This window comes from Rhinolophus hipposideros (assembly GCF_964194185.1).
Source record: "Rhinolophus hipposideros genome assembly, chromosome: 8".
NCBI lineage: Eukaryota > Metazoa > Chordata > Mammalia > Chiroptera > Rhinolophidae > Rhinolophus > Rhinolophus hipposideros.
This window is the reverse complement of record NC_138054.1, coordinates 14,961,357-15,033,445: the sequence shown is the minus strand read 5'-3', so window position 1 is coordinate 15,033,445 and position 72,089 is coordinate 14,961,357.

Sequence of the window (72,089 nt, the reverse complement as noted above, 5' to 3'; positions counted from 1 at the left end):
ATAACCTGCCAAAAGCCCATGCACAACAGAAAATAGTTGTTACTGGTCTCACTCTAAAGACCAGGAAAGACTTGATGTTTAGTGAATAAAACACTATTTTCATTGGTCTTATTGCCAACTAAAAGGAAAGAAGACTGTAGCAAGCCAGGAAATGTTTGATAAAGTGAAGAAATGTCATCCACTTATACCATTCCCCCTCTTCGGTGTGGGGAGGGTGAGGCTAAGCTTCTAAGCCCTGTTGACACCAGGAGCAAGCTACCTAGAATATCCCCTCTCAAGGGACTATTCTGTGAGCCATTATTGGATCCTACTCTTCTCCTAGCCCTCGCTTCCCATTCCCCGGGCAGCCTGACTGCCAAGGTGGTTGGCAGTGCCCAGGTGTGATACCAGGTAGCTGCACTTCCTCTCTGCGTGTGCTCCATTGGCCTTCTCTAACTATAGTTTGCATCCATCTGCCCCTCTCGCCCTTTCCCCGTGCAGAGTTAGGTGTTGTTTTGTCCCCTGGAGGAAGCCCATATTGTCCTATTCCTACCAGAGAAAAAGCAAATCAGGAACAAGGAAAAATATGGAGTGTAGTAAGCATGTGTTTCCAGCTCGTCAACATGCAAGCAAATGTGCATGAAAATGAGTGTTAATTTACTGCATGATTCAGTGTTTGCAAGACTATCAAGTCATTTCCCATAGGCAGCCCAACAGCCATCACACGGTAATGAATGTCTGTTATAATCATGTATGATGGTTGAACCAACAAACTAACGATCAAAGAAAAGAACAAAATAATAACAATGGTGATAACAATAATGATAGTGTAATAATTAACTAGCAAAGGCATTTTTAACTAGGGTCAACTGTGTAACATAGTTGTTTGGGGCAGTTATAACAGGTCTGATTTTTCTCATTTTAACATTTGTGGTTTCTGCTGCCTTCATTAAAAAAAAAAAAAGATTCTCAGCTGTGAAAATACACCCAGTCTAATGATCAAAATAGAAATAAGTGGAATAAATAGTAGGTTTTGTTTTTATTTATGTTTTTCATATTAGGTTTTGGAGGTCCTTTCACATTTGTCTGGACTATTCTGTGGAAATTGTTAAAATCAGAAAAAGACTCCAGCTTTTTGGAATTTTTTGTTCAGTCTTGAATTATAATCTTCATTCCCAATTTTCTCATTCATGCATATGTATCTTTGGCTTTGCTTTAGTTATCTGTAAAACTCAGTATGAATTGTACTTTAACATGGACAAAACCATTGAGGAAAAAGACCATTTTAAAAAACAAATAGGTGTTTTAAACATTCATTTTATCCTTTTTTAAATCCCTCTTTACTATTTTCTTCTTGTCATTTTTTTTCTCTTTTCCTTAATTGTTATTGTCTATTTTAATACCTGATCAAAAGGAGAATTGATCTGATTTTAACAATGTAAACGTATACATGAGTTTAGATCGTCCAAAAGAGAATTCTGAATAATGTAAATAGAGTTTATTGTTTAGTTAACGCTTTTTCTTGAAAAGTTGTCTCAGTTCATGCTTTTCTTTCATGGAGTGTTGCTAGTTATCTCATTCTAGGCAAATATCCTCTAGCAGATCTCAGCCAGAACAAATATTTACAGTTAAGTCCTAAACTCTAGAAAATGGCTTTGTGTGTGTGTGCTGGAGGTGGGGGTGTGGGGGGTGGTGTTTAAATGGAAATGCTGACTTTGTCTTGGCTTTAGAAACACAAATGGAGCCACCACAATAAATCATTCAAAGACACTCAAACGGATGTTTATTGGAAGAATGCTTACCTCCATTAAGCTAAGGTGTAGGGTTAAGAGGCTGTGGGGACTGTGATCCCACGTAACTAATGGGCACACTTCACAGACAGAAGGCCCATGCTTTAGTCATAGTGGTAAATCTGCAGTGACAGACGTTCGTTCTATATTTGTGAATGACCTGATTTGGCATGCATGCAGCTCGTTCTACCGACAATCATGGTAACATGGTGTGAGGGATAGGGAGGGAAGAAAGGAGAAGGAGCAGTAGAGGGAGGAGAGAGCTCCAGGCAGACAGAAAGGGAGAAGGGGAAAGGAATATTAAACAGTGGGACATCAGGAGCATGGATGGCGACTCCAGGGGATCCTGCCTTCAAAAGACCGTTAGTTTCATTTGGGAACAAGTCTAATTGATTCAGGGAGAATCCCCTTTCTTTTCTTCATGCTTCTACCCTCCTCTTCTCCCTCTTCTGCCCGGTAATCTCTGAAGAAGATATTCAGACAACTGTCAGATGGTACAGGACTCTTCTGCATGGAGGAGTCCCTTGTAGTTTGCAAAACTTGTCTGGCCCTCCACCCTTTACTGCAATCCTGCAACACCTTCAGTTTTAAGAAAGAAACTGGCCCAAAGTGATGAAAAGAATAAAGGGCTGTCAATAACTGGAAGAGAAGTAATGTTATGCTGTCTGCCATCTCTCCTCCCCTCAAGCCATTCCTTTTTAAGGTAACAGACATATAATCCATGGCAAGAGCAACTGTGACACCCAAAGAGATCTCTGCTGAAAGTAAGCTAGCCGGGAGCGGTGGACAGAGTACTAAATGAGGAGACAAGACTCCTGCGTCCTGCTACAAATTTGCTGTGTGACCATAGACAAGTTACTTCCCCTCTCTGATATGTGAAATGAAACAATTAGAAAGAAGATCTTTAGGGACGTTTCAGCATTAAAAATTACGGTTCTCATGGTAAGTACATAGATATGTAGGTAGGTAGCCCGAAGGCCACCTCCTCAAATGTCTTTCCTGACCAGCTTATCCAAAAGATTGCCTATCACCCTCGAACATAGCACTGAAACATGTTTTTTTCTTTTTTTTTAAAATAGCCATTTGATTAACCAACCAGGATGGAAGCTTTATGCAAATAGGGACAGTCTGTGTTATTCACCACTTCTTTTTTAGTGAAGAATATATATATATTCTATATATTCTATTCCGTTATATATATCTATATATATTCTATATATATATATACATATATATATATTCTTTGTATTAGTTATATTCTCATAAAATAATGCTTGAGGAGTACTGAATGAGTCTATTCAGCTGTTTTCCTATGGTGAGTTTTTTCAGTTAGCAAGCAAGAGACATACTGGGGTTATCTCCATAACTGGGTGATTATAAGGGATACACAAGCAAGGAAGGTGCCAGGAGAATCTCCGGAACCCATCAAAGGTTCTACTGACAAATGGAGCCTAGCTGTCACTCTTTAGGATCCAGTCAGAGCTTTCTACCCTGACAGCCCCTCTGAAGACATAGCATTCACTGTTTCCATCAAGCATCCTTACTCTCTGCTCCAAGGCTTTATCCTTTCAGTGAGAGAGCCCACTGGCTCACCACTTCTGTTGTTCTGGACTCTCCAGCATCACTGCCTCTCTGTGGGGTCTGAGGTCAAACTCCTCCAGAAAGTTTTGATTGGTTTACCCACTCACTATCCAGTATAGGGAACCCCTTTCAGGCAAAATTGCCCTGAAACCAGCACACAGAGGTTCCTTGCCAGGGGAGCACATCAGAAGCAAATGTATAGCTTTTTCAAAGTATACTTCCTGGGGGCTCATTGCTAGGTAATTAATTAAATCTCCCTCTGTATTGAAGTGGACATCTGGTATTTTGAAAAGTCTTCCTTTTCAGTTGATTCTGTTGTGCACCTCTGGACCAGGGCCACTGCCACTGATGACTGCCTTTGGGCCAGGTACTCCTCCTTGGTCCAATGAGCTATGCCCAGGGAGGTGGAGTCCCAAGCACCAGTCACAGAGAGGAAGCATGGCAGAGACTCAGAATTCCATAGGATCCTTTCAAATACCCTGTCTACCTTAGCATGGATCTGGCTATCCTTCCTGCTATCCACCTATGTACCTGTCTACCTTTCCATTGATCTGTCCATCCTTCTGGCTATCTACCCATGTACTTGTCTTCCTAGGTGTGATATTTAGATATTAAATCTTCATTCTAATATCCCTGTCCTTTTCCTTTAGAAACACTTATGAGGATTAAGACAAGTTAGAGTGGTTCTAAACACTGGAAGCAGAAGGAAGTATATTCCAGCTGTGGTACAGAAAACAGAGAGCATAACCCTAGATTCCATTTCAGGATTTAGCTTCTTAAAATAAGAATCCTGTATTCTGTAATCTTTCGCATTCACACTGCCTCCAAGGCAGGAGTACCTAGAAAGGAATTTATTCTTTTCTGGGTCACATGAGGGCAGCCCACTGAATTACTTATGAAATTAACTTAAACAACAACAACAACAACGAAAACTGGTGTTCATTTTCTTTACAAAAAAAAGCCAAGAAAAATAAAGATGAAGGAGGAGGAGGAGAAGGATGCAGAGAAAAAGAAAAAGAAGGAAGAGGAGAAGTAAAACATCAAACGTGGGCTAGTTTCCATGGTCGACATCAGTAGGTCCTTGGGAAAGAAAGGGCTAGCAGGAAGTGAGGAAAACTGGGAAGTAATTTACCCAACATAATGTGTACTAAGCTTCAATTTATATGGCATGTAAAAGGAATAGAAGATACAGCTTTGTCTTCATTGAGCTGAAAATCCAATAGGGGAGACACATGGAAAGGATCTACAATATTAGATAAGATAATGTATATAAAGAACCTAAGAAGTGGGAAGACTACAGTATGATCTCCATAGATATGAGTTCCCTTTCACCTGAAACAAAGGAGTTGACTAACTAATATTAATAGTTGTCTGTATCAGACTACACCTAACCTCCATTCCAACATCTTTTTCCTTTGCCTATCTCTACCTGGTTTTCCAGGCTCCCCTACAGCTAGGGGAGGCCATGTGACACATGGGAAGCCTGCTCATATTGTGTCTACCCTTTTGTACTAGGTTGAATGGTGTCCTCCCAAAAATTCATGTCCACTTATAAATGTGATATTATTTGGAAATAGGGTCTTTGCAGATGTAATTAAGATGAGATCTTACTGGATTAGGATGGGCCCTAAATCTAACATTGGAAATTTGGACACAGAAGTGCAGACACAGAGGAGAGAAGGCCATTTGAAAATAGAGGCAGAGATTGGAGTGATGTATCTATTTTAGGAATGCCAAGGATTTCTGGCAACACCAGAAGCTAAAAGAGTCAGGGAAGGATTCTTCCCTCGAAACTTCAGAGGGAAGACAGCCCTTCCCCCACCTTGATTTTGGATCTCCACCATCCAGAACTATGAGAGAATAAATGTTTATTGTTTTAAGCCACCCAGTTTATGGTACTTAGTTATGGCGACCCTGGGCAACTCCTTTTTTTCCCTAGAATGAGGATAGAATGCCTTGAAGAATAGCATACTGCTTATGTGTATGAGGACAGAGGCCATATTTTAACTACGGATGGTAGGCCAGGAAGACAGTAAAAACTGGCTTCCTTGGAGCAAGTTCCCCAGATTTTAGATAAATAAATCCTAGGTGTTTCAGTCATTGTCACCCAGGTTTTCTGTTAAGGATGGCACAGTTCTATCTATGCCCTGTGGTAGACAGGAAATGACTTGGGAATTCATGTTGTTATATAGATGGGGGGTCCTTGGCAAGTCATGAAAACTTCTTGAACTTCATTTTATTCCTCTGTAAAATAGAAACAATAATAGCTACTTGAGTTTTAAATGAGATATTTTATGAGAAAGCCCGGGGTCATCAACAAGGCAGGGGGAGCTAATACAAATCGCCAAGACTGGAATCCCAAGGGCCTGTCTGTGTTGCATGTCAATGCACATGCTATATAAAGACAAATTTTCCCACCTCTATCCTTGCAGGGGGGATCCCCAATTCTTTTTTTTTTATCAGTAAACAGTTCTTGGCAGCCCTGGTAAGCATACTTTATAAAATATAAAGAACAATACCAACACTGGGGATTATGCACAATGAAATAGCTCCATCACACAACTTACATAAGAAATGTTACTGGCATGAAGGACTCCACATGTTCTCATCCAACAGAAGAAAGCAGAGGTGATTTTTTTTCAAGTTCTTTCTGGGATAGTCTTACCCCACCATCTTCCTGAACCGTGCCTTTCTTGCCCAAAGCATGTCCTTCCCATCACAGGACCCTTCCTTTGGTTATGAGCAAATACAGTTCATAAGGTAGTAGCCTGTGGTAGCAACACTTCCCAGTTAGAAAGCAGAAGAAACATAAGGATGGAAACTTGCTCCAAAGGCCCATGGGCCCTGACATATTGATTGGCCAGCTTCCGGGGAGACCACAGAAGCACACTGCCTCTTCCTGGAAATCTGAGGTGTAAGCTGGACTTTCTCAGCAGTCACAATCAACAGACTTTATGTTTATCACTTCCCACTTTGCAGAAAGTTCTCTCCACGAGCAAGCTCAATTTTCTGAAGGGCTAGAGCTTCCCAATGTTCAGTGCATCAAAATACAGGTCCATGCTTGGCTTTGTGTCTTGTTCTTCTCAGAATTGAATTCACATCACCTGTTTGCAGATTCGAATCTAAGCACAGGCAGGCCCTGATCTGTCTTTTCCTCTCCCTTCCACCCTTTCACACTCTCTCACCGCTTTAGAGCTAAGTGAATATGGTTTTCCAAATATAGTTTTGCAGGCAGTGTGTTAGGCCTTCTAATGAGCGACGGTAATTGCTTCTGCTATTTTCCAAAATGAAAATCAACCTCCGAAGAGCAGCTGGTTTGTTGTAATGTTCTCCTCCCTCCGATTACATCCCCCATTCCTACAAGTCAGTCAAAGCCTACCCTTGACTGCTTCATCTGTGAGCCGGGCCTGTGGGACATGTCAGGAGAAATGTGCTGATGGCAGGGAAACGGAATAAGCGAGCTATTGTGTACTTTATTATATTTAAGGGAAACAAGAGGAGGGAGGAGATAGCTCGTTTTCACTTTTGATTTCTAAGATATCCTATTATGTGTTTTGCTTATTGATATATCTGAAAAGATAACCAGGTTTTTAGATGACAGAGCAAAGATGTTTTCATCCTCCTTTAAAAAAAAAAAGATTCATGCCAAAACAACAAAGAGAACGCGACACAAAAACACAAACCCCATATTCTTTAAGGGCAGGAGACATCTGTGATCTGGAACCACAATATATGAAGATGAGAAACAGATGGGGGAATAGTAAGGCACTTAGGAGATCTACAGGAAGTCAAAGCTAAACACTTGAAGGTGATATTGCAAATCCAGCTGATTCACTCTGCACAGCACAGGAGCATCCAGGAATTGGGAGGCCCATGTGCTACAGTGATGGGAGTGAGCGTGGCACTGCAAACAACCCCTGTGGTGAAAAAGTCATAATGCCAGCTACCATTTGTGAAGCACGTGTCGATCCCTGGTTCTGTACACATAGTCTCTCCTGCAAGCCTCATAATGACAGCAAAGTATATTATTTTCCCCATTTTATAGACGCAAAACTTAGGGCTTGGAAGGATAAAATCATTTGTACCAGATAAGAAGAGAAAGATATTAGTTGACATTTCAAACAACACGCGTTTGAACTGCATGGGTCCACTTATACACAGATTTTTTTTTCAGTCAACAGTTTGAAATAGCTCGCAGAGGAATCACGTAGCCCAAAACAGACCATGTAAATTCACAGTATCAATAAATACTGTAAATGTATTTTCTCTTCCTTATGATTTCCTTAATAACATTTTCTTTTCTCTAGATTACTTTCTTGTAAGAATACAGTATACAATACATGTAACAGACGAAATATGTATTCATTGACTGCTGATGTTATTGATAAGCCTTCTGATCAACAGCAGGCTTGTGGGGACAAAGCCCCAAAAAAGCAGTTTCCAGGCTCTGGGCCTCACATAAAAAGGTGCTGGCTCGGGTAGTAAATGGCCATCAACTGTGATCAGATGGCCAGCAGCTGTGGCTAGTTGGCCGTCAGCTGTAACCCGTAAGCCATTGGCCACTAATATAACGGCTGTGGCTATGCTAGCAGAGGGAGTGGGGGCTAGCAAGAGCGGATTGCAGAGAGGCGGATGCCGCCAGTGAGAATATAGTGATATGACTCCCCTACTATGGCTCCGTGGGTGTTCCTTTTTGGCCTCACCATGTCCTGCATTCTTATGTGGGGAGCGGGAGCGGAGACCCTGCATGACAGATGGCGCAGCGAGCAGGGTCCCCTGCACGACAAGGCTATTTGTAGTTAAGTGTTTGGGGAACAAAAAGTTATACACAGATGTTTTGACTGCACAGGGGTCAGTGTTCCTAAACCCCATGTTGTTCAGGGGTCAACGGTGTTTTTAATTCCAAAGCCTTATCACTGAACTCCACCACTTCTCCATGTAAAACCGAGCCACAAATACCAGGTGCTCTTTTGACTACATGGCCACATTGACATATGGTTGGTAGGCATGATAGCAGGTGCTGGTTAGGGCCACTGCTGTCTGAGGTCAGGCTTCAATGCTTGGCTCAGCTGTGTTGCTCACGCTGCTCTGTTGTTTTGAAAAGTTCTACAGAAAAAAAATGTGTAACCACCTCCCATCTTGTCATCCTCAACACGACCTGGTGTGGAGGAGCCCTCCTGCTGGGTTGGGGGTATACCGAGAAAGTGAGTCCTCTGAGGTCCACAGTAGCTGAGGGTCCACCAAACACACTGGCCTGTGTCCTGAGAGGGAAGACAGGGAACTGCTCATCCCTTCTTACACTTGCCTGTTTGCTGCTGCCCTTCTACCTATCCTGTACCATCCAGAGCAGGTAGACATCCTACTGTTGCTTCTTGCTCCCACCGTTGGGTCCATAGGTCACCAATAGCACAAAAGTCTGGGTAAATCTAGGTCATGAAAAAACAAAGCATCAAGTGTCAAAAGTGCAAAATAAAGTCTGCAGTGTTTATTCTCTAGCTTATTTATGCTTTCTGTTCATAGCTCGAAAATCAATCATCAGGGTGGCTGGTTGGCCCAGTGGTTAGAAGGCAGTGCTCATAACACCAAGGTTGCCGGTTCGAGTCCCACATGGGCCAGTGAGCTGCGCCCTCCACAACTAGACTGAAGACAACGAGCTGCCGCTGAGCTACTGGAGGGGCAGCTGGATGGCTCAGTTGGTTAGAGCAAGAGCTCTGGTTAGAGCGCTCTAACCAACGAAGTTGCCAGTTCAATTTCTGCATGGGATGGTGGACTGTACCCCCTGCAACTAAGATTGAAAATGGCGACTGGACTTGGAGCTGAGCTGCGCCCTCCACAACTAGATTGAAGGACAACGACTTGGAGCTGATGGGTCCTGGAGAAACACACTGTTGCCCAATATCCTAATAAAATTAAAAAAAAATCAATCATCAGACACTTGATAAGAATCTACTTTGTAAGGAGTCACCATGTGAGGCACTTTAGAGATAAAAAGAGACAGAAGACATTGTTTCTGCTCTCAAGAATCCACAAGCAGTCCGAGAGCTATAGCATCCGTCCCTGAAAAGGGAATTGAAGTTATAAAGTTGTGTGTGATTGAGAGCTAGTGGGGAGCTTCTCCATGTTACTGAAGTCCTCAGTATCTGTTTGTATCTCTGGCTTTTCCATTAAATTGTGAACTCTTTGAAAGGAGGTTTGTTGGTTTGTCTTTTCATTTTTATTTTTCCAGGCCATTGTAGTGTGAGGGGCACATGCCAGCTGCTCCATATTGAATGAATGAATCAATCAATCAATCAATCAAACAATCAACATATTCAGAGGAAGGAGTGCAGAACAGACCTGGAGTTGTTAGGGAGGGTGTCCATGAGGAGATGGGACAGCAGCCAGGCAGAAAGTTGTCATCCAGTGACTCCATAATACCAATAGAAATGTCCAAAGGAAAAGACAGCTCCAGAGAGAAACAAACTTGGGAGTAAGCCGGGCAAGCCGGCTTGTGGCAATGAACTTTGGTGAGACGGATGGATACAAATGAATGCCATGGGGACACCAAAACAGGGCTTTTCCAGAAAGTGAGTAGAAAAGGCAGCTGTGAGTAAAAGAAATATCTAGAAACAGATATGTTTTCTGATCCAGATGTTGACACTGAATCTAAATTCCTATCTTGCAAAGACAGGGCAACTTTTATTTATTTATTTGTTTGTTTATTTATGGGGCCTCGTTACTCGGGCTAAGAGTTCTGGGAGAACAAATGTTTGCCCAGGTCCCAGTAACCCCCCTTCAACACGGTAGGATTAGGTTTTGAATTCAGCCCATATAGATGGGGAGAACCAGGGTGAGGGTGTCTGGCTAGGCTCTTGTTCCTAGTTGGAGCCCCCGAGCCCAGCGCATTGTAGGCCCCCAATCAGTATATATTTGTGGAATAAAGAGATGGGGCAGCTCCGTTTGTCTTAAGCTAACGTGACCAGGAACATGCCTGGTGGCCCCTGAGGGCGCTGTCAATCTCCTTCCCCAACACCAAACCCCTCAATCCACAAGCGCAGCTTGCGACCCCCCACTAAGATTTCAGCCTCCAGACCTGCCTGCTTAGGCTCAAAGTCTTCTAGGGACCACACGAGTAGGAAGAACAAAGGTACATTTTCTAAAGTAATAAGAAAACCTGGAAAACAGGAAAATATTTCCCTGAACCCCTCAACTCCAACTCAGACTGGTTGTTCTTGGTAGCAACAACATTGCTGTGGACAAATTTGTTAAAATTTTCTCCAGCTCTCATTTCAGGTGCCTCTCTACCCTACTCCCCCACACCTCCCAACCTGGCAATGTGATACTGGGCAAGTAAATCGCTTCTCCTTGGGATTCTGTTTCCCGCCAGTCAGGGACCAGGAAATGAGAAAGGGCATACGTGTATGCAAAAGCGCAGGAAGCCACTTTCCGCTCCGGGAGGCGGGAGGCGGGCTGGGCAGGCACAGAGAGGGCACGGCGGGGTGGAGGGGAGGCTGAAGCCAGGGGCACGCCGCCTGCTCTCCCAGAAGACAGGACAATTTTTATAATGCATTTATTTCTATTCTGGCTGGTTAGTCTGATCATTATTGGCCAGAATTCACATCCAAGCAGTTTTAACACTCTTTACCTGCAATCAAATGCTATTTAAATAGGTGTGAAATTCTTGTTGGCATTGAACACATCAGAGTCATGGGTTCCTATTGGCCACTTATACTGACATCCAGTGATCCCGGCCAATACAAACTAAATTCTGTCCATGCTACTGGTAAAGTGAACTGGTGGTTATTCTTTCGTTGGGTAAATATTTATGAGCATTCACTGTATAGTTCAGCACAGTCCTAGGCAGCAGACTGAACACTAATGACTGAATGGGGGATAAAGAGATAGGGGTGCCTCTCTGTGGACTCTGGGTCTGGTGTCTGCACAGGCATTCAGTTCTTTTAGTAGCTGATAGGGCTTCTAAACCAGGGATTGGCAAACTACGGCAGGTCAAATTCAGCTTGCCACCTGTTTTTCTACAACCCTCGAACTAAGAATGTTTTTCACTTTTATTTTTGTTTTTGTTTTTTCATTTTTGAATGGTTGGGAAAAGTCAAAAGAAGAAGACTTTATGGCACCTGAAAATAATACGAAGTTTAAATTTGAGTGTCCATAACCAAACTTGTATTGGAACTCAGCCATGATCATTGGTTTACATGTTGTCTACAAATGCTTTTGTGTTACAACAGAGCAATTGCCACAGACCGTAGGGCTGCAAAACTGAAATATTTTGCGATTTGGTTTTTTACAGAAAAAGGTTTGTGATTCTTGTTTGAGGCTAACTTTCTCAAAATGCACTCCATAAAACATTTTTTTCTGAGGAATAGTAACAAGTGATATATTTTAAAAGTTTCATTGTCAGTGTATTTAAAAACAATGAGTTATAAAATGTTAAAAGTTTCTTTACTTAATATTTCTCTAATGTTGGGTATGCCAAAGTACACCTTGACCCCCTAAGGAAGCGATCTGGGATGTGGAATTATCCAAACCTGTTCATATGTTTATTTATTTCCAGAGAATCTCATAGCACAGGGGATTGTGCACACCACTCTTTGGGAAATACCGAACTAGTCATTTTTTGTTTTGTTTTGTCTTGTTTTTATCACAGGTTTATTTGTATTAGTTCTGAAACCAGTCACCAAAAACCACAGCAGTGTCCATTGCATAGCAAAGTAAGACTTTTTGTACCCAGATCTGAAGCTACTTCCTGTTAAGCACGGTGTGATTGTTTTCAAGGTTCGCAGTTCAATTTCAGCTAAAGAATTAACTACTTAATATGTACCTATCACACTTGAAGCATTTCTATATGCATCCTGAAATGAAAACTTGTGGGAGAAGATTCAAATCTTCCACTTGTCGGGTCCCTTGACAAGGAACTGCTCTTCATTTATACTATAACCGCACATTGATTCATCCACACATGTGTAAAAAGGGTCTCAGAATGAGCCCAGGACGAGTCAGCAAGGGTTCAGGCATGCTCGGATATCTTTGGAGAACTGAAGTTTATTTGCGCAGGGGCCAAGAAGCCTCCTGGGAGAACACTGAGAAAGAAATAAAGCAGGCACAATGAATTTGACTCAGCATAAAGTCTTAACTGTGCTAGGGAAGAGGCACTTCTCTCAATAGTGTCTCCTGATCTAATACCTGCTGGCCACCTGTTTGAGTTCCATGAGGAGATGACAATCGGGGAGGGGTATACATAAAAAGGAAAAGAGCTGTTTCTTGAAATTCTTAAAATCTTAAGGCCTGAGTGACACTGTTTCTAAATTGATGGAAGCATTCTTTCTGCCGTGCTGCAAGGCATTGGTACTGCAAGTACGTGCTTATGACACTGGGGATGGCAGCCGCCAGACGCCGAGGCTAAGCAGTAGCACTGCCTCCAGGGGGCGCTGTTTGCAATGGAGCAGCCCTACCACCCACGTACTTCGCGGAGCAGTTATGGCGCGGAACAATCAACCAGCAGGAAACAACCTTTCCTGGTGGAGCTGCGGACATGATGGCCAGCAGCAGGGATTTTGGTGTTCAGCGGAAGAAACAATGGGGTCCAGTGAAGTAGCAAGGGAAGGGCAGCAGCATCTACTGGAGCATCTAATTGAGACCATCTATTGGCCCTCCCAATAGGGGGCGGGGGAAAGGTGCAGAAAACATTGTGGCTAAAGTGCATGGGGCTGCCATTCTGTGTTAGGCTTGTGACTCCAAGAGCTAGCAACATTTGATTTCATTCGTAGTCGCGGATCTGAAGGCATTTGGGGGAAATTTGGATTTCTTCTACATGCTCATATTAACACACATAAGCACACACACTTCACATGTATATCCTATCAAAGACATGTGCTATGGATGTAAATGCTCACGTGTACCAAAACTGTGCTTGTGTACAAATTATAAATTGTTCAAACGAGGCGAGGGTGGTTGAGAGTTGGGTGAGGGGGTCCAAGTAGGTGAGTCTTAGGGTTTCATCATCCAAGGTTCAACCAGAGAGCTCTGCTTTTGTATGTTATGCATATTGTGCTTCTGCCTAAGATTTCTTTTAAGAAAGGTTTCCAAAAAATAATAATAATAATAATAAAAATAAAAATAAAAAAGAAAGGTTTCCATGCCAAATATAGGTAAAAAATAACAATAATAAAAAATGAATAATAAACTTTTGAAAACCCACTTGATATATTCCAACATTACCATCTTATAAATGAGGAAATGGGGAGACAGAGGTTAAATGACTTGCCTGAGGTCCTAACAACAAAAGTAATGGATTGAAGGCTCAAGTTCAATGTTTTTGTTTTGTTTTATTTTCCTATTACACCATACAGAGAAAGAATATTCACTAGAACAATGAGTCTGGATATTTTAAAGAGCTCCATGTGTTTTTCAGTTTTAAATGGTTGGAAGTTTGAGAACTGGCTTATTAGATATTTTAATTCTTCTAGCTATGATTTTATAGCAAGAAAAATATTAGCTAGGGGGGCAGTAATGCAGATTAAATTAATACAGTTTTGTATCAAATAACCATAGTTAATACAATTTTAGATTCAACTTTAAAGTTGAATTTAGAGTCTACTGGACACGTTGTACTAATCAGAAATATAAAACAAATGAGATCATTGTGTTTTAGAATGAGCTTTGAAAAATGTTGGCCCAATTTTCTAAGCACAGAAGGAGACAAAAAAGGTAATAAGAAAGTTCGAGAAGAAGTTCATGAGTAAATGTTAAGAGAATAGAATTATTCGCTCTGCTGAAGAGAAAGCAAAAGAGGCTAACCATTTCCAGAGGCATAAAGGATCTCTTAACTGAGATGAACTACTTTTCTCTTCCACAAGGAGGACAGAATAAGGGAGGACCTTTAGAAAGACGATGAGAGATTTGAGGTGGAAGAGTCAGTAGAATTGAGATGGTGATACACCTATTAGGTTCTCCAGGCCTTGCAGAGTTGTAAGGCTCAGAGGCAATGGATGTTAAGTGACCAGTCCAGGGAGTAAATGGTAGCTAGATGACTCCTGGTCTCTGTTATTATTCAGAAAATATTACTATATGGTGAAAGCTAAAGATAATTCAACAAGGAGGCATAGGGACAGGTAGGAGGAGTCTGGGGGCACCATATTCCATAGGAATGCTAAGATGGTCACTTAGAATGCCCATCCATTCTGCAGGGCTGGCTCCCTGACGAGGTCTGAATGCTCTGCTGTACTCTGCCCCTTCCCCTCCTACTGTCCAATCAGAAATTCCCAGCTGCCAGATGAGCATTAGAAATAAGGCTAAGTGAAATAAGTCAGACAGAGAAAGATAAATACCATATGATTTCACTTCTATGTGAATTGTAAGAAACAAAATAAACGAACAAACAAAATAAAACAGAAACTCAAAAATACAGAGAACAAATTGAGGGGTTGCCAGAGGGGAAGGGGGTGGGAGGATGGACAGAAGGTGAAGGGGAAATAAGAGGTACAAACTGCCAGTTATAAAATAAGTCACAGAGATGTAGTAGTGTACAGCATAGGGAATACAGTCAATAATATCATAATAACTTTGTATGGTGACAGATGGTTACTAGACTTACTGTGGTGATAAGTTCATAAGGTATATAAATGTCTAATCATTATGTTGTTGACCGGAAACTAATATAATATTGTACGTCAACTATAATTTAAAAGTCAACTAATTAATAAAGACTTTGGGTGCATCTAATGACCTCATTTCTTAATATGCTGCAATAAACATCTAAAACATGATAAAGTTCTGGACACAAATAATCAGCACACATGCCACCTCCTGTGTCACCTTTTTCTCTTTCTTATCAGAGAGTGAATTAGAAGCTGGTGGCAGTGGGACGTATAAGCATCTAGGAAATGGATACAGGCACATCTCCCAAGAGGGGGTTGTGATAAGACACATACTCATGTGAAAAGTGACCAAGATAGTACTACCAGGAATTCCAAGTGTAACCGTTAGTACTTGGGCAGTGTCCCTAACAGGAGAACAGAACATGTGATCAGATTTCCTCCTGTCTATCTTCCAGGTTCTCTTTTCCTCTAAATCCAGGTATAATGTTGATATATCATGTCTGTTTCTAGCCTTGCAGCCCCAGGTCCCAGTGGTAGATATTTAGAATGAGAAGAAAAAAAAATAATTCGGAAATATAGTGATTATGATTTGAACTTTGATGGACCCAAAAAATGTATTAAAATCCTGTAGAATAAAAGGGTTATTTACAATTGGTGAAAGAGTTTCACTCAGTTAACCTGAAGACATTGGCATAATTAGAAAGTTATATCTAAGCTTTCAGAAAGGTGTATTTGCAAGTTAGTTATGAAAACAACCAAACAATCCGACACAACAATAAAATTCCCACTCACTAGCTTGCCAGATGCCCTAAGCTGCTTGGATGACTTGGTGTCCGGTGTCACATTCACTTTCAGAAAGAAGGAAATGAGCAGCTGAGACTGTCTCCCCAGGACAGACCTTGACTAATTCTCTTGTTGTTCACACCTTTCTCAGTACTGGCAAAATCATTAGCTGGAAAACGCAGCTTCGGCTGGTGAAGCACCCTCTTGCAAAATCCAAGGAAGGAGCAGCAGTGGGTATTAATAATTTGCAATGTCTGATGGTGACTCAGGTCTCTGCAGACGGGCTGTTTAATTTGCAGCCCAGCCCTATTCCTCTGACTACGCCCTGGTCCCACATGTCCCTTCTAGGATCTCACATACTTCTTCAGGGCGTTAGACACGCCTCTGTCTTCACGCCTCTAGAAGTATGAGACACCCAGGGGGGAACGCAGGCCCCTTTGAGTGTAAGTTGTTGAATCAGCCTGCTTTGACTGATTTTCTGTCACGAGTTTGCTGTTGAGAGCAACCGTGCCCAAAATAACTCAGGCTGGGAAAATGACAACTTCTACAGATTTCCTTGGGAGAGTCGTCAGAAAGCATCTATATGTTCTCCCACATGGGCCTATGCATAGGGCGTAAGAGACATTTTGTGTATTTCTAAATTAGGAGGGTCTGGTTAATCATAGCAATTTTCTATGGATGTTTAAAAAAATTGATATTTTGGAGAGTGACCTGAGCAATTATTTCAGTGAAAAGAGAGAAAAGAGCAACGAGATCTTAGGTTAAACATGGAGCAGAAATCATGACTTTGAACAAAAGAATTATAATAGTACAAAATGATTTTTTTCAAGTAAGCTACTAAAATAAGGAAGAATGATTATTTAAGTAAGTTACTAAACTAAGGAAGAATGGTGGCTACTAAAAGTTCTTTAAAAGTGAATTAAAACTTTACTCCCTTCACATGGAGTTTCAGTCCTTGTACCCTGTTTCCCCGAAAATAAGACCCACCCCCAAAATAAATTCCAGTTAAGATCGTCAGCCAGACAGATGCATTTAGTATATTATGACGATGTTCCAGAAGAAGATGACATGACTGTATTTAAATAAATGTGGATTGTTGTACATGCAAAAATAAGACATCCTCTAATAAAACGCCCTAATGCATCTTTTGGAGCAAAAATTAATATAAGACCCAATCTTATTTTCAGGGAAACACGGTGTGTGACAAACTCCTTTTGAACCTCTATCTCACTCCCTCTCCCAGTAATGGTCCCCTACCCCAACCCCATATCTCTTTTTTCCAAACTCCTCAAATCTCTCAAGCTCATGGTACAGCTCAGCCTAGGCCTCCCACCCTACTCATTTTCTCAAATCCTTGCTGAATTCTATTCCCCTAGAAACATTGTCCTTCCTAATGCACATCACTCCAGCCAGTTTTGGTTTCTCTCCATTCTGCCTCACATCCTGATTCTGCAAACAGAGAATCTAGGATCGGAAGGAGTAGCACAGAATTTTTTTGGACAGGTAGAAAGGGGATGAGGCTATGAATAATTATTGATTTATTTTTCTGTCACACATGAAAAGTGCCTCATCCACAGTAAAGGAAATGATCAATATAATAACTCATTAATATTAGCTAATAGAATCAATCTGTAACACACCCAGCCCCCCAACCCCCAGCTATACCAGCCATTACTGAAACTGCCGACTAACATAGGTATTCTTCAGTGGTCTCCCCTTTTCCTTCTTTTTTCCGCCCTTACACCCTCCTTCCCTCTTTTTAAACTTCTTGTCTCTGTCTTAATTCATTCAGGCTGCTATAACAAACTACCAGAGACTGGTGGCTTATAAACAGCAGGGATTTACTTCTCCCAGTTCTGGAGACTGGGAAGTGCAAGATCTAGGCGCCAGCAGATTCACTGTCTAATGAGGGTCCACTTCCTGGTTCATGGACAGCTGTCTTTTCACTGTTTATTCACATGATGGAAGAGGTAAGGGAGCTCTCTGGGGTCCCTTTTATAAGGGCACTAATCCCATTCATCAGGGCTCCACTTTCATGACTAATCACCTCCCAAAGGTCCCATCTCCTAATATCAACACATGCCGGGTTAGGATTTCAACATATGAATTCTGGGGGGACACAAATATTCAGTCTGTAGCAGTCACCTTCAAGGGCATTCAAGGATAAAGATGTTGGATGAGGGTAGGGTTTCCAGACAATTTGATTTGTCCGATTTTTTCCCCCAAATAGCCATAAATTGGGCTTCTTCAAGTGTGAGGAAGAAAGGAGTGCTTTGCGTGGATTGCTTACATACCAAGTCATCCTGTGCCCCAGAGAAGCACTAACCCTCTCACTCTACAACAATCATGTGAAGTATGTGTGTAATTACAGTGGAATTGTGTGATGTGTGTACTTGACCTACTCAACCTAGACTGTGTATACTTCACAGAGAGGGAAGGGTGCAGGAGGAAGAGAGAGGGAATGAATTTAATATAATTGGTGCAAATGGTTTTGTACCAATTCCACGTGGTAAACTTGGGTCCCAGAGTTTCCAGAGGGCCCTCCCATGGTGTTAGCCTTTCAGGGCACCAAGAATGAGTCTGGTGATTAAATTTACAACACAATTTTTTGTTTTTTTTTTCATCCAAAATGGCCCACAAACTAAGGCCAAAAATTCCATCTGTTTTAGTGTTGGAGGAAAATCTGGTTGTGTTAGACCCACTGAGAGATAATTTGGGAGAGAAACTTTACAGGCATTTTGAAGCATTACCAAGAATACATTTCAATATGTGCCTCATGTGTTTACTTTTGTTTCATATGAGAGGCTCTATCTCCATTTTACAGATGGGAGAATTGAGGCTCAGAGAAATTAAGTCATTTGCCTCTGGTCAGACATCTGGGGCTGAGGGGACATCTGAGCCAAGTCAGTCTGGATTCCATAGCACATGCTCCTCTGACTCTGCCCAAATCCAGCTCAGCTCTCCCGTGAGTCTCAGTTTGAAATCGTCGTTGCCTCTTGGCCATCTCTTGGCTGTCTGCATAATCTCTCTTTCCCCTGCCTCTTAAGCCTCAGTGGAGAACTATTTAGACAATCACCAAGGACCAGGGTGGAAGTTCAGCCAGTCCACACAGGTACTGCCACCTATTCTATGACCACACCACCACTCCAATTGGCCAGACATCAATCCTGGTACACATGCCTTACTGACTGTTAAATATTTTGAATATCACTCTGGCTATATCTCTCACAATACTATAGAGAGATTCATATATGACAAAAGTAATAATCTAAGTAATTTTACAATGCTTTCCCCCCATGAGTGATTTGCCAGTCCCTGACATCTTCATTTCCCAGAGCGGAGAACTGAGGTCTAAAGAGCATGTCTTGTACAAGGCCATAGGAAGTGAGGCTGGGACCTGAATGCTCCTCACTACATCAGCTCACACTGGTTTTCATGCCAGCTGCCTCAGTCTTTGCTGAGAATTTAGCATGTCAACTCATAGAACCTTCTTATGAGAATGACCAAGTTACAGGTTGAGCCCTGTGAGAACAAATTGAGACAGGTCTGTTAGTATGTTGCTAGGTAGACAGGGAAGTCCCTGGTGGAATAAACAAAGACAGCCATATCCTAAAACTCCAGGTTTTGAAATAACTCCTTTGCTCCAGGATGAAATGTAACAGCGCCTTGAAGTTCATCATAAAATTCCTTTTGGCCTGACAAACGGAGCAGATTTGATAGATAGGAATAGGTTATTATGCTAATCCCTTTAGGATGGGCTAACAGAACAAACCTGGTAGACGAATTCCATTAAAAGGCGCCAGCTCCCCTTCCCCAAACAGGCAAGGGAAGGTATAAAAGTAAGAGCTTTTGCCTCAGTCACTGGGTACCCCCATTCGGGACCCCTTCCCGCTCAGGAGCTCTGACCCTTTGCTTTCAATAAATTATCCTCTTTTTTTAAAAAAAACCTCGCCTCTCCTTGGTCGTGTTTCCATTCTTCAGTCTCGCAAGACACGATCCCAGCACTCACTCACACAAAAATCCCCTACGTCATTTGGGGACTCCCAGAGAAATATTCCTACAACAAAATGAAGATTTTATTGTCTTCATTCAGAAACGTGGTCCAGTCACAAGGTGGTGTTGGGGTGCAGAGTCACCGATGGTTTCAGGACCTGTTTTGGGGCAATATCTGCCTTATTTTGATCTATCCTCCTGCTCCTGTTAATTATATTGGCCGCCTGAGTGGCCCACACCTTTCACTTGCAGGAGGACTTCCCAGAGAGGAGCAGGGTCTCCTGCCATCATGTCCTATGTCAACCTGTAGGATATTAAAACTGACTCAAGATTGTGTTGAAAAATGTTTTCCTTTTCAGTATGCTAATAAGGACAAGATCGTATCAATGGATGTGCAGCGTGGCAGTTTTCTGCTGCTGAGTCTTTTAATGAGCTGCTCTGTAATGAGGGCTGTATCCTCACAGAGTATCTGTGTGCTAGACAAAGTTTAAAGACCTTTATTTCCCCCCTACTCTCACCCTCTTCTAAGCTCTGGCTCTAATTCTTTTAAACAGTAACATTAATTGGCTGTTAAGTAAAACAGGGGAGAACACGAAAGATTTATGATATTTTGAGAAGCTATCCCAGTTCTCAAGCATTCAGAGAAACAGGTTAGGCTTTATGAGGTAATTATGATTTAGTGTTTTCTCTCTCCCTGTTGAGTCTGTGGACTGCCTCTACAATGGATCTGGGATGAATGTCAAAATCAGGATTTACAGTCAAACCTTTTCAAATATAAAGCGCAGGAGAAGTTTTTCGGGTTTTTTTTTTTTTGGTTGTTCTTGTTTTTTCCTAAGCAATATTTCCTTCTGCATTTCTGTGCTTAGGTTTTACAGGATCCCCCCACCCACCCCATCTTTGAAATGGCATCTATAAATTACTTCTCCTGATAAGTCTGCTGTATCATCAAAAAGTGATTGTTTTTGCAAGTGATCACGGGACAGCATGTCAATTTAAATACTTTCTTTTCCTCTCGCTCCTTTTTCTTCCCTCACCCATTACAGAGAACTGCTATCATCTCAGATTTTCTACCCTTTCAGGAAATGAGCAGCAACCAAAGCTTGATGAGCTTGAGAAGAGATCCTTTTGCTCCTTCTTTCTTTACTTCCCCCCCCCCCACCAGTTTCCCTTTGAAAAGAGAAGTGTGTTCAGCTACTGCCTTCAGGGAGAGCAGACCCTGGGGACTTCTGGCTCCAAGGGTTCCAGACTTGGCTCCCCACTAACAGGAGAAGATGTCAGGTAGTTACTTTCCCTCTGGGAGCCTCCGTTCTCTCTCTTAATTTATAAAATAAGGCAGAGGGTGGTTTCTAAGGCCTCTTCCAACTCTCAGATGTTAATGTTACCTATCTAAGGCCCAACAGTAATATATGAGGCCACCTTGGTGTGTGTTGTTGAAGGGGAGATGCCATCCCAAAATATGCCACTTCTGCATAAGAATTATTTTAAGTGAAAGGCATTTCAGTTCCTGAAAGCCCTTATTTGCGTAAAAGCAGAGCCTCCCCAAAGAACTCAATGGTCATAAATCCCCACCCTGGGAGTGATTCTAACCTTCTCTTCTGAAGGTGAGAAGTGAGCACCACACCCAGACAGACACAGTCACAAAACTATTGTATCTCCATCTATTCTCCTAAAGGGCCACTTACTGTTCCAAAAAGTCATTTGTTTTCTCATAAGTGCCCATTTTCCCTCCTCTTCTCCTTTTAAAATAGTATATGAGTCCCAAATTCTAACTTCCTCTTTGAGCACATTGCGGGGACACAGTCCAAGAGAGCAGTTTCCAGGCTCTCAGCCTCAGGTGGAAAGGTGCTGGCTGGGTTATTAGATGGCCGCCAGCTGTGGCTGGGTGGCCATCAGCTGTTACTGGTTAGTGGGGGTTGTTGGTTGGCAGAGAAGCAGATGGTGGATTGTGGCTAGCAAGTGCGGTTAGCAAGTGGATTGTGTATCACAGATTGTGTGGATCCTGCTTCCTGTGTCTCCAACACAGCCACCAGTGAGAATATAGTGGTATGACTCCCCTATCTATGGCTCCGTTGGTGTTCCATTTTGGTCTCACCATATCCTATGTTCTTGTGTGGGGAATGGGAGCTGAGACCCTGCATGACACATTTTTCTGCGAACTCCCATGCATGTATGTGAATCAAAATCTATCTTTTCTCTTGCTAATCTGTCTCATGTTGGTTTAATTTGCAGGACCCTAGTAATAGAACATAAGACGGTAGAGAAAAAGTATTTTTTTGTCCCTTATGCGATCGCGCACACAGAGGTTACAGAAATGGGGGAGGGGATAATTCTAGTAGTAGTATTTTTCTTTAAACAAATATCTTTATGACGGAGCTTAGGGATAGATGCGAATTCAAGGTCAGCAGTTTTTCAATATGGGCTTAGATGACAGCTATTTAATTGTAAAGGTTGTGTGTTTTGTTTTCTATCTCACTGGACAATTCCTGGTGGTTGTGCCTGGCAAGTTGGGAGGAGGAAAGTTGTACCTCTCTGCCATTCCCTGGATGTAATCATGGAGACCATTCAGTGACTCACAGGAGAATCTAGAAATAGCCCTTGAACATTTGATTATATTACATATTCTATGCAATACATTATGTATTATACACAGCACCATCGACTGTGTAATGCACCTAAGTGTCATAATATATTATATACAGCTTTATAATATGACATAGTTTATTGCAGCTACAATTTATTGAATATTAACTATGTGCCAGGCCTGCTATTAAGCATTTTTCTTATGTTTTCTCATTTAGTTTAGATGATGTAGTTTATATAAATGATAATTCCAAATAACATTTGGTGTTAATAATTTCTTATAAGCATTTGTCCTGTCTTTAGGATAAAGAAGTTAAGACACATGGAAAAGAGCCCAAGAGCAAGGATGTCCTTGCAAATAGATGAGATAATAAAATAGGGATTATTAGATGTCCTAACCCTACCTCCCCACACCCCATCCACCCTAACCAAACACTCACCACCACCACCACCACCCCCCCACACACATCCTTAAAGGTCTAGTATAGAATAATTCAAGGGTTCCATTATATTCTAAAATCTCCCTGCTGGGATAATTGGCTTTGGAACCTCCCTTATCCCCATGACTCTTTCTCTCATATGCCAATATCTCTAACACATAGATAATTTATGAAAACAGAGTAGACACTTTTTAATAATTAAGTGATAGATGATAGGAGCTTTTTTAAAAAGCTATAAGAGCTTGGAAAAGGAATGGAGACTAAGATGGTTAGTCATCCATGTATTTATTTGGAACAACTCAAAAAGAATCTTCCTCTTATACCCCGCCACCTGCAATGGGAGGCCCTGAAGTTTGCTTTCTTTGCTGGCTGGGGTCTTTTCCAGCCGGCAGCGGGCAGTCTCAGTCACTGGGAGGAAGAACCACATGCTGGCCCCAATCTCGGTCACCCAGCATCACCCACTCTATTCTCTCCAAATTACAGTGTAAACAATAACACAGGTAAAATTAGTCAAGACACTAATTATGGAGCACAAATGTGTAAAGGATATAGAATGATAAATGGCAAATGCAGAACACGTTGTGTCATATCATGTAATCTCTCTAGCTGCTGAGCCCAGGAACAAAGGGAGAATTGTGCCCTGTTTGTCTAACATGCTCTATATCACAAATTGGAAATCCTTCCTAATTAAGATATTGTTGGATGTCCTTTGTTAGCAGATTTTAACAATGTTAATTAGGAGGTTAGAGTGATCATTGTTCATCTAGCAAACAATTAGGGTGATTTGCACTGTAGCTTTGGAGAGACTTCTGAGCAAACCAGAAGTTTCCTATCTGCAGGGGTAGAAGCTGCAGAATGAAGGAGGGAACAGGACAGGGGAGAAAAGGCAACGTTACTCTTAACATTTTTGGGCTGCAGGCCAAGGCAAAACATGAGGAAATGTTAGCTGTGGGCCTGGCAGCTGTTAGAAAGCAGTATTGGCCTTGACCTTGTAAAAAAACAATATTTGTTGATGTAAAGTCTATCTCCATGATGGTTCTTATCTTGATAATTCAGGAGAGTGTGGTCAGAGAAAGTAGAGTCTTTAGGTCTCTTAATCCTCTGCTCCAGTAAGGGTGTAGATGGAGTTCAGGACATGCTACCTCCAAATGTCGCACACTGGCATAGTGAATATTTTAAGCTGAAGGAGTCTGACAAAATGGCAGTGGCAGGAAGGTTACTGTGACGCCCTCCCACCTTTCTACCCTGAAACAGTCCTAAGACGTTCATGTGAGGGGTGTCCTGCCTGTACCCAGAGGAGAGGACTATTCTTTTTTTTTTTAAAATTTATTGGGGTGACAATTGTTAGTGAAATTACATAGATTTCAGGTGTACAATTCTGTATTACATCATCTATAAATCCCCTTGTGTGTTCACCACCCAGAGTCAGTTCTCCTTCCATCACCATATATTTGATCCCCCTTACCCTCATCTCCCACCCCCCACCCCCTTACCCTCTGGTAACCACTAAACTATTGTCTGTGTCTATGAGTTCTTGTTTCTCATTTGTTTGTCTTGTTCTTTTGTTGTTTATGGTTTATATACCACATATCAGTGAAATCATACGGTTCTCTGCTTTTTCTGTCTGACTTATTTCACTTAGCATTATACTCTCAAGATCCATTCATGTTGTCACAAATGTTTCTGTATCATCTTTTCTTACCGCCGAATAGTATTCCATTGTGTATATATACCACAACTTCTTTATCCATTCATCTATCGAAGGACATTTTGGTTGTTTCCATGTCTTGGCCACCGTAAACAAAGCTGCAATGAACATTGGAGTACACGTGTCTTTATGGATAAATGTTTTCAAATTTTTGGGGTAGATACCCAGGAGAGGGATTGCTGGGTCATATGGTAATTCTATTCATAATTTTTTGAGGAACCCCCACAATGCCTTCCATAACCGCTGCACCAGTCTGCATTCCCACCAACAGTAGATGAGGGTTCCTTTTTCTCCACAGCCTCTCCAACACTTGTGACTATTTGTCTTGTTGATGACAGCCATTCTGACTGGGGTGAGGTGATATCTCATTGTGCTTTTTATTTGCATTTCTCTGATGATTAGTGATGTTGAGCATTTTTTCATATGTCTATTTGCCATTTGTATGTCCTCTTTGGAGAAATGTCTCTTCAGATCCTCTGCCCTTTTTCAATTGGGTTGTTTGGTTTTTTTTGTTGTTGTTGAGCTTCATGAGTTCCTTGTATATTTTGGATATTAGCCCCTTATCGGAGGCACTGTTTGCAAAAATCTTCTCCCATTCAGTTGGTTGCCTCTTTATTTTGTCGATGGTTTCTTTTGCTGTGCAGAAGCTTTTCAGTTTCATATAATCCCATTCATTTATTTTAGTTTTTACTTCCATTGCCTTTGGAGTCAAATTCATAAAATGCTCTTTGAACCCAAGGTCCATAAATTTAGTACCTATGTTTTCTTCTATGCACTTTATTGTGGCAGGTCTTATGCTTAAGCCTTTGATCCATTTTGAATTAATTTTGGTACATGGTGACAGATAGCAGTCCAGTTTCATTCTTTTACATGTGGCTATCCAATTCTCCCAGCACCATTTATTGAAGAGGCTGTCTTTCCTCCATTGTATGTTTTTAGCTTCTTTGTCAAAAATTATCTGTCCATATTCATGTGGTTTTATTTCTGGGTTCTCAATTCTATTCCATTGGTCTGTGTATCTGTTTTTCTGCCAATACCATGCTGTTTTGATTATTGTAGCCCTGTAGTACAAGCTAAAGTCAGGGAGTGCGATATCTCCAGTATTATTCTTTTTTCTGAGTATTCCTTTAGCTATTCGGGGTCTTTTGTAGTTCCAAACAAATCTGATGGTTTTTTGTTCTATTTCTTTAAAAAATGCCATTGGAATTTTGATGGGGATTGCATTAAATCTGTATATTGCTTTGGGTAATATGGCCATTTTAACTATGTTGATTCTTCCAATCCATGAGCACGGAATGTCTTTCTATTTCTTTGTGTCTTCTTCAATTTCTTTCAAAAATGTCATATAGTTTTCAGCATATAAATCCTTCACATCCTTGGTTAAGTATATTCCTAGGTATTTTATTCTTTTTGTTGAAATTGCAAAGGGAATTGTTTTTTGTATTTCTTTTTCTGAGATTTCATTGTTAGTATATAGGAATGCAATGAACTTTTGTACGTTGATTTTGTAGCCAGCAACTTTACTGTATTCGTTGACTATTTCTAACAGCTTTTTGGTGGAGTCTTTAGGGTTTTCTATATATAGCATCATGTCATCTGCAAAGAGTGATAATTTAAATTCTTCGTTCCCAATTTGGATGCCTTTTATTTCTTTCTCTTGCCTGATGGCTCTGGCAAGGACTTCCAACACTATGTTGAAAAGCAGAGGTGATAGGGGACAGTCCTGTCGTGTTCCTGAACATAGAGCAAAGGGCTTCGGTTTTTCACCATTAATTACGAGATTAGCTGAGGGCTCGTCATATATGGCCTTTATTATGTGAAGGTATTTTCCTTCTATACCTATTTATTAAGTGTTTTAATCATAAATGGATGTTGTATCTTGTCAAATGCTTTTTCTGCATCAATTGATATAATCATATGATTTTTGTCGTTTCTTTTGTTTATGTGATGTATCACATTGATGGATTTGCGGATGTTGAACCATCCTTGTGCCCCGGGGATGAACCCCACTTGGTAGTGATGAATAATCTTTTTAATGCATTGTTATATTCGATTTGCTAGAATTTTGTTTAGGATTTTTGCATCAGTATTCATCAGAGATATTGGTCTGTAGTTTTCTTTTTTTGTGTTGTCCTTACCAGGTTTTGGTATCAGGGTAATGTTGGCCTAATAAAATGAGCTAGGGAGTACTGTCTCTTCTTCAATTTTTTGGAAGAGTTTGTGCAGGATTGGTATTAGATCCTCTTTGAAGGTTTGGTAGAATTCACTAGTGAAGCCATCTGGTCCCGGACTTTTGCTTTGGGGAAGGTTTTGGATGACTGATTCAATTTTGTTACTGGTGATCGGTCTGTTTAGATTTTCCAGTTCTTCATGGTTCAGCCTTGGAAGTCTATATGTTTCTAAGAACTTGTCCATTTCTTTTAGGTTATTGAATTTGGTGGCATATAGTCCTTCATAGTATTCTTCGATGATCCTTTGTGTTTCTGTGGTGTCTGTGATAACTTCCCCTTTTTCATTTCTGATTTTGTTAATTAGTGTCATCTCTCTTTTTATCTTAGTGAGTCTAGTCAAGGGTTTGTCAATTTTGTTAATCTTCTCAAAGAACCAGCTCTTTGTCACATTAATTTTTTCTACTGTCTTTTTGTTCTCTATTTCATTTAGTTCTGCTCTGATTTTTGTTATTTCCTTTCTTCTGCTGACCTTGGGTTTCACTTGTTCTTCTTTTTCTAGTTCTTTAAGTTGTAACATGAGGTTATTTATTTGGGATTTTTCTTGTTTCTTGAGATAGGCCTGTAATGATATAAATTTCCCTCTTAAAATTGCTTTTGCTGCATCCCAAAAATTTTGGTAGGATGTATTTTCATTGTCATTTGTTTCTATGTATCTTTTGATCTCTCCTCTAATTTGACCCAGTCGTTCTTTAAAAGTATGTTGTTTAATCTCCATGTATTTATGATTTTTCCTGCTTTCTTTTTGCAGTTGATATCCAATTTCAAAGGCATGTGATCAGAGAATATGCTTGGTATGATTTCAATCTTCTTAAATTTGCTGAGGCTGATTTTATGTCCCAATATATGGTCTATCCTTGAGAATGTTCCATATACACTCGAAAAGAATGTATAATCTGATGTTTTAGGATGAAATGCTCTATATATGTCAATTATGTCCATTTCATCTAATGTGTCATTTAGGGCTGCTATTTCGTTATTTATTTTCTGTTTTGGATGATCTATCCATAGCTGTCAATGATGTATTTAAGTCCCCTAGTATAATTGTGTTTTGGTCAGTTTCTCCCTTTAATTCTGTTAGTAGTTGCTTGGTATATTTTGGTGCTCCCTGATTGGGGGCATAAACATTGGTGACTGTTATGTCTTCTTGTTGTATAGTCCCCTTTACTATGATGAAATGTCCATCTTTGTCTCTTGTTATCTTTTTCACCCTGAAGTCTGTTTCATCTGATATCATTATGGCTACACCTGATTTTTTCTGTGTACAATTTGTTTGGAGTGTCAATTTCCACCCTTTCACTTTGAGTCTATGCTTGTCCTTGTAGCTGAGATGTGTCTCTTGGAGACAGCATATGGTTGGGTTTAATTTTTTGATCCAATCTTCTACTCTGTGCCTTTTTATTGGTGAGTTCAGTCCATTTACATTTAGGGTGATTATTGATAGGTGAGGATTTCCTGTCATTCTATCTTTAGTTTTCTGGTAAGGCTGTGTCTCCATTATTTGCCTTTTTGTTGTTGTCTGTTATTTCTGTGTGGTGGTATTCCATGATGTTTCCCTCTGTTTCTTCTTTTATTACAGTATATATTTCAGTTCTGGATTTTTTTGAAACCCTTAAGTTTATGTAAAGGAAAGTGTGATATTTAGAGTATTCCATTTTCTTCAGCACGTTTACTTTCTCCATTCCCATATTCCGGTTCAAGCCTTTACTCTCCCCCTTTTTATGTTGCCATAAATTGTCCCTGTTGATGGTGGTCAAATAGCCTTCTTTAGCATTTGTTGTAGTGCAGGTCGTGTATTAGCAAATTCCCTCAGCTTCTGTATGTCTGGAAAGGTCTTTATTCCTCCTTCATATCTAAAGGAGATCTTTGCTGGATATATTATTCTTGGCTCATAATTTCTCTCTTTCAATAGTTTGAATATTTGGTTCCACTCCCTCCTGGCTTGTAGAGTTTCTGCTGAAAAATCTGATGATAATCTAATGGGCTTTCCTTTGTAGGTTACCGTCTTCTTTTCCCTGGCTGCCTTGAGAATTCTTTATTTGCCGTTGATTTAGGCAGCTTCAATACAATGTGCCTTGGAGAAGGCCTGTTGTGATTGAGATAATTAGGTGTTCTATTTGCTTCTTGGGGAGAGGACTATTCTTATCCCCAAGATGGAAGGACACTGAGAAGCATCTGGGCCTTGTTAATAAATTTGCATGTCTTTCTCCTATTAATTTCTCTTTGTCAGTTTAATTTCAGACCCAGCCTAAGATCCTAAGATCCTGAGAGTGTCAAGGAACATTTTTCCTCCCCTAAATTGTCTTCCAAAAGTAAGGAAAACAATGCTCTGCTATAATTTTTCAGAGTTTTCTATTATTTTAGTACCAGATGAGTCTGGACCCCTCCTGCTGTAGCTTCCAACCCCTGCCACCTTTGCACTCCCTAATATATACACATGATATAATACAGTTGGCAGGTTTTTTCCCTTTCTTTTGATAGGTACTAGAATATGCCACCCCCAAATCTGACTCTGGCAGTTCAGGATAAGCCACCCCAAAATGTGCTACTTTGCTATGTTGACGATTTTGAGTGGCAGGCACTTGAAAAACAGCAAATGGAGGGAGAGGCTTTCTCTGAACTCCCCTTATCTGCCTAAAGATAGATCCTCTGAAAGGAATTCAACTGTGATAAGTTCCCTCCCCAGGAGTTCCATCAAGCAGGGAAGATTGACTCTTTTCACTGGAGAGGAGACTACAAGTTGAGTCTACCCCCAGACACACTGTCACAAACTATCATACCTCCCATCTGTTCTTCTAAGGGCCTATTCATCTTTCCTACAAATCATTTTCTCTTCCTTAAGAGGCTTCCATCCCCCCTCCCCTTTCCCTATTAAGATGGTATTTAAGTCTGAATTCTAAGCCACCTCTCGGAGTTACTCATTCCCAACATCTCCCATGTAGACATGAAGTATCCATGTTAATAAACTTCTGTTTGTTTTTCTCTTGTTAATCTGTCTTTTATGACAGGGTTCTCAGCTAAGAACTCATAAGGATAGAGGGAAAATTACTTTTTCTTCGCTACACTTTCTTTTTTTATCATTCCCAGCTTGATATTGGAGGTGACAGGCGGAAAAGGAAGGAAGGAAGGAGGAAGGAAGGAAGGAAGGAAGGAAGGAAGGAAGGAAGGAAGGAAGGAAGGAAGGAAGGAAGGAAGGAAAGAAGGAAGGAAGGAAGGAAGGAAGGAAGGAAGGAAGGAAGGAAGAAAGGGAGGGAGGAAGGAAAGAAGAAAGGAAGGAAGGAAGGAAGGTCTTTGTTTTGCTACTTTGCGACTGCAAATATGAAAGCAAACTATATTTGAAGAGGAGACAAGAACTGGCTGTTTGAAAACTACTGGAGTACTTGAGTTGCTTTGAGAATCTCATACTCTCTTAGCAAAGAAGCTTGCGGAGAAGGAGGGCAGGCATCTCAGTGAAAGGAGGTATTGATTGGAAATTGAACACAAACACTCTGAGTTCTATTCCTGGCTCTGTCAACGATTTCTCAATACAAACTCAGGAAGAGTCACTTAACTAGAAGTCACACCTGCTTGGAGATGGTACCAGGTATTTTAGTGTAGTGATTCTCTAACTATGCACACACAACTCTAGGGGGGAAAATTATCTAACGGATATATCTGGCAGCTACACTGTGCCATGCACTGTGCTAGAGACTTTACATAAATTTAATCACAGCTAGCACTTAGCTTCAACCTAAACAGCCCTGAGGCCCATTTGAGTGGCTCTCAAGTCTGCTTTTAACCTTGGGGGACCCCATCTGCTAGGGGGGATAAAAAGCCCTTTTATGTTCTACAACCTCACAGACCACCCACCCCAATAATTTGTGCTTTGTCAAAAAACTCTCCATCCAATTAACAGGGCACAATTTTGATGAAACACTGGTGAAATAAATTATTCATGCATGTCAGAAATCAAACATAGATCAGGTCATCTTGTAAACTGTTACAACGTCTATAATTTGCCTTAAAGTATTTGAACATAGATAATGTAATATTATGTACGTGTTAGCTTCATTTACAACCTACGTGTAGGAGTCGCTCTAAGAAGAATTTACCTTTTAAGGGTGGGAAGTCAGAGTTCTCAGGGGGAAATCCAGCTACAGTAGTCTCCCCTTATCCATGGGGGGATAGGATTCAAGACCCCCAGTGGACGCCTGAAGCTGTGGCTAGTACTGAACCCTATATGTACTCTATTTTTTTCTATTCATACATACCTATGATAAAATGTAATTTATAAATTAGGCACAGTAAAAGGTTAACAACAATAACTGATAATAAAATAGAACAATTATAACAATATCTGTACTAAAAGTCACGTGGATGTGGTCTCTGATAACAGAGATGGCTGGCTACTAAGTGGCTCACGGGCAGGGAGCATAGACAGTGGGTATGAAGGCAAAGGGATGATTCACATCCCAGGCAGAATAGCATCACACTACTCAGAATGGCATACCACTGAAAGCTTAGGAATTATTTATTTCTGGAATTTTCCATTTGTATTACAGGACCATGGTTGACTGCAGGTAACTGAAAGCTTGGAAAGTGAAACTGGGAATAAAGAGAGACTACTGTGCTACAAATTCACTTCCATTATCTTGTCTTGATCAAGACAGGACAGTTTGCAAAAGAGCATGGCCAAGGTCAGAAATGGGTCTTCACCGGTCAAGTTAGTGGCTTGCTAATATGCGTACTGGCTGTTATAAATGGGTTCTCATTGGTACAATTTGATCTGAGAGTTGCATAACTGTTAAGTGTAGAGATGAATTTACTTTCCTGTGTCTTTGCACTTGCATAAATATGAATTCATGTGTGCTTTTGTTCTCCTAGCCTGCTGTGTCTGTTTGCTCCCATTAACATATCTAAGGCCTGGCACAGAGTAGGTGCTCAACACACATCCCTTGAATGAATTATGAAAACTGCTCTGTCACAATTGGGGAAAATCCATCGGGTAGAAAACCTGTCCACCTTTTTCAAGACCCAGTGGAAAAACTTGTCAGCTTTGTATTTTACTTTTCAAATTTCCAGACAGGGCTTTCATGAGTTGATATGTATTGCAGTTTGAACTCTTCAAAATGCCAGTAAAACATTTACTTCTACTTCCACTTAGAACTCTTGGTCATCTTAAAGCAGGTCAACTTTTTCCAGCTTGTCTTTATCCAGGAATAGCAGCAAAGAGACCATAAACTCATTCAAATTTAGGCACACAATACACAAGGGGAGTGGAGAGAATATTCAGGCTAGGAAATTCTGATGGCTCATTACCATGACAAAGGTTGTAACAACTTGGACAGGAAGCTGAACAAAAGGCATCCACCGTTCTATTTGCAATTCTAGGATTGTATTTGTAATCGCTCTTTGCAGGAGAAAGAGACTGCCAGTAAAAGGCTGAAGCACAATAGGAAGTGAGAATCCACAATGCTGAGAGAGACCAAAGGGATCAGTGAATGTGCACACATGCATGCACACACACACACACACACACACAAACACACACACACACATATGCTCTGTGTGTATCTTCCCTGTGTCTGTACACATTTGACAAGAATAAATTATTGTCATTGGTAAGAGTTTAACATTATTGACCTATAAGATGGCTTTTAAAAATATATTCAACATGGCTGAGGTGCCAATTTGAAGTGAACAAGCATTTAAGGAAAAAGAATAGGCTAAGCTGCAGTATTTTCATAGAGCAGAGCGATCCTCTTTAATTTGTTCACTGTGGAGAGCCTGAGAGTGAACTAACATTGTAACCTGCTAAGTAAGGTACCATGAACGTGATTAATAATGCAGAGGGGAAAGGCTCAAGTTATTGCACTCTGTAGGTTTTGGTGTCAGGGAGGCATCAATTGTTCCAAAAGTCACAATTTTGGTGAACACAGTGACACAAATGGAACGGCTCAGTCTGCTGTTCTTTAGGGCCCTCCCTCGCTCACAGCTGCTAAACTCTGCAAATTCTGATTTATTGACAGTTATCCCCCTATCTTAGCTGTCTAGTCGATAACTATGGTTGGGAAGTGTGTAGTGGCAGGGACCATTCAAAAAAAAGGCTCACCATCCCTGGAGCTTGAAAACCAAAGCCATTGCTTTTATTCAGCTGGAAAAGAATTACACCCACAACCTATTCTATTATCCCACTGTAAACCAGGCTCTTAAATGGCATTTTGGCATTTTGTGCTATGACAACTTAGAAGTAAGGCATCATGGAGGCCGAAGTGATTTCATCTCCACGTTAATCTTGCCTTGAAATTTTTGCATGTGCTGTGCCTCTTTCTGACTCCTAGGAAATGTGTACGGCTGCTGTCAGTGGAGAACAGACAGGGCTGCTCTTAGATTGCAGGGCTGCAGTTAATATGCTGCACTAATAGTATTCTCTGATGCATTGATCTTCTTCCTTCCACCCCTCTGGCCCCTGATGGACATTAACAAAGTTGGCACCTAACCACACTTCTCATTCTGCTTCCTTTGGTTTCCATCTTATTAGGTACACAGGAATACAAATGTCAGTTTGTCAATCCCATTTGTGCTTACAAAGTGAACACCTGAGGATGAGACAGACAATTAACATTGAGCAAATTCAATGCAACAAACATTTATCGAACCTCTGGCTGAAAGTGCTGAGTCATTAACAAAAGCACTTTTGTGACTTTCACGACAAAGTCAAGGTGATTCTTCCAGTTAGCCACTTGGATATGTGTTTATGTCTGCCACGGGAGCCTAGGAAGCTTGGTGTTGATGATACCTAACTATGGGAACTAAGCGACCTATAGTTCATGTCAGCTCAGGTGAGTGCCAGTCTGCAGTCTCTTAATTTACATTAAGACTGACTCTGGAGTTTATATGATCGGAATTGATAGAATGCATTGTGTAATATGGATGCTTGTGGAGAGTATGGCTCTACTACAAAAGTATTAGAGATATACATATCAGAACTGCGGTATTTAATTATTCTAGCTCTATTCTTCATTCACCTAGCCACAAACAGTAAGCATTATCAACTCTTCTTATACACATGTAACTGAGGAAACTATCTTTTTCTCCTGTTCTCCTAGATTCTCCAGCTGGGACCTTGTAAATTAGACTAACGGACAGATTAATAAGAGAACAGCATACACATTTATTTAATGTAACTTTTATGTGACACAGGAGCCTTCATAAGGACATGAAGACCCAAAGAAATGGTGAAACCTGAGTGTTTTTATACTAGGTTTTATGAAGAGTGGATAGTTGTGGAAAAACAATAATAGGAGAAGAGTATGAGCTACAGGTTGTAAACTGGGGAAACTTAGTCAGGCCTTTTCATTTGGATTATTCTCAGGGTCTGTCCATCTTTGGGTATAAGGACGTTCCCTCCCTCCAGGTATAGAGAGGGCATCTATCCCATGAGGGTCTTATGCTCTGCCTCAGGGTGGAAGAGGGGAGGTCAGAGACTCCTTTCAGCATTTGCTGTTTCTGTGACCTTCAGTTTAAAACGAGCAATATGCTAAGTTGCCATATTTTGGTGTAGCATGTTCTGAACCATATGTATATATTTATATATCTGTATCTGGACCTATATCTATACCTATATGTCTATCTATCTATCTATCTATCTATCTGTCTGTCTGTCTGTCTGTCTGTCTGTCTGTCTATCTATCTATCTATCTATCTATCATCTGTCTACCTATCCTTTAAGAAATCATTTGCTTCTTAAATCTCTTTACTCTTAGGTAAGGCAGTCTCCATTTTATAGTAGAATAGTACATTAATAAAGGGAAATATAGTTAATTTTTAAAAAGTCTATAAAGAGAATTTTCTTCAAAGCCAAAAGCATAGGATTAAGCTGTTTTTCCTTCTTGTTAATATCCCAGGATTAACAACATTTTTCTTGCAAGCTCAATTCTGGAAGTAGAGGATTCAGAAATGTTTCTTAGCATATGAAACCAATATAAGCTGATAAATGAGCTTTTAAAATAATAGTGCTTGTATTAATTGATGTATTTTTCTGAAAAGCAGCTTATCAATAGGCAGCAAAGGCCTTTTAAAAATGTGCACACCTATTTACAAAGTAATTCCCTTCCTAAAAAGCTATCAGGGCAATAACTGGAAAAATGGACAAAGACGTATGACTGAAGACATCAATGTAGACTTGTGAGGACACATTAGGACACTTTTAATGTCCATCAATAGAGGATTGTTTGAATAAACAATGGTTTATTCATGCAGTAGAATATGTTATAATAATTAAGAACGCTGTTACAGTAAAAGTATATCTGTGATCTTGGAATAATTCACATAGTATGTGATCAAGTGCAAATACCAAATTACAAAATTCTCTATAATATGACTATGTTGTTGCAAGAAAAACACTGGAAAATTGCACATAGAAAGTTAATAGCAATATTGCTGAAAACTAGTGAGTCAAAAAAGAAGTTTAAAAGAATCTTGAAATAAATTAAAATGGAAACACGACACGTCAAAATTTATGGAATACAGCAAAAGCAGCTCTAAGAGGGAGGTTTATAATGATTAATGCTTATATTAAGAGAAAGAAAGATCTCAAATAAACAACATATCTTTATACCTCAAGGAACTAGAAAAAGAAGAACAAACCAAGCTCAAAGTTAGTAGAATGAAGGAGATAACAAAGATCAGAGCAGAAATAAATGAAGTAAAAAATAGAAAACAATAGAAACGTCAACAAGACTAAGAGTTTATTTTTTGAAAAGATAAACAAAATTGACAAATCTTTAGCTATCTTACTAAGAAAAAAGAGAGAGGACTCAAATACATAGAATTATATACAAAAGGGGGGACATTACAACTAATATCACAGAAATACAAAAGATTCTAAGAGGCTACTATGAACAATTATATATGCCAACAAATTGAACAACCTAGAATAAATTGATAAGTTTTTAGAAACATACAACTTACTGAGCTTGAAGCATGAAAAAAACAGAAAGAACAGACCAATAACAAGTAAAGAGATTGAATCAGTAATCAAAAACTTTTCAACAAAGAAAAGCCAAGGGCTAGAGAGCTTCACTGATGAATTCTACCAAACATTTAAAAAAGAATTAATGTCAGTACTTCTTTAAATCATTCAAGAGAAGGGGACACTCCCAAATTCATTATACAAGACCAACATTATTCTCATACCAAAGCCAGATAAGGATACTACAAGAAAAGAAAAGTACAGGCCAATATCCCTGATGAATATAGATGCAAAATTCTCAACACAATATTAGCAAACTGGATTTAACAGCACAATAAAAGGATCATACACCATGGTCATTCGGAATTTCTTTTTGGGAGGCAAGGATGGTTCAAGATACCCAAATCAATAAATGTGACACATCACATTAATACCTAGAATGACAGATAAAACTTATATGATCATATCAACAGAGACGGAAAAAAGCATTTGATAAAATTCAACAGTTTTTCATAATATAAACTCTCAACATAGTGGGTATAGAAGGAACATACATCAACATAATAAACGCCATATACAACAAGCCCACAGCTAACATCAATGGTCAAAGGTTAAAAGCTTTCCCCTGAAGATCAGGAATAAGAAAAAGGTGCCCACTCTCACCATTATTCAACCTAGTACTGGAAATCCAAGCCAGAGCAATGAGGCAAGGAAAAAAAAGACATCCAAATCAGAAAGGAGGAAGTACAATTAGCTCTGTTTGCAGCTGGCATAATCTTGTACACAGAAAATTCTGAAGACTTCGCACACACAAAAAATCTATTAGAACTAATATTTGAATTCAGTAAAGTTTCAGGATACAAAATCAACATACGAAAACTACAGTTACATTTCTATACACTAAAAATAACTATTTGAAAAAGAAATAAAGAAAATAATTCCACTTACAATAGCATCAAAACAATAAAATACTTAGGAATAAATTTAACCAAGAAAATAAGAGATCTATACACTGAAAACTGTAAGACTGGACAAAAAAAATTGAAGAAGACACAAATAAATGAAAAGATATCTGATGTTAATGAGTTGGAAGAGTTATTATTGTTAAAGTGTCCATGCTACGCAAAGTCATCTATAGATTCGATACAATCTTGATCAAACTTCAGATGACATTTTTCACAGAAATAGAACAAACAATCCTAAAATGCATACAGAAGCACAAAAGACCCTGAATAACCAAAGCAATCTTGAGAAAGAACAAAGCTGTAGGCATCACTCTTCCTGAGTTCAAACTATATTACAAAGCTATAGAAATCAAAACTGTATAGTATTGGTACAAAAACAGACATGTAGACCAAAGCAACAGAATTGAGAGTCCAGAAATAAATCCACACATATATGGTCAACTAATACTTGACAAGGGAGCAAAAAATACTGAAGGGGAAGGGTAGTCTCTTCAATAAATGGTGCTGGGAAAACTGGATATTCATGAGCAAAAGAATGAAATTGGACCCCTAAGTTATATCACCCATGAAAATTAACTAGAAATGGATTAAGGACTTAAATGTAAGACCTAAAACCATAACACTCTTAGAAGAAAACATAGGGGGAAAAATCTTCTTGACATTGGTCTTGGCAATGATTCTTGGGCTATGACACTAAAACCCAAGCAACAAAAGCAAAAATCAACAAGCAGGATTGTATCAAACTAAAAAGCTTCTGCACGGCAAAAGAAACAATCAAAATCATTAAAATGCAACGTACAGAATGGGTGCAAATATTTGCAAACCATATGTTTGATAAGAGGTTAATGTCAAAGTATATAATATATAAGGAACTCATACAATTCAATAGCAAAAAAGAAAAGAAAAAGCAGAAGGAAAAGGAAATAAAGTGGAAAAAAACCAACAAATAATCTGGTTTAAAAATGGGCAAAGGACCTGAATAGACATTTTTCCCCAAAGAAGACATACAGATGGCCAACAGGTACATGAAAAAGTGCTCAACATTACTAATCACCAGGGAAATACAACTCAAAGCCACAATTAGATATCAGTTCACACCTGTTAGAATGGCTATTCTCAAGACAAGAAATAACAAATGTTGGTGAGGATGTGGAGAATAGGGGACGATTGTGCATTATTGGTGGAAATGTAAATCAGTGGACTCACCATGGAAAATAGTGTAAAATTTCTTCAAAAATCTAAAAATGTAACTACCATATCATCCAGCAAATTTCACTTGTGTGTATTTATCTGAAGGAAATGAAATTATTATCTCATAGAGATATCTGCACCCCCATGTCCATTGTAGCATTATGCACCTTTGCCAATTGAAACAACTTAAATGTCCATCAATGGATGAATGAGGAAATCACACACACACACACACACACACACACACACACACACACACAGAGTTTTTGACAATAATCCATACCTCATGTAATTTTTTTTAAATTGGGGAATATTGGGGAACAGCATGTGTCTCCAGGGCTCATCAGCTCCAAGCGTTGTCCTTCAATCTAGTTCTGGAGGACACAGCTCAGCTCCAAGTCCAATTGCAATTTTCAGTCTTAGTTGCAGGGGGCACAGCCCACCATCCCATGAGGGAATTAAACTGGCAACAGTGTTGTTGAGAGCTTACGCTCTAACCAACTGAGCCATCCTGCCACCCCTCTGGAAGCTCAGTGGCAGCTTGTTGTCTTCAATCTAGTTGTGGAGGGCGCAGCTCACTGGCCCAAGTGGAAATTGAACTGGCAACCCTGTTGTTCAGACCTCATGCTCTAACCAACTGAGCCAGCTGCCCCTCGTGTAATTTTTTAAAATAATGAAAACTGGAACCAATAAAGGATATCCAGATCTTCCTTTCTTTCTTAATTTCAATGTAAAGTAATGCCTTCTACCCCCACCCACTTTATCAGAGAAGGGAGTTGGTAAAACTGGGGTTCACCACAAATGATGGTTAATTTATGTGTCAATGTGGCTAGACTATGGAGCCCAGTTGTTTGGTTAAATACCAGTCTAAGGTGTTGCTCTAGAAGTATATTTTAGATGTGGTTAACATTTAAATCAGAAGACTTTGAATAACCTGAGTGGGCCTCATCCAATCAGTTGAAGGCCTTAAGAGACAAGACTGAGGTCCCCTGAAAAGGTAGGAATTCTGCCTCCAGACTGTTTTTGTACTCAAAACTGCAACTTCAACTCTTACCGGACTTTGTAGCCTGCCAGTCTGCCCTACAGATTTCAGACTGGCCAGTTCCACAACCCCATGGGTCAATTCCTTAAGATAATTCTCTCTCTCTCTGTCTCTCTCCACACACACACACACACACACACACACACACACACACACACACACACTCACATACCCATTGGTTCTGTTTCTCTAATAATCAGGGTAATGAAAAGATCATTTCCATAAGACATTCTGATGCCGGAGGAAAAGCACAGTGGTGACCAAGTGACTGCAGAGTGGCATTGGTTGCTGGAGCATCACCCTGCTCCGTCCACGAGTGCTCCACCCATTTTTGGAGAGATCAACTGCCTGGCTATATGTACTTGATTTTCTGGCTGTTAATGGGGCCCAATAGAGCTGAATGTGACTGGCTGATGCCAACTGGCTTTCAACAATAAAAATCTCGGTGCCCACAAGGCCTGTGGTTTCTTTGCTGGCCATGTAGATGAAGAGACATCCTTCACGGGCCTTCTCTGCATGGCTGCCACCCAACAACCCTTGGGAACCCTTGGGAAAGGAGACAAAAGCTTTTAAAGCTAGCTTTGGCTACACCTTCGTTGGAGGGTGTTGAGAGATCCAGAAGTGTGATCGGCCTGGTAGCATTCACCAGCCAATAGAACCCCAAGCCTTGTGAGGTCATTGATGGTGTTTCACTCTCCATCACTTCCCCAGCATCTAACACAGAGCCTGGCACCTACTGGGCTCTGAGTTAACTATTGTTTAATAACTAGATAAAAGAAAGAATGGATGGGAGCTCTTCAGATTTAAGGGAAGTCAGCACAGGTTCAGAAATGAAAACCCAACTTTCGGGGCTGCCGGGTAATGTACAGGTACAGGTACAGTTGCTTTAATTAGCACTGACTTGTTTCATTCCCAGCCCTGTGCAGTGCGCTGCTTGGGCCACGTTCTTTGCACATCATGACTGTATCACATACATCACCTGGGATGGTCACTAGAACCAACTCATCCTCCTCACTCTATATAAGTAAAGCAACCGAGGGAAAACATCAGCAGTGAAATAGCAGACGTTTCTACAATTCAGTTTCATTTTGTTAAGAAGCCAGGCAGAGGAATGTATAAATGTTGGTGGGGGCAGGGGGAATTGAAGCAGATGCGACAAATACTGTGTGTGTGTGTGTGTGTGTGTGTGTGTGTGTGTGTGTGTGTTCTTAAATAAGGTAATTTAAGAGATGGCAATTGGCAAAGGGGAAATAAACATTTTTAATGGCTTCTCCAATAAGCAAAAGCAAACATGAGGCAAAACCAACGTGCGCTCATCTGTTCTTCTGCTTTCCTGCCTGGTGTCTTCCCAATCCACTGTCTGCAAAAAGCCCTTGAGAAATATTCTACTTAACAAAATATCCAAATCTGGCTTTGCCATGCTTTTATAGAAAGGCAATTTCCTTTAAGTGTCTCCTCGCTGCGATCCCATATTTCCCTTGGCCTCCGACCTTCCTTTCATTTGTCTTTTTACACTATATTTCTTCAACTTCTTTTCCTCCCACTCAAGTGTCATGAAATCCTGTGGTTATTATCAATCATGCTCAGATTTTCTAAAATAAAAATGAGTCTGAAAAGTGTAAATGCAGCCTTGGACTTGTGGGGTTGGCTCCTTCAGGAAGTAGAGAGCCAGATGGAATTGGAATGCAAGAGATTTATTAGGGTAATGCTGTGAAAGATAAAGGGGAGAGGAGGGCAGGAGTCGGTGGGGAGAGTCTTCAGACTACACGGTCTGTTACTTGTGAAAGAAGAGAGTCAGGGTTCTACAGGAACCAAAAGGAAATGTGTGTGTGTGTGTGTATTTTATGTATATGTATTTATTTTAAGGAATCAGCCCATGCGATATGCAATTTTGGGGGCTGACAACTATTTTTTTTTTTTTTTTATTAATTTCAGGCTGAGAACTTTAAAATCTGTGCAACAGGCCGACAGGGTGGAAACTCAGGCAGGGGTTGATGCTTCAGTCTTGAGGCAGAATTCCTTCTTCTCTGGGAAACCTGTTTCTGCTCTTAAGGCCATCAACTGATTGGATGAGGCCCATCCACATTAGGGAAGATTATCTCCTTTACTTAAAATCAACTCTACAAAGTACCTTCACAGCACCACATAGATTACTGGTTGATTACATAACTGGACTATGGACTAGCGGGGTTGACGTGTAAAACTAACCATCATGAGGGGAGGAAGGAAGATTGGGTAGGAAGAGTCTCCACGTAAAGGGCAGCTTTAAGAAAGTCTCAGCCAGCCCAGTGGGAGCTCTGGGGCAGAGTGCACATTAGGCAAAACCTTAGACCCCTGTCATCCTTCACCATCGGCTGGAAGCTGTCGGGGAGGAACCTGGCCTCAACTCAAACACTGGGGCAGGTGCCCAAAGTTCTGCAGCTGGAGGCTATCAACAGGCTGTACCCTTGATCAGAGAAGAGAGAGGGGTCTGGCACAGACAGTCATTGTACAGTCCCATCTTCTATCCTCTTTTTACACCTGTACTGACACCTAATTTCTCCCTTTCATGCTGTCCATGAAATAGCATTTATAATCATGGCCCCCTCTCCTACTTCCCCTTAATTCTATTCCAATGTTTCCTCCAGTTCTTCTATTCCACCATCCTCTTCATTTCTCTCCAATTCTCTCCCACCTTCCTTTTGTTGTTGATGAAGTCTTCTGTGCCACCTCTCTTTTCTGACCCTTCAAGAGAATGGGAGTTCCTGCTGGTTTGTGCTCGAGGAGGCTTCTCAGACTCCTTCTTAGCTGCGGTGAGGAAGGGCAGGCTGGCACCAACCCAAATGCATGCTTAAATAATGGGCATGCTAGTGCCAGAAAATTAAAACACAGCATGGAATTGCTGAATTCACAATTTTATTGTCACTGATTGCCTGGTGGCTCTGCATATTGAGAAAATCTTCACAGCTTCTTCCATTTTCCATGACTTGGTTAATGTGCAGATAATTCTAGTGGTAAACTTTTTATTCCCTCTCATCCTATTCATCCCCTCTTTCCCCTCCCAATTAGGCAAAACAGAAAAACAAATTCACCACCATCCCAAAAAGTGTTTCTCATTTCACCTCATCATTCACCTTTCATAGAATAATAATATTTTATAACTAAAAGATTCTTACAAATCATCTAGTCCAAACTCGTTCACACTTTGCAGATAAGGAGAGTGACTTGTTAAAGGCTGTGCAGGGAAGTTATGGGAAAGGCAGAACTGAGGCTGAGTTCTTGAGACCCCCCAGCTCAGTGGGTGCTCATGTCTCCCTTCTGGCGGGTTAAATAGAGAGGCAGACAAGATAGACGCCATTGCTTCTCATTTGTAGACAAGGAAACAGAATCTCAGCACTTCCCAGGCAGGAAAGGGCATAACCAAGTCTCCTGATCCTTTTCTTAATATATTCAACACACGATGCTATCTTATGCTAAATACCAGGATGGTTAGCTTCCTTGTTAGAATTAGAGGTAGAGCCTGACAACTTACATACAGAAATATAACACCTGTGGAATCTACCTATCATGGAATAATGACAGATATGGAATAACACCTTTCACTTGGCTCGCGCTTCACAGTTTTCAAAATCACCCCTTATTCGTTATTCCACTTTGTCAACACAATTAATTGCTCCAAGAGGTAGTTAGGCCATGAATCAATAGCCCCCTTTTTATGGTTGAAGGCCCAGAAAGTAAATGATTTGCCCAAATCTCATGTTAAGTGAGGAAACAGGACTGGGAGCCTGGATCTTCCGACACATCTCGTGCTTTTTCTACCCCGATCCATCAGCTAGCTTTTTTGGGTGCAGGAGGTTTCTGATGGAATAGTCTTATACAGGCAAGCATGAAGTGACAATAACAGCTTGCTACAAAGTTAGCCATTTCCTCCACCCTTGCTGCTTGCCAATCCATGTTCCACACTGTTGTATGCTGCAGCCCCAGCGACCCCCTCAAGCAGTCATTCCTACGCTCTTGTTTATAAAGTACATGCACGTACTACTGTGACCATATTAAGCGCAGGTGTAAAATATATACAGAACTAGAAAAATTTAAAGCGTGCATTTTAGACAATGTGATTAAAGGATCTAATATTTTCTTCTTCTTATTCTGCTTTGGAAAAATTACTCAAAATTGCAAGTCTAGTCTCTCCCTTGATAAACCTCAACACTGACCTAAAATTAAAATCCAAACTGAATATGAGGCTCTTGCAGGCGAGCACCTGCCCTTCTCTTAATTCTAATTTCTTGCTATTCCTTACCTGAATTCCATACGCCAGGCAAATAAACAACTTGTAATGTCCCTGCTCCTACTCATCTATCATTGGGTTTCCTCCTCTGCTGTCATTTCTGTCTGGAACATGATTCTCCTTCCTCTGCCTTCTTCCCTCCTTTTTTCTTTTTTTGGCCAGTTAACACGTACTGGTCCCTCAGGTCTCAAATTAAGCTTAACTTCCTGTAGAAGGCTGTCCTGCGTCCTCTGAGATGAGGTCAGGTGCTTCTGGGTGCCCTGTAAGGAGCACTTACCACATGGAAAAGTCATTTTCATTTTCTATTTACTTGCCTTTATTTCCCAGTAGACCATGGGCTTCTTGAGGGCAAAGCAAGGGGTTTGTTGACTGTTTACTCTGTAGTGATATCAAAATGCCAAGGGTGTCGACAACTATTTGTTAAAGAAATCCGTGAGTATCTGCTCTCAGCCCCAGGCTTTCTGGTTAGTGGAAAACAGAGAATGCAACTATCCTATCCATCACTAGTTCTCATGGGGTGTAATATTTCTGAAACCCACTTTCTCTTTTAAACTGCCTAGCAGGGGGTCTTTCCCTTATCTGGGAATAAAAACGTGGATATTCCACACCCTACAACTTTCTGTTCACTCTTAGGCAGTAGAAAAATCACACAGTCCTTTCAAGTCTCAGCCATGTTTCACACACTTTACTAATTAATGGTGTGCTCCCCAATACGCTGAGCAACTTCAGTAGTCACAGGAAGATTGTGGGGGAGGAAAAAGTTTCCATTCACCCCTAGGGTCCCTGGCTGGGTTTGAACATTAATTTGACAAAGACAGATTAGGAGGAGAAAAATGTGCAGATTTATTTAATATCAGTTTTATGTGCCACAGCCTTTATGAGGAAGTGAAGGCCTGAAGAAACAGTTAAACCTGGGTGTTCTCTGATAGCAATGAAGAAGAGTGGGCAGTCTTGGAGAAGTGTGATAGGACAGAGGGCGTGAGGTCAGTGCAGTGAACTGGGGGAAATGTAACAGGTCTGTGTGTCTGGATTCTTCTCACTGTTCCTCCAGGTTGGAGATAAGAATACTCCAAGGCAGGGCACCTCTCCCCTCAGGATTTTATGACCAGTTTCAGGGGAGAAGGGCAAGGGAATGGTCTGAGTGACATTCCTGCCTCTGCTGTTTTCTTAAACTCCTTCAGCTTAAAATATGTCAAGGTGCTATATTTGGGGATAATAAGATACAACACCTCTTTTTCCAGAAACACTAGTGTCTTTCCTTGGAGAGATGCTAGGGTTACCTTTTCCCTTTTCTGGCCAACCTTCTCCTCATCAACTTGCAGCCACCAGTTCTAACCCTGTAGGGTAGAAAGGAAAGGAAAGGGAGATGGTAAAGTTCTTAATTGACTGATACTGCCGTATGATGGTATCATGACCTCTGGACCTTACAGATGTTTCAAGTTGACATTTTCTTGTAGGCACTTTCATGTGTCATCGCTTCTCGCCTCTTAACTGCTTGTGGGATGCTTTCCAAAATAGCCCCAGGTCAATATTACCAACTGGGTGCATGTCAGGTCCCTAAGATGCAAGCAGCTTTGACCTGCCATCTCTGAGAATGCAATGACACAGCCCTCTTTCCGGGGACTACAGGTCACTAAAGCTTTCTTTGTTTCCAAGGATGAATTCAGGCAGAAATATTCCATGTACTCCCAGCAGCAGAGGATATGTGTCTAGCTCTCTGAGTGGTTTGTTGAAGCCGCTCTCACTGGGTATGAAGGAAGGGTGTCTAGTTAGAAGCTCAGTTAGAGAAAGGTGGTCCCAAGGGTGGGGCCCTAAAGTAAGGTTGCAGCTTTGACTCTCTAGCAGCTTCACTGGGAATAGATAAAAGTCCTGGACTTGTCCAGGTTCTGGGAATGAAAAGGTAAAACCTAAGAGGTGGAGCCACCAGGGGCCCACCAGACAGAGGGTGGCATTGGCATGTTTAGGGCCTCTTTCTACCCTGTGATTGTGCAATTCCATGAAAAGGAAGAGATTATAACAGGAATGCCTGAGACTTCAGTCTGAATTTTTTTGGTTGCTGAAAACATTGGGTTAAAATTTTAAGAAAGGTGAATGGGGGCGTTCTTTACCAGGTCTTCAGTAGAATTGGCCTTTCTAAATTGCAGACAATTCCTCTGAATTTCCAAGTCAAGGATTAGATGAGCAGGCTATGATCTGTATCCCATTTACCAAGGCTCTCTATCTCTTGCTTATTTAAAAGGTGAAATTTTCCATAGTGATTAGATTGGCTTTTAAAAATTTAGTTAATGAATTTTAAAAATACACAGTCATCTTAAATTGACTGATCTGTCCCCCTAATGCTGGCATTTATTACACCATGCCTCGGAATGTGTTGCAAGATAGCAATTTTATGTGGAACCCCCTCTAAGGCAACTATAGCAAGATGAGACTTCCTGCAGCCTTTTAGAGTAGAAAAAATAAAAAATTTCAGGGGCATTGCTTCATCAGCAGTTTTAAAAGACCCAAATGAAGTCATAAAATGCATGCATGTCTCTAAAAGTATGTTCTTGAGAATATCATCAAAAGACCTTACTAAAAGACTTACAGTCTAGAATGGGGAAAATGAAGGCATTTCCTCTGTGAAAGCAGCAGAGGGTTCTTTGTTTCTCAATTTAATGGAATTCTAATACAAAACCGCCCGATGAGATGATCTATTTAAATAACAATGCCAGGTCTGACACAAAAATTCACAAAAACAAGGAAATTAACACTTGCAGCTGAAAACTCAGGGCAGCCATGCCGCCCTCAGCTTAGACTATTGAACCAACAAATTAAAAAGAAGGGAGACCTGAGGTACAGCAAAAATGTGTCACTGCTTACTAGACACAGTGTAAAATTCCTGGTTTTGATACGAGTTAGAATTTTTACTCCTTAAGAAAATGTTTTGGAGCTCAAAATGCAATTCCTTTGTTTCCTTTGAGTGGTGTGTGTGTGTGTGTGTGTGTGTTTACAACTAAATAGCATTTGAGGCCTTAAGTGTTTGACTCCATGAAAAGTGAATAGACCATATGGTCTATTGTAGAATAAGTAATTACAGACTTATTAAAAATACATGTTAATTTTACTCATGGACACTTCTATTATAATGGCTTCCTCAAGATCTAATCCATTCTGCGGAATCACACATTTTCTTCTGGTACAGGAACAACTTGTCCTGAATAAATGGCTTGAGCAAGATTCAAGCTGACCGAGTCTTACACCAAAGATGAAATCTTACTTTTCAGTGATGTAGACAATTTAAGATTATTTTCTCTGTTGCCCTTTAAATTCTTATTTCAAGCCAGATGCAGATAAAGTTTCTGCTCCCCTCAACACCTCGAACTGAAGGGGAAATAAATAAAACCAATAATTTCACTGGGGGTAAGACAGAAATTTCCTTGAGTTGCTTCTTTAAAGTATATAGTACTTTACAGTACTATATACTTTACTATATAGTATACTTTACTATATACTTTACTTATACTTTACTATAGTTCTTAACTATACAGTAAAGAATATAGTACTCATGTAGGTTAGCAACCCCAGAGTAAATCATTGATACTTGAAAATGGGTTTACCAATTTTATCCCAATCTGGTTTGGGGAAAACAGCCTTGACACTTCTTCCAGCTGCTGATGACCAAGTTACTAATCAGTACTTCTCAAACATGAATATGTGCCAGGTCTGACACAAAAATTCACAAAAACAAGGAAATTAACACAGCTGAAAACACAGGGCAGCCATGCTGCCCTCAGCGTAGACTATTGAACCAACAAATTAGAAAGAAGGAAGACCTAAGGTACAGCAAAAATAATGCTGGAATGATGAGTCACCAAGGGGTCTTGTAAACTGAAGATTATGATTTGGTAAGTCTGGGGTGGGGCCTGGGATTCTGCATTTCTACCAAGCTCCCAGGTGATGCTGATCCAGCATGGTCTTTGCTGACTAACAAGATGTTTTTCCATGCATCAAGTACATGCATATTCAAGTTTGTGAATGGACCAAGTGGCAGTATTAGTAGATTATTAGTTGAATATACATTATAACACAGACTTTAACTCAGAATATTAAATTGTATTTTCTTAGACTTTGTTTCTTTAACCATTAAAGTCTCTTTAAAAGTTGGTCAATTCCACCAGAAGATCCTGGGCACACATGCAATACCATTCTGAAATACATTACAAAATATACTTCTCTCTAACCTGGGCATGCTAGTCATTAATTTGAGATCATTAAATCACCAAAGTTTTGTTACCTCTGAGTATATCAAATTCAAATCGAAGCCATGTTTCTTTTCTTAAATGGAAATATATTATTTTTGATGATGACAAATAATGTATGCTCCTTGTAAAAAAATCAAACAGGAAATAATCTCATGTATATTCTTTCGAAGACAATTTAAATTTGTATCTCAGCAAAATGACACATCATGGACATTTGAATAGTTGAAGCATCAAATATGAACCCTGGAACACCAAAGCTAGTAATGAGACAGGTTAGTCAGGTTAGTCAGTATGTTGCTAGGTAGACAGGGGCGTCCCTGGTGGAATAAACAGAAGGCAGCCATATCCTGAAATTCCAGGTTCTGGAATGTCTCCTTCACTCCAGGACAAAGATATGAGAACGCACCTTAAGGTTAATAAATAATCTCAAATCCCTTTTGGCCGGACAAAGGAGCAGATCTGATAGATAGGAATGGGTTATTTTGTTAATCCCTTCAGGATGGGCAAATAGGACAAACCTTATAGATGAATTCAATTAGAAACCTCCAACCCCCTTCCCCAAACAGATAAGAGAAGGTATAAAAGTAAGAGCGTTTGCCTCAGTCACTGGGCACCCCCATTCGGGACCCCCTCCCGCTCGGGAGCTGCAACCTCTTCTCCTGCCTCTAATAAACTATCTTCCTTTACAACTCTGCCTCTCCCTGGTCCGTGTGTCCATTCTTCGGCTTCACGAGACACGACCGAGGCCCACACCAAGAAACTGCCGGCAGATCCCACATCATCTACGTCAGTAATATGCATCATGAACTGAGTGTCTGCTTTGATGACCATCTTACTACGTGCTCTGGCTGTATTATTCACTTTACAGATATTAATGGTCAGGGTTCCTGGATTCAAGCAAAAGACCAATTTATTAACTCTAAGCAGAAAAGAAATGCATTGGAATAATGTCAGAAGTTCACTGAATGAAGACTAGAAAACTAAGCTCTGAAAATGGGTGGAAACCAAGGAAAGTTGGACAATGGGGACACAGTCTTGCTCTTTTCACAGGATCACTCTGGTTGGGATTTGTTCCCAGCCTCACCACCAACAGATTCTGGACTCCTGAGGCAGCCCCCAGGAGTGATTTTGCATCTGTACCCCAGATGGGAGAACCCGAGAGAGGGTATATTGAATCCTGCCTCTCTCCCAGAACTTACACAATGAAGGATTCCCATAGGGCAGTCACAAAACAAAGTCCACTTCTTTACATTATCTTGTTTAATACTCACATATTACCCCCAAAATATGGCAGTTTGGCATATTGAATACTTTAAGTAAAGGGGCAGGGTCACAGAGAGTCAGAACACACAGACCTTGCTAACTCTCCCCCAGGTCACTGCACTTAAGCTGAGTCCTATCACACTTCTCCCTGACTATCCATTTTTCATTAAACCTAGCATAACAACACCCATGTCTCACTGTTTCTTTGGGTCTTCATTTCCTCATGACGGCTCCTGTGTCTCATAAAACTTACGTTAAATAAATGTGCGTGCTTTTCTATTGTCTTTTTCCCCCCCACAGGGGTCCCAGCTGAGAACTTAGAAAAGTAGTGGAAAAAGATATTTGTCCTCCCCTACACCAGAAAGGTTGACCTAATTATTGCCATTTTCAAGAAGAGGATCCTAGGTCTTAGAGGTGAAGCGACTTGCCCAGGAAGAGACGGAAGACCTAGCACTCTCACCCCAAAGCCTTGCTTCCTGGGTCCCTGCCCTTTAACTTCACTCCTACTCTGGCTGGAGGAAATGACGTATCATTCATCTGTGTATCTTTTGGGTCATAATCTTATTAGTGTTCTAAGAAGGATCAGGAAGAGAAAACCCAAACAAAATTAAGGAATTGATGTTTTTTCCCCTCCAGGTGCTGTCCATCTCATCAACTCTGAGAAAAGCTAGAGGGGGGAATTAAAACTGCAACTTAACATGGCCACCACCTCTTCCTTTGCTTCTCCCCAGGACCCATTTTAGCACAATATTGCATTACTAATTTCACGCAGACTATTTAGGTAATGGCATTAGCCTTTAGATCCATCTCCAAGGGACAGCTTCCTTCCTCCCCCACCTGTGGATAGTCACCATCAGTTTCACCTTATGAAATGGGCAAGTTCTTGATACCTAAAGTATATCCCTTTGTCATAACAGGACACAGCATGGTAACGAAAGCCTTTTGGCTCTGGAGAGTGTGGCTTTTTGTTCTAATGGAACTTCTGACCTGGGCTTCACGTGGAGGGAGGCCTTTCTTTTACGAAGGTCACAAAACCAGAATAGAGAATGTTTATGATAACCGGAAGTCTGGCTCTGGGCAAGCCGGGGTATTCCATCAGGGTGCCTTAGTGAGGTCAGAAAAAAGAGAAATTCTTAGTGTATTTCCTAAAGTCTGGAAATGAAAATTTCCCCCCATTGCTTTCATAGTGGTCTAGATTTCACTTTCACTCTCAGACCTATTCTCAGTTTGGTAGGAAAAAATGCTTCGATCAGCACAAAAGATTAATACATCAGCAATTCTGTTATTGTGTATATTGATTCTCAAGAGGCCAGAACAGAACCTCAAAGGTGAGTGTAAGTGGAAATACACATAGGCAATATTCCACCAGCTGTATTTATGAGGCATTTAGAGTGTCCCAGGAGAGCTGCAGTTTAAAATCTATCAAAGCTTTGGGTTTTTCTCTTTTTACCAAGGAGATATCAACAATTGTTCATTTTGCAAGTTTCTGTAGGGTCTGAATGCTTCCCATGAATGGTATCTAGAAGGAAAATAGTGACTGTCCTGCCTATAAATGAGAAATGCGTGGGGGTTGAGGAAGATTCTCTTAATGACAAAATAATCAGGATTTTGTAAGATTGCGGTGTTTTCATTTTTCATTTTGCACATATCATTTTAACGCTCCGAATGTGCATGTTCTGGCCCATGATAGAGTCAGTTACCTTTCGTCTTATGTACTTTGAGTTTTATCGTCGTCTGTGGGCAGGCTACATTTCAAGGATCAAAATATGAAATCCGATTTCTTAATTTTGTTCCTTTCCTTTCTCCTCATTGTTTAGAATGGTCTCTAACTCAAGTCCCAAGAAATAGGCTTGCTGAGTAATGCAAAACCAAGCCAGATTATTTAAAGATGGATCTGGTCATTCCTGTTGATTCATGGATTCATTCATCCAAAAAACATTTGTGTAATGTTCACTCTGGGCCATGTTTTATTGCCAGGTGCAGGGATAGAGAAATACCCTCTAAAAAAGCTCCCATTCTTGAGGAGATGACAGACAGGTAAACATGATCACAGAACAGTGTGGGAGTGCTATAATAATAAAAATAGCTACCATTCTTTTTGTGTGTGTGTGTGTTTGTATGACAATAAAATTTTATTTGTGGAAGCTGACTCTTGAGTTTCACATAATTATTATATGTCACAAAATTCTCTTTCAGATGTTTTTCCATTTATTGAATGGATGTTTTTCCATTCTTAGCTCGCAGGCTGTACACAGCAACGGTGAGCTAGATTTGGCCTCTGGGCTCTAGTTTGCCCATAGCTACCATTCTTGAGCACTTACTATTCTGTACTACATATGGTTGATGCGTATTATCTCCAATCCTCCCACTACTCGCCAGTAAGTTTTATTTTCCCCTTTGTTTTAGAAAATAGACTGAGAGATGTTCAGAAACTTGCCTATGGTTATAAATTTTAGCACTGGGACCTAAACTGAGCCTTTGTAGGCTCAAACACTCCTGTTTTTGCATGTTGCTCCTACGTGTGCTAAGAGAGCAAAAACAACTAGTTCAGATCCAGCAGGGGCTCTAGCAAAGTTTTCCAGAGGAGGGAGAGAAATGTCCCTTTACCACACCACCTCATAACCTCAAAACACCCTTAACAAAGCCTCATAAAAAGGTGCCCAGGGGCAGCCGCTTAGCTCATTTGGTTAGAACATGGTGCTCTTAATAACAAGGTTGCCAGTTCCATCCCCGCATGGGCCACTATGAGCTGCGCCCTCCACAACTAGATTGAAACAACCACTTGACTTGGAGCTGATGGGTCCTGGACAAACACACTTATATAAATAAATAAATAAATAAATAAATAAATAAATAAAATAGTTTTAAAAAAAGATGTTCAGACTCCTAAATTGTAGGAAAAAGGTGACAATCCCACCTCTCCTTCGTTGCTCTAGGAAAAGTAATAACTGGTTCAGGGAGGGAACAAAAGCAACAATCAGGCAGCAGTTATAGTACCTAGAAAAAGTGACATTTCTCTTGGCCATATTGGGTCTGAAAGGAGGCATGTCGGTGGTAACGCCATCCACCAAACTGTCCAGAAACACATAACTTCGGCTTTGTCACTTTGAGCAACCAAATCTCCTTCCAGAGGCTTTGGCTAGTTTATTTCTCAGATATCTCAAGACAGCTGCTGAGGAACCTGAATTAAATAGAGTAAAACCTTATGATTTTGAAAGACAGGTGATTGTGAGTCTCATTTGAAATGATTTTTGAAAAACACTCTTAACTCCAGGATTTTTAAAAAGAAATCCTGATGATTATGTTATAGTATTTTTCTTTTTCTTTTTTTTTTGCTATAAACTCAGGAATGAATGAGGTACTAATAAGGAAAATTAGCCAAATGAACCTAAGTACAATTTACACAAACACTATGTTATATGTGTAGATCTCATAAAAGTACAGATTTCTAAATTACAACCCTTCATTCAAACTTCTTACCCAATAAAATCACTGCATTTTAATGAATATAAATTCCAAAATGCTGGGCCCAATTAAGGAAATTTTACTGCATAGCAAATCAAGAGGGGAGTTGTTGTAATGCTACACTTACATTAAGAAACAACTCTCAGAAAAGTGGTATAAAAAATGTTTGAAGCCACTCAAAGCAGTGAGAAAGAATTAGTACGTATATGTTGTGTTGTGTCAGAAGCCCCGTTAAATACCCTGGGACTACTGAGATTTTTATTTACTGGTCACTGAGTGCCTACTATGTGACATGGCCTCTACAAATACAAGCACGACCCAGTCATTAAGGCACACACGTACGGCGGATATGACATGGCTCTCACACGTAAATAGTGTGTGTGTGACAAATACAACACACACTCACAGTCTCCATTTTCCTATGGCCCTATTGTCCCCGAAGAGTGAGTCGAGTACTTTGGTAGATAAACTTTCTATTGAAAGGAAGGAAACAATGACTGAGAATTGTCACAGCATCTCTCCAGCACCCCATTTATAGGAGAAACACCAAGGATAGGATAATCAGGATTTTGTCATCAGATTGACCTTTCTCCTGGCTTCCAGGGTCTGTGGATCCAAAGCAGATTTAAAAATGTTTTCAACTTTGTAAAAGTTAAATGTGGCTGGTTAATTGAACTGAATTTGCTGGCAAACCTAGTTTGCTTGCTTTTCTCACGGGGAAGGGAAGGGCCACAGGTAGAGAGATGCGGCTCACAGGATCTGGTTCTCTGTTGGTTTTTTCCTAGCTATGGAAGAGTGCTCTTAAGAGTCATCTAGCAGTCAGTTAAAATTCGCACTCTGATACTTCCTTTCCTCCCATGTAACTTGTCCGTCTCAGAGCCCTCCTGAGAAGGGCTCACCACATCCCTGCCACCAGTAGGTCTGCCCAGTGATCCTCAGAGCCACCGCACTGTCCCTTCCAACAGAGCTGCAGACCCATTGTATCCTTCACCCTGAAGGCCTGCCGGGGTCCTTCCTGAGGGGCCCACACTGCTGTTGTGGTTTCTGGTGGGCGGTGTTCCCTCTGCTGCTCCTCTCACCCTCTCCTCCCATTCAGTGTCTCCCTGTTTTAATGCCCGTTTTCTAATTAAGCATAAGTCATGACAGATGGTGTTGTGGGCTGATTAATAAACACTCTGGGAGTGTCCTACAGCACCTGAGATGTACATTCATAAGGAAGGGCTCCAGCTTCAGCTGAAATGGCTCCCCGGGATCACAAATCAGTTGGAATAAAAGGAATGTATGAGGTGAGGTGGAAGGAATGGGAAGGAAGAAAGAGGGAAAACTAGAGAGAGTGGCAGGGAGAGGTAATCAGGGAAAGGTGAGAGAGAGAGAGAGAGAGAGAGAGAGAGAGAATACACCAATATTCCATATGCTGGAACTTGTTTTTTAAAGTATGTTATTTTAATTATGTTAATTTTTAAATCCAGTTTCAATCCACAATTTATGGTAAGAAGAGCTGAGGGATGGCGAAAGAGGACTTTCGCATCCTTACTCCACTGACCATTGCCTCTTGCCCAGTTTATTCTCGAGCAATCTGGAACTGCGGAGGCAAAAGCCTTTCACTAGAAGGAATAAATTGACTAGCACCTTCCAAGCTTCTTGTTGGGGTTTTTCTAACAAAGGACAGAACTAGAACTCCATCTCAGCCACAACGCTCACTGAGTGACTTCGATAAGCTTTTCCACACGTTCCAGTTTGATGCCAAGAGTTGCCAATGATTTTCTCTCTCTTATTTACAGGAAGCACTCTGTGCAGTTAGACACATGAGCTCATTTCCCCTGTAGATTCCATGACTCTCACCTTCCCCTGCCCCTCCCCACTACCTCTTTTCAGTGCACATACGCACAAGTGCACGTGCACATGCACATACACACATTTCCCCCATATTTGTAACATGATTCATTTATTTTTCCGCTATTAAACTTATTTCACCTATTCCTAAAAGAAACACTTATGAAACACCTATTAATGTCAAATTCTGGGCTGGGTCTTGCCCCCTAAGAGGCTAGAAATCTGCAAGTCATAAGAGAGTTGTCACCAGCCAACTCCAGGTTACTTAACCTCCCTAACCTCAGTTTGCTAATCTCTAAAATGGGCATCTGCTAACATGTACCTGAGAAGGCTGTTCCTACCAGTAAATGTGATGGTGCATGAGGAATGTAAAATCTTTACAAATGTTAGGCATCTTTATTCAATCATTAAGATGATTTCCAAATAAAACACTCTGCCAAGAGTTTTCTGGTCAGCCCCTTAAAGCTCAAAGTTGCCTCCTTCTACTTGTGAAAACATCTCTTTCTCCTCCTGAGGACTACCCCCTTCCTTCATCTTCCCTATTTGTAACAGAGCTTACCTTAGTCTATATGATTTTGTTTTCTTTTTCCTCTTTCTCCCTCATATTTTTATTATTATCACTATTATTTTTTTATTTACTATTATTAACCAAAGGCCAAATATCACACAGGTTGATTGTAGATTTAGCAGAGACCTATAAGAGGCAAAGAAACTGGAGGATATGGAAAAACTGAGGAGCAGCAGACGCTCAAGGGTGCACGTTATCAGATTGGCAGCCAAGTTATTAGAGTTGAATACCTTTAAGACAAGACTACTTGAACTATCTTTGGGACAACTGAGTAACAATAAGAATAATGCATTAGTTTTGTCCTGGCTTTCAGCCAGACCAGCTCTGGGAGGTGTGGTTGGTGTTTCTGACTGAACTTGGCATCCAGAAATCAGGCTAAACCTCTTCAAACGTAAGAAGAGTTTCCCTCTGCCCGCTAAATATTTGCAAAAGAAAAGAGAGAATGAGAAGTATAAATATTTGAAGATTATGTAATAAATAATGCAGTATTCTTCTGGTCGCCAACCATTCCAACATTGCAAGACCCTCCTGGTCACCTATAGCCACCTCTTGTACCTCCCTTCTCTATCCACAGAGAAGCTATGTGCAATTTGTTCCCTATGTCAGGGTCCCCTATGCAAGTGAGGTGTGGGAGGGGCAGCCCTGCTGCACTCAAGAAGACATTTGCATGTCGGGCTGCACCTGCCAGGAGGAGGGTACCTTTGTCTAATTCATACAAAAGATTCTTGTTGTGAGCTGGAACCAGTCTATTCTGCCTCCATATTTTGTGGAGAAAACAGCCTTATGAAAACCACTTTCTTCTTGCTTGTTCCTGAACACATTTTAACCCATATGGATATTTGTCCATGTTTTCCCCCTTCCAGAAGCACATATAGTGGAGAAAGTGTTAGCATTTGGATTTAAACTGAACTAGGCTTGAATCCTACATCTGCCAAATTCCATCCAGATGGTCTTGCTTAAATGGCATACCTTCCCTGGACTTCAGTGTCCCCATCCATAAAATGGGCACAGTAATAGCTGTTTTTGAAGAATTTTTGAAGGATTAGAAACAGTATAAATTATATATCTGGCACATAATGAACACAGACTTTTACAGTCAGCAAATCACCAGGAAGAGAAAAAAAATACCTTTCTTGAAGTTGTTAAGGAAAACGAAAATTTGAACCTGGCCCCTATCTTAAACACACTATACCAACTTGAATGGGTTTTTAAAAATTGTTGCATCTCGTGTTAAAGTAAGCTGATTGTATGGAAATACAGAGTTACCAAACAAAAATATGTTGCATTCACTTTTATTCTCTCTTTTTAATAATGTGAGCAGTCCTCCTACTTGAAAGAAGGATTCAATTTTCAGTTTTTTGATTTGTTTGTTGCATTTCAAGGAAAACATATAGCTCATAATTAAGTATACCTCTAGATTTTGGTTGTGCGCATGTCTCTTACAGAACTGAACATTACTAACAAAGATAAAGGTAAAGCGTCTGCAAATGACAAATGAATCAGAGGTGCAGAAACAAAACCAACTGATTAAGTCGTATATCACCAGGAGAACTTAGGGCCTAGGATAAGAAAAACAAGTCAATATCTCAAATTTTCAAAATGGCTCTCGGGATTCATTTGTCTAGAGAAGGGACTGAAATAGAGAACACAGTCAAATTGGTGAAATGTTAGAGCAGAACAGGACCTAGTGATCACATCATCCAACCCCTTGGTTGGACAGATGGGGAAACTGAGGTCCAGGGAGTCGCAAAGCTTACTTTGGAGGCAATGTTCGTGCCACAACCCAGGTTTTCTGACACCTTGGCCACTGGAGAAATCTCCATTTTATCCACAGCGATGTCAAGTATTTTCCTGAGACACACATGATTCTGATGTATAGGAAAAGAATTTCAGGTCTAAATCATTCTGGCCTGCACTTTGTCGGATTATACCCTATCATCTCGATAGGAGAGGCAATGTGGTATAATAAGGGAGGACATTACCTGGGAGATGGACTTTCCCTCTAGTTTTGTGTGTGGCTCACCACCCTGTCATGCTAGTATGGTGCCTGGCACATGGTAGGAATTCAGTAAATCTTTACTGGATGAACATACTTTGAATATGCACTTTCAAATCTTATTCGTTTAAGAAATGCAATGATGATGAATATGGCCCTTTGCTGGTTAGCAAGAAAAGAGAGCAAAGAAGGAGGTACAATATTTGTAAGTAGGAAGATTAGGGGTTCAGTAGCTAGGAAGAATGATTTTCAATCCTGGCCTTTTACTCCCAACTGCTGGATGACTCAGAACAAGGATGATTTCTGAACTCGGTTTTTCTCAACTGTAAAATGGGATAACAATGTCTATTTCACAAGGTTTTATGAAGGCTTTTCATGATAATATTTATTAATTGCTTGGCATTGAACCTTCCATAGACTAGGAGCATGTGAAATAATAACTGAGACGAGAAGAGAAGAAGCGATTAGGGCAATAAGTGTCCTGCTGGGTTTCAAAGATTGCTGTGCATAGAAGCAGTGCTGTCTTACAATATCATATTCCAACAAATTGGATGCATCTCCATATCAAATCAAACTCCACACATTGGTTCTTAGGATTAATATGAACTGTCCCACTCCTTCCCCCTTTTGATTGCAGACGTACTTCACTTCCGTTCACTGTCTCCTCCCATGTTCATCACAGTTGTGCCGGCAGGTTTAACTGCTCCGTCTGAGCAGGTCTCTGAATGTGCATTAGAATCACCTCTCTCAGAGGAACTGAGACAAAGCCACGGGGGCCAGGGTCTGTCCTGTCCTGGAGGGACAGTCGTGGTCCAGTCTTGACCTAGTAGAGACTCTTCTCAAAGGCCCTAATACTCACATGTCTCTCCTAGGGACTCAGGTCGGGAGAGGCTCGGGGAGAAGTCTACAATGTGGGGGCCCTGCTCAGAGGACAGGCCCACTGTGGCAAACCCCTAGCAACTCGGTATCCTTCCCCAGAGTGACCAGGGTACCACCCGAGCCACCGACCCGCCCACCACCTATCACTCCCACACCCCTAAGTAACTGTCTTTTGCAAGTGCTTGAATCATTTCCCCGTTTGAGAACTTGGGTCTAAGCAAGCAATTTAAAAATAAAGCAGAGAGAGCAGTTTGTGGCAGTGAGACAACTCACTGTAGCAACAGATCAGAAGAGTTTATATTTGTAAAGTATAAGCCGTGAGCAGCAGATGCTAGCCACTCCAATGTGCTCAGGAAAGATGCAAATCAGGGCTGGGACTTCCAGATGCCTGACCTGAGAAACCACCGTGTCTTTGTGTTTCCTCCTCTGCATGGCCTTTTATAGTTTACTAAGCACTTTCACAGACTCGGGCTCATTTGCATCTTAAGAAAGTGCAAAGTGGGGTTCTGGTCCAAGATGGAGACATAGAAGGTTCCAGAACTCATCTTTTCCCGTGAACACACCAAATCTACAGCTATGCACAGAACAACTCCTTCTGAAAGAAATCCAGAAACAGAGGTGAGCGACTCCTACACATTGGACGAAAGAGAAAATACCCACGTTGAAATGGGTAGAAAAGGCTTGCCATCATACTCTCTCCTGGCACAGCTACACATCATCAGGAGGGAACTCACAACTCCCAGCTTCTGTCTGAGTTGCAAAGGATTTGGACCCAACATCTAGTGCCCCAACTTTTAAGTCTTCCTTTTGAGGGATGGGCCCCCCCCAAACACCTTGCTCTGAAAGCCAGCGGGGCTTGTGTCCATGAGACCACAATCGTAGGGCAAATATCACAGAGTTAACAACTAGTGAAGCTAGAATTTGAACCCCGATCTGACCAACTCCCCAGTTCACTCTGTCATCACAATACTGCGCCTTCTCCATTTCCTAGGACTTAATTTCCATTCTCAGCAACATGGGCAACTATAGTACAGTGGATTGAATGATGGCCCCCACAATGATATGTCCACCGGAAGCTGTGAATATGACCTTACTGGGGAGAAAAAGGGTCTTTGCAGATGCAATGAAGTTCAGGATCTTGAGATGAGGAACTCATCCTGAATGCTCCTGACTCCCAAGTCCCATGAGAAATGTCCTTACAAGAGAAAGGCAAAGGGTGATTTGAGACTGACAGAAGATAAGACCCACGCAGAAAGTGATGTGAAGAGGGAGACGAAGATTGGAATGATGCAGCCATAAGTCACAAAACACCTGGAGCCACCAGAAGCTGGAAGAGGCGAGGAAGGATTCACTCCGAGAGCCTTCAGACGGAGCGCGGCGGACACTGCTTTTGGACCTCTGGCCCTCCGCACTGTGAGAGAATCCATTTCTGTTGCTTTAAGCCAGCCAGTTTGTGGTATTTTGGTGCTACAGCCACAGGAAATTAATACACAGGAGACAGCTCAGGGTTGCCACTCCCTGTTTCGTACATGCTCAGGCCTTGCTTGGCTTTGGCAGCAGCAGGAATAGAGGATCCACCGGATCATCAGCTTCTAGACTCAAGCTGGCCCCTAAGTACCCTGTTGTCATGGGTGATGGATGCTGCTTGGAGAGAAAGGCTTTGCAGGGCTGCAAAGGGCGAGGTGGCCATCCATGGCCTCGGCCCAGGGCTGCACTGTGTGCTGACACTGGACAGACCTGAATTGTCCATCGTTGCACAGACTCAGGATCAACTGGCCAGAGGAAGGAACCAATGGAGACCTGGGAGAGACAGCACAGGACGGTCAGCAGAAACTTCGGAATCCTTTTCAGGAATTGCAGAGCTCTTTTCCTCCCAGGGTTTGCACTCTGGATAGGCCCTTCCCTCTGTTGCCTGGTAGGGAGTTCACAGCAGCAAAGTGAGACTTTTTCTGTGGAGAACATCTCAGCACGCAGGGGGCTGCCTAGGTTCCCAGTGGCATTCTTGCTGGAAAGATCCACAGCTCTTGGCAGACAAGTGCTAGAAACTCCTCTGGGAACAAGGGCCCTCAAAGCCAGGGCTTTGCTGTTTCTCAGAATTCACAAGAGTGCTGTTTCCAGACATGGGGCTCAAGTGCCAGCTGCAGCTGAGCGTGGCCTGGTTCCTCAGCAACCCCGGAGCATCCGTCTCCAAGTTTCTGTATAATGTTTATGCTTTATATGACGATTAGTCCTAAGCTTTTCTTGGCATTGATAAGTAGAGGCACCCCCTCCCGTTTTCGGACCTATCTTTCCTTTGGAAAGCTCTCCCCTCAGCCCCTCATTCAGACTCACAATAGGTCTGGCAATAACAAGGTTGCAGCGGGGAAGAGCTATGGTTTAATAAAGTCGAGGCCCAGTGTCCTCCCACTGCCCACACTTAGGGCTCTAATAAAGCCCTTTCATCGTTCCAGGGCTGCAGTTTCCACTCTGGCAGCTTTGAATGGCTTTCTCTACTGACAGGACGCTTTATTTGGACTTAGGACACAGCTGAGAGTGGTCACAGATTTCAGCCACCCTGTATGGGGTGGGAAAGGGAGTCAGGGGATTGCGTTGTGACAACTCAGCCCCCTACCTAATTAGGTAGCAGGACTTCCCAGGAATCATGAAGGTTCTAGAAGTTTCTACCGTGGCTCCTGTCGAAGTTTGCCTCCAGTCAGAAGCCTCCAGGCGGGCTTCGTCACTACATTTAATACATAGCTAACTTGTTTCTCTGACTTTCTTTCTGTGTAGAGAAATAGTCTTTTCACTCTTCTCTCTGAAATCTCCTCAGAGGTGTCCTTTTCTCCAAATCCCACCATTTCACAGCACTTTATAGGATGTGAGCCAAGAGCTTTCATCACCCTTGTATATATTTACTCAGTGAGTCGCTTGTGCTATTACTATGTGTGTTTTTATAAAGTGTTTTTATAAAGTGTTACCTTTTTAATTACAAAGTTATTCATCACACTGGTTAAAAATTCAAGCGTTCCCGAAATGTATGAGTTAGAGACTGAGAGACCCTTATAATCGCACCCTCTGGAGATCTGTGTAACGTATGCCTGTGAGGTTTGTATTTTAATTTTTCATCTTAGTCATGGGGAAAACAAAAGGATGGCTGCTGGATGGGAAATTGACAGGAAATCCACAACAGAATCAGTTAATTCTTCTCAACACATCAGGCTGAGCCTCTGTCCCTGCAAATGGGGAGGGTTCTAACTTCTATACCTACTTTCTCCATCCAGGTAACACTTTCAGCTGGCAGGGCTCCCAGGATTCTTGGCTTGTGTGAATGAAGGACAAATGAGTCAGTGTAGTGTTAGGGTGTGTGCTGACTAAAGGTGCTACGGACTGAATTACACCCCCCGAAATTCATATGTTGAAGCTCCAACACTGATGTGACTGTGTTTGGAGATGTGGCCTTTATAGAAGTTATTAAGATTAAATTAAGCTGAATGTGTAGGACCCAGATCCGATAGGATTAGTGTCCTTATAAGAGACACCGGAGAGCTCACTGACTCTCTGTCCGCCATGCGAGCACCCAGGGAGAAGGCAGTCGTCTGTACGCCAGGAAGCAGGTACTCACCAGAACCCGACTGTGCTGGCACCTGATCTCAAACTTTCAGCCTCCAAAACTGTGAGAAAATAAATATCTGTTGTTTAAGCTGCGCGGTCTGTGGTATTTTGTTACAGCAGCTGGAATTGACTAAGACAGAGAGGGAGGGAACTTACTGCACCCAGCATAGCTGCCCTTCATCCCAGCCCCTGCCTATTATTGGTCCATTCATATTTCTTTCCTTGCTGCTACCACTGGGATTCTGAAAATGGGATTGAAGGATAAGAGTGTCCTTTTACAGATGTGTGTGTGTGCCTGTGTGTGAGTGTGTGTGTGTCTGGCCTCAGCCTCTTCCTCTCAGTGAGGCCTTCTGCTTCTCCTTTCTCTACTGCAGCCCATGTACCATTGAACTTGACTCCAGTGGGATACAGAGCTTCGAGGCATACACTGGATACTTTGAATCATATTCACAGTGGGTGTCATGTTCTTAGCTGGCTTAGCTCAGATATAAATTCACTCAGCAAAGACAATGCCCTTGATTTAAAAGTTTAAAAGTTCTCTTTGCACTCTTGCAAGTTCCAAGGCGACTCGAAGCCTCAGTTATTGAATTATTAGTTATCTAGCCAGTCCCTCCCTCCCCACCTCTTGTCCCCACAGGACTCACTTATGCACCCCAGGTTTGCCCTATCAACTTTGGATCACGCAGACCTTACAACCAGCTCCTATAACACAAGGCCCACACGCAATTAAAAAGGAAAAAAGGAAATCAACTAAAACCCAGGAGGCATGTGGAGTGGAAAGGAAGACTTTTAGTTTTTCCTGTCAATATTTACTAAACACACCACCATTACCGCCTAGGTGTATTCCAGGATGCCGGGTGTCTTTCTGAAGTGGCCATGAGTAGGAGAAGGGAAGCTTGAGGAAGCTGAGTGAAGCAAGGACTGGCCCCTAAATCTGTGCTTCCCAGGCTTTCCTTTTGTGAACCACAAAAAGGCACTTTATATCACCAACCAGTAGTATGTATGTATGTGCAAACACACGTGCACACACACAGACACACACGCACACGCACAATTTGAAACAACTGTTTCACAAAACATTAACTACCTTTATTGTCCGGGATGTATTTTGATATTATCTAGTCTGGTCTAATCCAGTCTATTTCATTGAAAATGTTGGTTTGGAACTAAATTGGTGTGATGGTTAATTTTAGGTTAACTTGACTGGACTAAAGGATGCCATAGCTGGTAAAACACTATTTCTGGGTGTGTCTGTGGGGGTGTTTCTGGAAGAGATTAGCATCTGAATAGGTAGACTGAGTAAAGAAGATCATCCTCACCAATGTGTGTGGGCATCAACCAACCCATAGAAAGTCCAAAGAGAACAAAGTGTTGAGGAAGAGTGAATTCGCTCTCTCTGTTGAGCTGGGACATTCATCTTCTCCTGCCCTTGGACATCAATGCTCTTGGTTGTGGGGCGTTTTGGACTCTAACTAGGTCTTACACGATTGCCTCCCCTGGTTCTGCGGTCTTTGGACTCGAACTAAATTACTGGCTCCCCAGCTTGCAGATGGCTGATTGTGGGATTTCTCGGCCTCCTTAACCATGCAAGCCAATCCCTATAATAAATGCCCTCTTACATATCTCCCTATATATCCTATTTGTTCTGTTTCTCTGGAGAACCCTGACCGCAGCATTTATTAGTATTTGCCAGGATGTGGAAAAGAATCAGTGTTTAAATTTTTAGGGACATACTTTGGTCAGAGGGAGCATAGCATGTAAGTTAAGACCCCTGTCTTTGGAGTCCAGTGGTAGCCCTGGGTTCGCATCTCAGCTTTGCCCTCTAACCAGCTGCACAGGCTTGGATGGGTCATCTCATGACTGTGTTCCATGGAGACAATGATACTTTCTTTACAAGGTGTGGCAAAAGTTTTGAAAGATGAACTACACAAAATGCTTAGCACAGTTTCCCATGAGCAGTAAACTCCAAGTGAAATTGTTATTATTATTAACGGGCAAATACAGTATCTAATGGGTCATTCAGACATTTGTTGCATGCCAACCCTGGAGGCTCTGAGCTTTTTCTGGAAGCCGGTGAGTCCTCTGTGGCAAGATAGGCAGTGAAGTCTGTTGTAGATGGTTTCTGGGATGTAGGTGCTGTGATGTTTATTAATAATAATAATAAATGGAGCATCATTCGTTTCGGTTGCCAGGCATATTCATCCAAGAGTCTCATGAGCAATGTGGGTCTTAAATCTTGGCTTCTGTTCTGCCATTTTGGGTCATTTTCCAGCAGCATGAGGAGGGTGAATTCTAATCTCTCTTAGATGCTAATTTGTTGTGTGAACTTTTACAGGCATTTCATTTTTCTGTCGTTTTTTAAAAATAATAATGTTTCTGCCCACCCTATCTTACAGGCAGGTTGAGAGGCATGAGTACATTTAAAAATATGGAAAGAGGCGTTGAACCAGTCATGGCCAGGCATATTATCAATACAAAGGTTTTGCTATTTATCATTACTGTCTATCTTTCCTGGGTATTTCATTGTGAAGATTTGTGGTTGGCACTTCATCTTTTCTTCTTCCTTTTTTAAAGGATAAAATTCATTTCTAACTACCTTTTGAAAGCCAATTTATGCTTTAGCCATTTGATTAATAGGAATGGGGAAGACCAGCTCTCCAATCAAAGCGCTTTTGAATAATTCAATGCTCGATATTGAAAGAGGAGAATCCATGCCTGACACGGTTTACTGTCTACATTGTGGAACAAATCTGAGCTGCCCTTCCACCCAGATGGATGCCTGGGCCCAGCCACTCCGCCTCCATTCTCTCCCTCTCCCTCATTCACAGCCCCACCAGACCCACAGAGAGCTGTGCAGTTTGTGCAAAAAAAGTAAGAGACCAGGAAGGACTACCCCCCAACTTGTGCCCTGCGGGAGGCTCCGCTCACAGACTCCATGGAATGGACGTCTTTTTCTAATTGGTCCACCCAGAAGGGGTGGCTTTTTCAAATTGACACAGGGCCTCTGCTAGTCTATACAGTAATTGTAAATAAGACACTTCTATGATGCTCTTTAACGTAGCAGAACTAGTGTTACTGTGTAGACTAGCAGAGGCCCTGCTACTAAGTGACAAGCTTTGGGACAATACTGGTCCAGGCAGCATCGCAGCATTGACTCCAGGGGTCATGACCACAGGTGGCCTTGCAGCTGCGTGGATGGAACTGCCAATGAGGACTGCTGGTGCCCACAGGTGCCGCCGAGACCTCAGGGCAAGAGGGCAGAGCTGCTCTCTTCTTTGCCTTTCGGCAGGGCAGTGCGTGCAATGGTTCAGGCGTGGCCTCAGGTGGAGCCCACCTGGGTGTGAATCCTACTTCTGCCCCTCAGAGGACTTGGAAGCTTGGTGCCTCAGTGTTCTCATTACCCGGCCTGTTGTCAAGCTTAAATGAGAGATAGCATATGTGTAAATTACTTGCTACAATGACTCAGTGCTCAAGAAGTACTAACTACTGCTCCCTTCCCTTCCTACTCCCTGTCCACCTTTCACCCTTTCCACTCCAGCCCCTCCACAAGCACTTTTCTGCCTTCCCCCTCTGCTCCCTCCTGTTTTCTCCTTGCCATGCCCAGGCCGCTGGAAAGTTTCCAGAGACTCCGGCTGCATCTGTAATGGACTCCTCACCTCAATATTTGAATTTGCTTCATCTTCCCTTAGTTTTCTAGATTTCTTTCTTTCTTTTTTTTCATTTTTTTTTTTTTTTTTAGATTTTATTGGGGAAGGGGAACAGGACTTTATTGGGGAACAGTGTGTACTTCCAGGCCTTTTTTCCAAGTCAAGTTGTTGTCCTTTCAATCTTAGTTGTGGAGGGCGCAGCTCAGCTCCAGGTACAGTTGCTGTTGCTAGTTGTAGGGGGCGCAGCCCATCATCCCTTGCAGGAATTGTACCGGCAACCTTGTGGTTGAGAGGACGCGCTCTAACCAACTGAGACATTCGGCCACCCCTTCCTTCAGTTTTAAGGGCATGATAAATGAGAGTACAGGTGACGGATTTTTTTCACCTTTCTTCTATCCTGAAGGCTTCATAGGCAAAGACCCTAGAGTAGTCAGTGTATTCTCCTAACAGGAAGCCAGAGGTCTCCAAGGCCATACATACAATGATGTTGGTAATGGTGTCACTGGGTACTCTATGGCCATGGGATCCCCAAATCTGGCCTGGTCATTCTGGAAGCTGGTATAGTTCAGATAGCACTAACCCACCTTGGAAACAGGAGGGATAGTGCTGGATTAGATATAGTCAAAATCTTAGTCTTCAATATAACGTTTTGAGGCCTAGCTACAATATGCTCTTGTAATTGAGTTCTGCTGTGTTAAAGAGCACCATAGAAGTGTCTTATTTACAATTAAAATAATTAATCACACTTAACAGTGACTTCATTCATCAGGTTGTAGAGACTGGAACAGACAGTTCAGTCTAACTAACAGTGACCTGTTTTATCAGAGTGTTAACTTCCAAGGGAAAAACTATTATCTTTTCCATAGCCGTCTTACCAGTATGTAGCAGAATCCCAGCACATAAAATAGCCTTTCAACAAATGCTTGTAGAATTAAGTGAATGAATGTGAATAACGTGTGCTTAATGTGGTGCCAAACACCATGGTCTACCAAAGTAAGGAGCCTCAGTGTCCTCTCAAGCCGGTAACGGAGGTCACGTAAACACTCACCTACAATCTGTTGAATAACTGCTGTGATTGTGCACGTGTAAAGTCTTAAGGAACGTGAACGAGGAACAATACATTGAGTGGTGTGTGGAGGAAGGAGAGAGAGGGAGGCCTAAATACGCCATCTTTTCAAGTCACACATAAAAATTTTAGCTGAAAGAAGAGCACTTTAATTTGGGGGATAAATTATTTATAACACAATTCTCAAAATGCAGTTAAAAGCTGGAGAATCAACCCTATGCCAAACCTTGGTGATGGGTAGGGGGAAAGGCTGTTTCTTGTGGCCGTAGACCTGGCTATCCGTTGTCAGGCCCTCTGGGCCAGCTTTCCCGAGCCTCATGAGGGGGTCATGCTCTCCTGGACTGGCCATTCCACAATGGAAATATGTTCTACCCCACCGCTTTTCCTTCCTCCCTCCTCAAAGAAAATGGTGAAAAGACTTCAATAATCAGCGCTGTTAAGCAAATGGGTATGGTTAGATTTTCTTTGATTTTCAGTCTAGCCTGTGGTAACCCAAAGCATCAGAATCACCTCAGGATCCTTAATAAAGATGAAAATTACTGAGCTTCACCCTAGACCTATTGAATTAGAATCTCTGGATACGGAGCCCAGGGATCTTTAGTTTATTAACTCAAGTGCCTTAGATGAGTTTTTTTTTTTTTAATTAATCAACTTTATGTTTCAGATTTTACAGAAAAACTGAACAGATGGTACGGAGTTCCCGTATAACCCCCTGCACAGAGATTTCCTTATTAACATCTTACATTACCGTGGTACATTTGTTATAATTAATGAACCAATATTAATACATTATTATTAACTGAAGTCCACAGTATTCAGACTTCCTTAGTTTCTACCTAATGTCCTTTTTCTGTTTCAGGATTCCGGAACATTGTATTCCCTAGATGATTTTTGCTTGTTTTTATTAATTTTTAATTATGAAAGAAATCCCTGAATATGTTCTCTTGTTAAAAGTTGAATATTACTGAAGAATCCTTTTAGCAACGCTCCAGTTCTTAACTCTTTCCCCAGAGGCAAACAATTTCAAAAGTTTAGAGCAGGCTCTTCTGGTCGTTATTGTGTATGATCATATTCACAGACAAATTTATAAAAGGATCTAGTGTTCTTTTGTATTTCTTAAACATAACTCAAATGGTTCTATTAAAATAGTCTACGTATGTCATTCAGTTCCTTCCTTTGTTATTCATTAATAGTGATTGCCGAATGTTTTCTGTCAGTATAATGAAACTTACCACAATCTTTTAAACTGAGATTCAATATCCATACTATGAACATGCTGTATTTTATTTATCTACTGATGACTGTTTAAATTGTTTATAATTTTTTTTTCCTGTTTTGCTTTTAAGAATTCAAAGACTACATCCCTGGGCGTATTTGTGTTTGTTTCTCTCGGGCATTGTATTCATGTGCTAGGGCTGCCATAATAAAGAACCATAAACTGAGTGGCTTAAACCCGAGAACTTGATTGTCTCACGGTTCTGGAGGCTAGAAGTCCAAGGTCAAGGGGTTGGCAGAGCCACGTTCCCTTTGAAGGTGCTATGGAAGGACCTTCTCCAGTCTGAATCCTAGTCTCTGGTAGTTCTTTGGCTAATGGTAGCTCAAAGTCAGGATTCATGCGGTGTTCTCCCCATGGGTGTGTCTCTGGTCTAGGTTTCCTTTTTATAAGGACACCAGCCATATTGAATTAGGGGCTCACCCTATCCTAGTACCACCTCATCTTAACTACTCACATCTGCAAGGACCCTATTTCCAAATAAGGTTATAGTCTGAAGGGATTAGAATGTCAACATATAAATTTTAGGGATACAAAATTCACCTCATTGATTTCTAAACTTCTCCCATCATACAACAGTATCAAACAGTATCAGTAAAACACAGTTTTGAGCATGTGCCAAAATATGTGTGCATTTAAATATTTTTAAATGATACGTATGTGTTTTTGTACTAATGTGTGCATTATGAAACTTCCTTAGGTCAGTTCCCCAGGAAACAGACACTGAGGCTCTGAGATTTGCATATAGGAACTTTACTGAGGAGAACAGGATGGGGTGGAGACAAGGTGAATTGCAATGCTATTGCCAAAGAGGGCTCAACTGGTGCCTCAGGAGTCTAGTAGCTGGGAAGGCCCATTAGAACTTTCTAGAATTGAGGTAAGGAGTAGACTGGTTATGTCCATATTGACTAGTCACTGGATATGGGCTTCCCAAGATGGATGAGGCAACTTCCCTGGGCCGAGGGCAATTCTCTAGCTTTAACCACTAGGCCTTTGGCAGCCCTTCCTGCCAGCGGGGGAACCAGTGCTTCTGCCCTGAAAGGGCATCCAGGTAGCACTCTGCAGCACCCTCCACAAAAACAGACATTTAAAAGGATGGCATAGAGTTAAACATAGATAGAAGTTATCATATTTTTCCTGATATTCAGTAAGCCTGACATATCCCCTGAAAATACAGAATCTACCTTCTAGATTGAGAATATACATTTTAAATTTTAATAGAAACTGTAGTCCTAAGTAGTTATACCACATTACACTGCCATCAAGTGTGTATGATGGTACCTGTTTCATTTCCTCTTGTTCTCTCCAAACCTTGATATTGACAAAATTCTTAAAATGTTGGGTGTAAAAATATCTCATCAATTTAATCTGTATTTCCCTGATTCTTAGAAAGGTTGGGAATCTTTCCCTTCTCTGAATTGCGTGTTCGTAACTGTGTCTCTCATTCTTTTAAGTCTATACCTTTTTCTAACTGATTTATAGAGATTATTTTTATACCTTTGAACATTGAAATTTAATTCATTCTTAAGCACAGTAAAATCTCCTAACCATGCCCTGTTCTTTCCCTGCCTAGCTTTCTTCCCATCTTCATGTGATGAGTTTCTCCACGACACTAACCAGACAGCTCTGGTATTGTCTACTTGGAACTGAAAGATTTGGGGTCTCAGCCCTAGTGTTGTCACAGACTAGTTGTGTGCACTTAGGTGGTTAATTTGATCTCTTTGGTCCTCAGTTTTCTCATAAGAAAAGTGGAACAATTCTACTTCCCAGGATTGTTTTGAGGATTTAGTGACATTGTGTACTTGTATGTGAAAGTGTTTATCATCATGGCTTATGTTTTGGTCTTCATTATAAAAATATAAAAGTCTATATACTTTCTCTCCCCTCTGCCTGGGATGTGTTAATTAATTAATTAATTAATTCATTTATTTATTACTCACTAAATAGAAATTGATTGTTGCTAACTACTGCTGTATTAAGCGTTGTTGGATAATATGATTCCAGTCTTGATAGAGAGAAAGGGGGAAAATAGATGCAAAAAAATAAAGTTCACTTGTTAAGAATACTGGATAAACCCCGTATTCCTTCTCATTTTCATCTCACTTGACTCAAAGGAAGATATTTTTATTTTTTCCAGACTGGGGCTGGAGGAAGAGAACTGTATTTACAATTGCCCTCTTCATCACAGTGAATCAGGACTTGACATTCTCTGAACCGTGCCTTAGCCCTGTGCAGGGTTACTGCCTATAAAAAGGCAGTAGAGAACTCCTGACTCCTTTTGCACATCCAGACTTTCTGTAGCAACCAGTTTAGGTAGCCCGGCCATCTTCCTAGCTCTCTCTCTCTCTTTCTGCCAGTCAGTAGGTGAAGAGGGACACTGGCTCTGCCCCGGGGAACTGTTGTTTAAGGGGATTTGGCATCTATTCTGCAGGTCTGTTCATATCCTCTCTCTCTGCAAGTGCCCCTGAGTAAGTCATAAATCAGATATTTGTGATGAAAGGGGGGACAGATCCAACCCTGAAAGGAAACTATGTTTTCCAATCATGCTTTTGTCAGAGAGCCTTGCCTTTTCGGTAAGCAGGGTTTTGTCCATCTCTTAATAAAGGACTACTTTTCCATTTCTCTATTGGCCTTGACTTCATGCTCCACTGGCTATAAAGGCATGGTCTGTTCAAGAAATGGTGAGAAATTCCATACACGTGAAGAAGGTTCAATAATCTCCATAGGGTGATAGTACTGGAAAGGTAAATTTCAACTCAATTGTGGATGCACTTGTATGCGAAACACTGTAGTAGTGGAAATCAAAGTGTTTACAATAGGAGAGTAGCATGCTTAGATTTATTTTTTCCGAAGATGGAGATAGCATTAGGGTAATGGAGTGACAAGCAGTGAGTGAGAAGCTTCTATTGTCAGCACGTTCCTATCCCTTCCTCTGGACCCCCTCTTCTAGCTGATCACCACCCTCTATTCAGCCTAGCAATCCCAGGGATGTCTGAAATACAGTGCAAATAAGCCTGCCAACGCTTGCCAGCATTCTGACCACAAGGTTAAGAGATAGAAATGTACTTAACATATATAGAAAACCACATATAACAAACTGTAAGGCAAGAAAAGAAGTACAAAAGCTTAATTTGCCTATGCAGCCTAAGTTCTATTTTTCAAATGTCTTTCCCTTCACTCACAGGGGCTGAAACTGGGGATCGGGTTTTCCAGGCACCTCTAGCATGGCCTCGGTCCCACTCTATCTCCAGCTGCACCATTAAACTATTTCCTCTCCTCTGAGATGTAGTTTCTTAGGTTTCCTTTTCCCTGTGGTCTTTTACAATCTTCCACTTATATATAAATCATTGTTTTCAAATATAGCTTTTATTTTTATTCAGATATGGTAAAGCCAACAGAGCAGGAGACTGCCATTGAAAATATAGCTTGCTATTCACAGTTCCTAAGCTAAGGGGGACATGGCTTGCCAAAGGGAGGAGACGGGGCACAGGGAAGCACCAGGGTCTGTCAGGAGGCAGAGAGAACAGGGGGAAATGTGGGTCAAAGCCTTTATTGTGGTTTCTGTGAGAAGGAGTGGGTGAGGCAAGGCAAGCAGGCTTAGGATTGGCTAGTTTGAATGATTTCAGTGGGTTCTGAGGCAGAGAGGCTCTCCCTAGTCGTCCAGTACCTGGCTATCTTAATCTGAGCTGCTATAGCAGAATACCATAAACTGGGTGGCCTTCATTCATTACCACCATGTTGGCCAAGAAATATCACAAAACGTGACCAATGACAGCAAAACCTCCTTTGGAGGATGAAGTTCTCTCCGCCTATTCCCAATCTAAGGAGAGCAAGGAAAAGAAAATGAAGAGCCTTGAGTTCTTTTTTGCTAGAAGCCAAGGATCCAGTTCTCCTTCCAGTTCACCCCACCAAACCCCACCATATTGCTTCAGATTAGGAGTTTTAAGTTCCCTTCTGACACAACTTTACCCTGCATTCAAGTTCTTCCATTGATCAAAACAGGTGACAGTGTAAAAGTTTCCATCACCACAAAGAATGGACGTGTGTGGGGAAAAGCTGATTGTAACATTAACCATAATGCATACACTATTGTATTGAGATTCTTAAGCAACTGCTCATTGGTTTATGCAGAAAATATCCTTAGATCTTGAAAATTAAAATCTACTCTAGCCTCCGTATGTGGAGCCACACTTTATGTAAAAGCACATCTGTCCTTAATTCCCAAAGGCAGTACTAAGGGAAAATATATTTTTCCTTAGTTTAGGGCACCTACTGTTTTCTCTTTTTTTTCCTACAAATTAGGAAATTAACTTTCAGTTATTTCTTTTAGTTGTAAGGCCTCCTACCCTCTCTCCAATGTTTACTCTACTAGACATCCCCAGAAAACCTTTTCTTTTTTTTAAGTGTGTTTTTCCAGGACCCATCAGCTCCAAGTCAAGTAGTTGTTTCAATCTAGTTTTGGAGGGCGCAGCTCACAGTGGCCCATGTGGGGATCGAAACGACAACCTTGTTGTTAAGAGCACCGTGCTCTAACCAACTGAGCTAGCTAGCCAGCTAGCCACCCCCCCCCCCGAAACCTTTTATATTAACTCCATCAAACTCAATTCATAGAGCTATGCCCATCTTTTTTCCTTTTCTGAATCTGGTCTTCATACTAATGTATGTATTAGGTTGATGCAAAAGTAATTGCAGTTTTTGCATTTATTTTTAGCCTTCTAAACCTCCATGACTTTTGTACCAACTGAATACTTTCATCCAACTGTAGAAAGTTGAGTAGCTAATTCCAGATTTCACTCCTTTGTAGTTGTGCTCGACACAATCTGGGTCTCTTCTTGCTTTCTTCTTAGAGTAGATGCTTCTCGAAATAGGGATAATGTCCGGGGCTTTGGTTGGAATCACCTCGCCAAGAGCAGTTCTCTGCAAAGAATGAGTATTCAGTAACCATTAAAAGACTCATGGTCACAAAGTAAATGAAGATGCACGTATAGTTGGTAGAAAATGAACATTAAGTTCTCTACTTTTTCTAGATATTAAAACCATAGTTACTTAGGTTATTTTTTTTCCAAGTTATAATAGTTATTTTCTAGGACTCTTCCCTTAAGCAATATATTTTTATAGTTTAAATACTTTCTTCAGATGTTGGAAGTTATTGGACGTGTAAAAATGTATATGA